Source organism: Metopolophium dirhodum, chromosome 3, assembly GCF_019925205.1.
Source record: "Metopolophium dirhodum isolate CAU chromosome 3, ASM1992520v1, whole genome shotgun sequence".
NCBI classification, from domain to species: Eukaryota; Metazoa; Arthropoda; class Insecta; order Hemiptera; family Aphididae; genus Metopolophium; species Metopolophium dirhodum.
In genome coordinates, this window is record NC_083562.1 from 20,138,792 (window position 1) to 20,210,880 (window position 72,089).

General features: G+C 29.4%; 1 protein-coding gene and 1 pseudogene across 1 annotated transcript; both read right to left on the bottom strand.

Moving 5' to 3' along the window:
* Positions 1 to 2,181: 2,181 nt before the first annotated feature.
* On the bottom strand, positions 2,182 to 45,333 carry LOC132940743 (branched-chain-amino-acid aminotransferase, mitochondrial). The gene is made up of 13 exons (XM_061008476.1): positions 45,245 to 45,333; positions 43,616 to 43,789; positions 42,772 to 42,968; positions 42,512 to 42,638; positions 42,180 to 42,316; positions 41,976 to 42,110; positions 14,674 to 14,754; positions 12,319 to 12,549; positions 9,342 to 9,572; positions 8,448 to 8,636; positions 4,533 to 4,647; positions 4,237 to 4,391; positions 2,182 to 3,162 (listed from the first exon to the last, which is right to left on the bottom strand). The coding sequence occupies exons 1-13, from the start codon at positions 45,300 to 45,302 to the stop codon at positions 2,929 to 2,931; spliced, it is 2,064 nt and encodes a 687-aa protein (XP_060864459.1). The 5' UTR covers positions 45,303 to 45,333; the 3' UTR covers positions 2,182 to 2,928.
* A 26,095-nt stretch (positions 45,334 to 71,428) lies between these two features.
* Positions 71,429 to 72,089, bottom strand: part of LOC132940582 (uncharacterized) — a 2,384-nt pseudogene continuing 1,723 nt past the window's right edge.

Sequence of the window (72,089 nt, forward strand, 5' to 3'; positions counted from 1 at the left end):
AGTGTTTGACTGACTTATTGTATTTATATTTGATTATTATTTTACTTTATATTCGGCTTTAAAAACAAAATAAAAATATGAAACTTCAAATGGTTATAACTTATTGGTAGGTACCTACTTATTAAATTATTTTCAGACAATATTTAGATAAATCCGATATGTCATATCCTCAAAACTAATAATTGCTATTATTATTGTGATGGGAGATTCAATTCTATGATTAGGTATAGGTACTCAAAAACATAAAATATTATTTAGCGTGAATACCTACGCTTTTCCATGTTTTGTGCGGGCCAGAGAGATGGACAACAAACAGTGCTCTTATACCCTCTTAAAGCAAAAATGAACTTTTTTTTGTTTTCATTTTTGATAGGTGGTATAAATTGTCAACTGTCTTGGTCACACCTGCAGATGAGCAGAAATAGTGCTTTAACCTTCAAAGTTGCATAAATACCTAAACGGAGAATGGTGTAATATATCTTACAATGTTACATAAATATTTTAATGCATTTAGTAACCTAACAACGTTTACCATGCATTATGTTACTTACACGTCATCTATCTTTGAAAATTATAACTCTTACCTAACAATTTGTCGGTCAGCTGTCTTATTATTATAGTCTACATTCATAGATCAGTACATACATTCAGTAGATACGAATGAAATTTATTTGTCTTTTAAAGTGTTATTAATAAATTCAAAAGAGGCAGTCCACACAAAAAAAAAACTAGGCCTTTCAAATATTACCTATATTAAAAGAAAATAGGTACGAATATTAGAGCTGGGCCAACATCTAACAATAATTCTATGTCTACCAATGTTTTATTCGTCAAATTATATGTTAGTAATTTAAACTATATAACAACATAACATTTTATATTCTAATTTTTAGTGACATTTTTAATTAGTATAATATTATGCTGTAATCAAGATGACAATTATACACTTAAACAGAATAACTATATATGATAAAATATTTATCTTAGATGTTTATAATTACTTAGATAGTTAGATAAACTAATTATATAAAAAATGTTCGAGTGCAGAAAATTTAGAATTGGTACGTAGAAAACATATAGGTAGGTTATTACTTATATCACGTGACTAAACACGTTAAATTTGATCATTGATGTAGTATTGTGGCAATGGTAATACTTTAGATTGGATCCTTTATAATAAATTATCCTGTTTGTCAGTGGTTGTAATAATATGAAATTTAATTACAGTACCAGGTATATACTCATAGGTATACCTATACCTATTGGCTATTGGCATTATTAGGTAGGTACCTACTAGATTAAACATTACCATCCTTATTCCTTACATTTTCTTGGAGCATAGGTAAGAATACATCTATAAATATGATGTTTTTTATCGATTAAGTTTGTAGTTTTAACATAATATCTACAATTTAGGTTCCTATATTTATATTTCACTCATTCATTTTTTTTATGAGAAATTTAACATTTTAAAACATCTTTTGAGGTCATATAATATACCCACACAGCTACACATTACAATTTATAATAAACTAAAATGTTGCGGATGTTTTTTTTTCAAATACGATGATTAATTATTGCGTTTAGTTTTATGATGGAATAACAGCATATCTTGAAATCTCGAATTATCCCGGAAAAAATAGCATAAATAAGTAATAACAATGTAAATATAATATAAAATATCCTAGACTGCGCTCAGAATTATATTATATTATTGAATTCAAATTTAATACCATCCATTGCAGTGAACCACTTGTAACCTATACTGTACAGCATAGCGACATCCACTTACCCACTTTTTTTGAAAATTTTAATTCTAACCAGTGGCGTAGATACGGTTTGTCCTTTGGGGGGTTATTAAATTCACAATTAATTTGTAACTCATAAATATTTGAAAATGTATACTTACCAATCTATATTTTAAATATTAGATAATATCTGGATTTTCAATAATTTGATATTTCTATGATTGGTATAACTTATACTGAGTACTATCATACCATTATTTATATTTTTAATCGTGATTTTTTTTTGGTTCTTGGTGGGTAGGTTGAACCGACCAACCACAACGTAGCTATGAAACACTGCAGCTTGTAGACATTTGATCAATTAATTTGAACTAAGTGCCTTCATAAAATAGCTTTGTTCGTTAGTTTACCAATGTTAATAAATCAAAACATATGTATTTATGTGTATGATAATTATCATTTTTATTGAGATAAAAAATTTTTATAAAGTGGTGACTTAGAAAAAATAGTTGATTGTTGCAGGTACCTAATGGTTTAATAGTTAGTTATTCTTGATGAATAACTTAAATTAAAAATATAAAAATATAATTTTTCAAGAACAAAATCAATGAACTTCACATTAGTTAACAGTTATACCGTCAATAGAATATAGATAGCGGTCAATATATTATTTAGTACCTATGATAATTTGTATAATGTGGAATAATTTTTTTCGAATGGTTTTTTATTTTCTAAACCATTTCCATTTCCTCCAATTAATAGTTTTAATTATTTGTAACCAAATTCAACATTTTACTATCAGGAATATTTTGAAACTGTAATAGAAATAATTGTTTGTCATAAAAAACAAACTATTATTTACTATTAATTTTAAGTGTGGATTATGTAGACTGGCTGACAACATATGTTCATCAAGAACGAAATGACTTTACATTCTATAATAGAATGAATACAATTTTGGAGCTCTGCTAATTTTTACTCTGCAGACCTCGAGTATTAAAGTAAATTCATGTATCTCATTATTAATATTATTTTTTGTCTTTAAACGTTCGGAATATTGTTGGTAGTTAGTTGTAGCCATTCATCATAAAAATAAACATTTTATGAATTATTGTCGTTTGTTGTACTGTTTATTGACCGCTATCAAGACGTGTTGTGCGATCTATTGGTATTATTGATCCTAGTTGGCATATTTATAGTTCTGAGATTCGTACAAATGTGGTCTTTCGTCCACTACTCTGGTCCAAGGATGCGGTACCCGGCCGTAATGTATGTCAGTAATAGTTTTAAAGAGCCTTGCGTACAACGGATTTGGTTGTTCCATGGTTGGTAACTCTATGTTTCCGTCTTCGTATAATATGGAAGATACCGGGCTGATGACTGCTGCTGTACCGGTTCCAAAAAACTCAAGTATCTGAAATATTCGAAAAAGTAATACTTAATAATAATACTAAATAATAATATTTTTATACTTTCGTTTACATTTATAGTGGGTGGAGAATACCTCTACTCGATTAAATAAATACTCAGTTGGTAATATTACTACGTTATAATAAAAATTATGTTAAAAGTTAAGTACCTACGTGGCTCGAATTTTCTAACACCATGAATTAATGGACAATATGCAGTCAAGTAAGTATTTCAATTTTACAATCGTTATAAGTATGAGGCAAGGAATATAATGCCCTAAAAACCCAAGAAATGCCCTAAATATTCATAATAATTGACTTATATAAAATGCTCTTAATTATTTTATTTTAAACAATAGTTTTTAATCAAAAAATATTGTTTATTAAATTTAAAAAAAAGATTTTAGTAGGATTGTACAATTTTTAGTATTTTATGTGGACTTTTAATCTGAAAAAAAGAATTATTCTCATTTGACTTTCCGTTGACACGGTTATCTAGATTTTCACATCATAAGGAGAATCCATTGGAAAAATTACTTTTAAAAAATAATAGATAATGTTTGATTAGGTAAAAACCTTGTTAGCACGTTAAGAAGTTACTTTTTAGGTTAAAATATTTTTAAAAAAACCGGAAAATGCCCTAAAATGTCAAAATATTTCTAAAAAAATTTTTAAAAAACGGACGTTGACAGAATTGAGTATATTATGTATAGGTACTATTATTACGACACATTTTTTTTTGCATAATATTATGACCGTGGTGGCAATATAGTCAGTAGCCTAGAGCCCCAGTTTAGGGGCTAGAAATTTCGAAGAACCCTCTTCCTTCTCATAAACAAACTTTTGATGGAAAAAAACCTAAACCTGATTTATGAAACATGATCGTATCGTCCAATCGCTTAAAAATCGTTTACAACAAATATTGTGTAACTTAATTTTATCCGTTTTTTAAATACCTACCCACCTAGTTTTATCTAATATAATATGTGAGAACAATTTGGTGACATATAGAAAAGCAGTTATGTGCAAAATAGTATAATTTCAGACATACTAATTTATTAGTTAATTTATGCGTTTACTTGGTTATTCTTATTGAGTTCAATTAATTCATCTATTGTGAAGATTCTCTCTTCAACACGAAATTCGTCCCATTCTCTAGCCAACTCCAATATTGACTGCCTGGTGATGCCTGGTAATATCATACCGTTTAATGCTGGTGTGGCTAATACTTTTTCTGAAAGTTACATATAAAAACATAATATTATATTTTCGTTAATAAATAATACTTTTCATAATATGTCCAAAAAAAGTACACAGTAATTAATATTAAATACGGTTGGATTCATAGTATATAATGTATTTTTGGTTAAATTACCGCCATTTTGATTTTTGTAAAAAATAAACACGTTCATCGCACCAACTTCTGTGATTTGTCGGTCCTCACCAAATAACCACAGCATTTGGTGACAACCTAATTTTGAAGCTATTTCCTGCAATCAAAGATTAGAATATGAAATATGCATACCTATATTGGCTTTTGCTGGACATATAAATAGGCTAAGGCTTAAGTTATTATAAATGCATATTATGCTATATAAATAATCGATAATTTATGAGCGAGAAAACGGATATCCTTACTTTAGATCAGCAGTTCTCAACCTTTTTATGTCCGCGTACCACCTACACGGTTTGAAAATTGTTATGTACTACTTGACCAAATAAGGTTTTTTTCGCTTATCAAAAATGTATACGTTATTTTACATCTATGAAATTTAATTTTATTAGGAACTACAAAATCTTAATAATATAAGCTTTTAATGCATAAAAATAAAATGAAATGTGTACAATTATTATTTTATCCCATGGAGAAGTTAACAATTATTACTATTAATATCGAATAAACCAAATAATATTTAATATGAATAATGATCCGTGCCATTTTTTTTTATAAAGGGAGATTTTTTTAGCGTAAGGGAACCCTGGGTAAGACGAGGACTCAAAGATAATAAAGAAATTGATAGGTCACGGCTATGCTTATCTCAAGTGAGTTCGTGTTCATGGAGGGGCGTGAAAGGGAAGGAAAACTGAGGTGAATTATCACTTATTCGTTATACCTATAGTTATACTATTTATACTGATTTCCGAATATATATATATATAATAAAAATCGCCTCACTTTTTTATCGGTCTTGAAACATCGATAAGAGTCTGATGGCCTATCCATTACTTGGTTATCTATGCGAGAGCTAGAGGTAAGATTTTAAGCTTGAATAACATTGAAACACCTATATGAAATATTAAATTAATTGTATTTGTTATGAATAAGGACCTATGTCCCATCTTACCTTAGCCATTTTCCATGATGGGACAAAAATCAATTTGTATCTCGATTTGTATGTAATAATATAACAAAACTGATTATAAATTTAGTAACTTCATATCATTTTACATAATAAAGGATCTTTGTTTTTTCAATAAAATAAAATATTAACCCATTTAAATACAATTAAAGTTAGGTGTCCCATCTCACCCAGGTTTTTCCTACCCCCTATGAGCTTTCTGCGTATCACTACTCACTATAATGGTACGCGTACCATAGGTTGAGAAACGCTGCTTTAGATCATAACATATATAATTATCTAAGATCCATACTTATAGTATGATAAGCTAATTAGCCACAGCCCACAGACCATGTGTATCACCATGTAAATTTGAAAGTGACCGTAATTAATATTTTAAACCATAATTGTAACCGTAAATCATAGCTTGCTTTTGGGGCTGCATCATTCTGTTTTGTTGTACCTAAATTGAACATTTATTTTCAATTTATCATGTATCATGTATTTATTGGTGTAATGTGGACGATGATTTAATAAATAATAATAATAATTATTATTGTATATAGCTGGTATAGGTACTGAAAATACTATTCTGTCTAATTATTTCAATTTAATTCACCGTAATGTTTATCTTTCCAAACCGAATGTAGGCAGGTACTTATGAAATAAAACAGAGTGTATAATATCATAGGTTTCTGAAATAGTTACGTATGTACATTATATAATATAGTTTTCCATTTTTTTTACAACATGTGGTGTTTAGTTACTTTTGATAGGTTTTTAAATAATTTATGTTTATTTTAACATTATAAAAATTAGAAACGTGCGTTATGTTTATGAGATTAAAATTGTTTGATGTTTGGTAACGTTTCAAACATGATTATTTAGCATACCTATGTTAAAGTTATTGACTTTCAATAAAAAAAAACATTAGAACAGTAACAGATTTTAAACGATACATTTTTTAGTACAGTTTTTTATGAAATAGATATACCTACTCGTTAGTTTGGTATTACCTACTAAAACTGATGAAAATATGATAATAGTTGTATAAATATTATTTCATCATTAATAAATTAATTTTTAAATGATAGTCTGGTGATGCGTCAATATAAAATAATTGTTATCTTCTATCAACTATATTCTACATCCAAGATAATATAGTGTTTATTATTTTTATTTATCAGTATCATGTGAGCTAATTAAAATATATTTAATGTTTTAATCGTAGGTATTCAAATAAGTATGTAGTAGGTATAAGTGATAAGTTCTAAAACGTTCAATCATCATTCATTATTATATCCAAAATGATTAAATTTTATTGTAATAGTTAAATAGTGTATAGTTTATCGTTGTATATTTATATTAATTATGAAATACAATACAATTATTAGTTTATATACCTATCTACCTACTTAATTTAAAATAATAATTTTGAATACCAATAAATTCGTGAGTATTTAAGACGTAGTATACATGGCTACATCGTACTTCATAAAATATAATACTTAACCTTCAGAGGCGTTTGAATAGGTGGGAGGGGGGAGGTTGGTTTGATTTTTTTTTTAAAACAATATATTTGTTAAATTTAGCGTCATAAATCTAGTTTAGCGCCCACGCGAATTTTTCAATTTTTTTTCTGACTCTTATGTATTACAATCAATTAAGCCTTAAAAACGATGGTGCAAAATTAATCATTAATTTTTATGGCATAGCCTTACGAAGTTCACGATTTTCGGTGTATTATGCACACGTACAACGCTTATAGTTTACCACGGTTATAACAAATTTTCAATTTTTTTTTTTGAAACCTAGGTAAATCAATTTTTTAAAATGTATGGTGCAAAAATAATTCTGACACCCACCCACGGTGGTTTTACTTAATAAATCGAGGAATGAAAATATCAAACATTTCAATTAGCTATAACATTAAAATAAGTCTGACCACCAAATTCAGACTTCCCCATCGTTTTTAGCATGTTCAACTACATAGATACGTTAAGATAAAAACAATTGAAAAAAAGGTTGTTCAGTAACAGAGAAGTTCCAAATGCGTGGTAAAATATTGCGTTGTACGAATGCGTAAAATGAAATGCATAACCGAAAATCGTGAACTTTGTAAAGGCTATAACTTAAAAAATAATTATTTCCGATAGTTAATAATTATAGCAACATCATTCTTAACTCATTGTAATACATAGGTTTCCGGAAACAAAAATTGAAAAATTCGCGTGGTCACTAAACTAGATTTGTTCCCAATAAATTATTATAATTAAATGTAAGTACATATATTATATTTGTAAAGTGTCCATGGGAGGGTTTGAACCCCTACCCCTTCTCTTAAGCACGCTAATGCTAACCTTTTCAAATGTAAAAAGTCACATTTTATAAGGAAAAATAAATTGTCAGAATAAATATAATAACACGGGTTTAAAACGAATTTCAAAATTTAAAACGAAAACCGAAAACTTAAATTTTTATTCTAACATTTTAATTTATTCAAATTATTTTAAGCTACTGTAAGTATGTTATTGAACTTTGACATTTTCATTGGTATTTGTTACCAATTATCATTGTTAGGCCATCCCCCGAAAAGTTATGATTTAATATTTAGTTAAAAAAAATATTTTTATTAAAGTCATATTAATTAGTGAGTTTAAACACAAAATATTTATTTTTAGAAAAGCTATTCAGACTAGATTATAAGTAAATTGATTGCACTCGTATAATAACATATACAAATAGCATTGAATAATTGAAAAATTAAATTATACATTTAATACGAATATAAACATAAATATTCATAAATTATTTTCAGTTTATTTTTTAGTGTAAGAATCAATAACATTTTTTTGTAAATGTATGTACTAGTTACAATTGTCTTATGATAAATGTATTACTTTGCACTGTGCTTTATTAAGAAATTAAAGCGTATGTCAGCATGCACTTACCTGAGGGTATAATGTGGTGGCGTAGTTTGCACCTATTTTAAAGTCACCACAGCCACCTGGCCAAGCTCTGGCGAATTTGGGGTTGGCCATCAGTCGGACAGACTTGAATTTTTCAGAGAAATATGATCCCACTGGGCTCATTATTACGTAGAGTAGGGCTGTATTTGTTGGTGCTACGCCAAGTGTGCCCTAAAAATGCATTATATTAGATGTATAAAATACGTCTTATAGGTATTGAATACTTTGGATGGATAATTCATTGGCATTTGACATTGTCGTAATTTTAAAATGTACTTCGCCAACTAATTCTAATGAGTTAATCAAACCATCATTATAGATGTAAAAATAATCAATTATTCGCGTATGGTTTAAAAATGCAACTAAAATAATATTTTTCTATAATAATTACAATTTATAGAACAAAACAAGTTTTTTATCATATTTTTGCAGACTTTTTGTCAGTGTTTTAAGTTTTTTTGAAGAGCCTTGTTGCGAATAGTGGCAACTGATAACACTCCGTTCAATGATTCAGAAGAAATAATTCATTTGTTTCCGATATTTTATAAGAAACTATAATAAATTACCTATAAAAACTATTTTAAGTACCTATAATTTTTATTTTTATTAAGAAATAAGACTGTTCTATATAAATTAACATATTGAAAATAGCCACATAGAATGTTCGTATCAGGAACACCCGAACACCGATTTCTAAAAATCAACAGGAAGGAGTAGGTACAAACTACGAATTAATAACGCCATTCAAGTACAACGTGAAGAGCAATAAATAATTGCCAATTAGGTCTGTTTGTGAAATTATATAGATACAAATACACTTGATTGGCTTTTGCCACGAAAGATTTAATTTTCCTAATAATTTAACAAGGTACTTACTTCTGTGCCTATGAGGTTAGGTCTAATGTATAAACTGAGAGGCGCAGACGTAGGTAACCACTCGTTGTCTATAGACACCAAGCGTTCAATACCTCTGAGTAATATACCAGAGTCTATTGCTGGTAGGCCTACTCGTTCAGCCGATGAGTTTAACCTTTGTAAGTTTAGTTCCGGTCTGAATAGATTCATGTGACCATGTTCTGATTTATATGCCTTCATTCCTTCAAATACCTAAGCAACAAAGCAAAACATATGATTTTATTATTAAAATAGACGTACGCTTTTTTGTCGGGCATCAATATTATTCATCGAGATATTTTAATTTTAAATGTTTTAAGGGTGTTAAGGTGACGTGATACCTAATTGATAATTTTATTTAATAATATAATTTGTAGACTAAAAGTGTACGGATTTATTTCAACGTGATTACTCATCATGTCTCATAGAACCTATATTTAATTTGAAAGTTCGATTTCATAGTTTGATATAATATAGTTTATGCAATTTGCATACACGTTAATAAGATATCTTAATAAGTTAAAACGTTGCTTATAGATAACGTTGGTTATCGTCTATTTAATATTTGCATAATGCAGTGACCACTGACCGTGGACATACAATGTTGTATTATTAATAGGGTTTACATGCGGTGCAATTGGACACTTGCACTGAACTCAGTGGTAGGTATTGAACTAATTATTATGCCTTCGGTATTGTATAGAAATAATCATGTAGGTAACCAAAAAAAGCTTAACCAAAGGGATTCAAAATTTTTTCTCAAAATTTTAGAACTTTCTCCAAATACTTAATAAATAGATAAGTAAATAACCAATAAAAATGTATTAGTAAATATATCGCTATTTCCGGATCTACTGACATTGAAATAATTAAATATACTTGTACGAGGGGAAAAATAATTCAACTTTTTTTTTAAAATTAAATTTCTTTTGAAACCATTAGTTTGAAAAAGTATTTTATACATTAACGTCATGCGGGTTACGCAGAAAATGCATATGATTCAATTTTTATCTGGATTCTACTCATAATTATTTTTGGTTTTTAGTAAATAAAATGTGTCTAGTTTCTATTTTTTCGTATTCATACTATGCTTGCACCTATATGTTTAGTATACGGTATTAGACATTTTAGAATATTTGAATTTGAAAGCCGAATACACAATTGTGAATACATTTTGCACAGATATCTCGCTATTAGGTACACCGTTTGTGTCTGTTCATCCTTTATCATTATCGTCTGATTGTGTAAAACCATATGACGTAGTTACCTATACAATGCGAGCAGCGAGCACGCATGATCATCGTGTGTTCTATATTTTTAGCGTTCAATTCTAATGATTGTTATCTAATGATATATTTTTATACTACCTAAACAATTGTATAAATGTATTCAATTACCTATCATTAAAGTTATTCATGGTAGGTATATATTATGTTATCGTTAAGTTTTAAAATAATTTCCTACATGGCGTGTAACACCAGGATGTATTAAATAATATTACTGTATTATTAGGTATATGTACTACAACTAATTTAAAATACAAATATTATATTAATTTGTTAGTTAATATAAAATGAATTCTAAGAATTACTTTTGTAGCTAATAGTTCGTGTGTTTTCAGTCATGTAATATAAATATTATCAATATTAGGATAATGTAGATTTCACCGTTGTATTTAGTATTTAGCATTAAAATAATATTTACAGAAAAAGAAAATACATAATAATAAAACAATCCAAGTGGATTAAAAACATAAACATTATTTAGACATTTATCATAGGTATATGCGCATAATGTTTGTAAATTAGTTTAAATTAATTTTACAAGCAGAAGAAAGAAAAATCTTGTGCTGTTATTATTTAAAAAATATGAAAATTCTTTGAAGTTCGATTTAATTGATACGTTATCACTTATCAGTATTTATAATACACATTATTATTTATTATATAGGTTGGTACCTAGATAATTATATTTTATTTACTAAATGTAGCCCCGTAGCCCGTGTTGGTACCTATTAATGTGTTTGCTTTTATTTAACATTTTTACTCCCAAGAAAAATATCTGTTAAGGTATGACATCTTATTTATTCTTTTCGTAGCTATGTATAATTTAGGGACCAGCTCATAAACTTCCAGAGCTAAGTGTTAGGTACTGTATCTATTGTACGGCCGTTTTTGTAATAATTTTGTAAGTACATGTAATATTCTAATATGTATAATTGTACAGTAAGTTTTTACATCATAACTCAGTCAATTTTTTATGCATTTCAAATTTGAATATTATAGTAAATATTAAATAGTACCTAATATAATTCTATATAGGTACACATAATATTATTATTTATTATGCTTTAATATGACGTCATGCCGGTATCCTCTTTGCCTTTTGGGGATATATCTCGTTATAAATCACAACTGAAAATAGAAATTGCTTAAACTATACGCTTGGTAAGATAATTAAAATCTATTTGTCGAAAAAAAATTTTTATGATTTCCAAAAATATCCATTGCTGAAATATGATCATAATAATAATTAAAATGGTGAAAGACAATGATCAATCACCAGTGAGGGTGTCTGCGAGACCGCACTCTTTGATCCCTGCATACCCCAAATAACCATAATATTATGCTATGACAGGTAGATACGCAACTACTGAGTATGATGAAAGTTATTAGGTAGGTAATTTAATTTACACAATACCCTTTATTTCAATTTTAGTGATTAAAAATTAAAATAATACCTAATATAAAACAAATATAACACTATTCCACCATTATGTTACTGGTAGTCGGTAGATGGTGAGTACTAATTATAGCAAATAGATTAGCATGCAGATTACTTTTTTGACCTTTAATATAATAGATTTCTATAAACCTTATTAAACAAGTAATGTGTTTGTTTGAATGATCATCAATATAGTAGTTTAGATTAAATATTTACATTTAAATATATATTTTACCTCAGTGGCGTAATGAAGAACTTTGGCTGCAGGATGTAAGCTGAGATGTTCCATGGGTGTGATGTATGGTTTTTGCCAGCCTCCTGCATGCTTGTCATAGTGTATTTTGAGCATGTGGTCAGTGAAAATAGTACCAAACTTAATTTGGGTGCAACTTTTTAAAATATTGGTGACATTATCGTTAAGTTTTGTGGATTTGCATAGTGTGATATCAATATCTGGTTTCACGTACTATAAATAAAATTAAAATACACTCGTGTATAAAAAAAAAATATTTGTAATAAAAGAACAATATTTTGTATAGCAGACAATTTAAAAGATGATTCAATAAAATATAATTTAGTTGTGGAATTTAGATTTGTACATTTAATTTAGTAATCAATTGCATATTGTTTTAGTACTATTATTATAATATAATTTAATATTTGTATACATGTATAGACGTATAGTGTGACGTATACAAAATAATTAATTCAATTATTGATAGTAGAGTTCATTGAAATATAAATTATGTAGTTATCGATGTAATAAAAATACTTTTAATATTATATATCTGTTGAAATAAGCATGCACAATGATCATTGAGTTATTTACTGAAAATCATTGCAAATTATTTCCGATCTTGCCACAATATTGTTTTAAAACACGTTAAATATTTTATTCCAAAAAATGGGACATCGAATTTTTTTTATACACCACTTATAACAGCTGATAATAATATTTGAATTAACATATTACTATAAAAATAATATTTAATTTAACTGAAGTCTAAAATATATAATAATCTAGTACCTAGGCATATTATTCATTTGTCACGGACACTCGTTAACGGAGATTTTTTATTAATTTTTTAATGAATGATACATGTTAATTTTTAGTTTAAATACAGAGTTTTTTTAATTTTATATCTCAAGTTCTTAAGAAATTATTATTGATTAGGTACATATTTTTTTTTATAATATAATTATTGATACAATTAGGTATACTAGTTTTTAAATTGTGAACTCTAAATAGTGAATGTACCTAACTCACATAACTCACATAACTCACATAACTTCGAAACCTTAAAGTGAAAGAGTACTCTAGTATTATTTTGTATGTATGTACTCTGTATGTTAAATTTTGTTTCAAATGTCTAAAATATCAAATATTCATTAAAAATTGTAAAAGTAAAAATTTAATTAGTTATATCAAATATTAATATTGGCTTTTTACAAAAAAAGTATAATCCTTGACTTCGGATTATGATGTTATAATTTTCATTTAATATTAAATTATTGTTTTTAGAGTAGCTATTTATAGAAAAATAGTAACTCCATAACATTGAAATTTTAGTTTAAGCAGCGTATATAATATATAACCTATACTCTATAGTTATGACTATATTTATATTAGCTTAATATTGAAATATGTGAATGCCGAAGGGTCAAGTAAGAAATTGGTCAAGGTGACTAGTACCGTCTATACCATATACCTTCGACCTACCCTATAAGGTTTAACGAATTGAATATGGTTAATAGTTGAAGTCTAAATAGTCCTGAGAATTGTATGTAGTACCTACATACAGAATTCAATAAAAAATAATGGGGAAATTATTAATGTATTATACGAGTAGGTACAACTATTTTCACTATGATAATCATAACAACAAAAATTAACAAAAATTTGAGCATTTTTTATTTAGTTTATAATTAGTAAATCGACCATTAACTATAAGAAATTAAAAATATATTTTCTTCCTCAGAATATGTTTATTGGGCACCGTTTTTTTTACTGATATGAGCTGGTTTTTTTATTATTATTATATTTTATTTATAAGTCCGATGTTGGATGTAAATACAATAAATTAATGTGTATCCAAAAAAATGTTGTCTAAGCAGACATTTTTTTCATAGTATCGAAAACAATAAAAAATTTTTTTTTAAATTTTAAATAATAGATTATTATTAGAAAATAAATTGTTTTTAAAAAAAGAGGAATATAAATATAGTAATAAATATTAAAAAAATATAAAATCAGAATATATCTTATGTTATTTAATGTAGGTATCTTCAAATATTGACTTCGATTTTGATTTATTATAAAATATTTTATTCCACGTAAGGAAATGTAATATCTAGAATTTCATCCAAAGATTAATTATTATTAATTTTGTTTTATGATTACATTACAGAGAGACTATCTCTGCATCCCGCGTGTGAAAAAAATAAATTATTATTTTTATTGTTTTCATCCAAATTTTTTCTGCTTCATGCTAGTTAAGCTCGTTAATTATTTATGTTACCGGTTATAAGATGGTATTATGGTTACTTATCCGAAGATATTGTGTTTGGTGATATAAATTTAAATATTTACCTTTTCGGGGTCATTTTGTGATAACGATGACTGGTTTCTTTTAGACAATAGATGTTGAATGCTATACAATTTTCTGCAAGTCTGTAAAAAATTGTTGATACATTTAAAAATCTATATGAAATATCTACTGAGATTAATTCTAATAATGATTTAGGGATATGGGAAGTATGAACTCACTATTGAACGTTATTTTAATGTTGGTACTTTAAAAGTTGAGACCACATAAATGAGTGGAGGGTTATTTCGTTTAAAATGTGGAAAATAATAATGATAAATCATTGCAATCAAAACTCGACAACGAGAATTTATTTATTTATTTTTTACTGGTAAACGTCCGTCAAACGTTTTAAAAAGCACATCCATGGAAAAAAACAATTAAAGTTTTTCTTATTACGTATATTAATATTAACTGATTGCTATCTTATGTTTAAATATCAAAATGTATAAGTTATCGAGTAAAACGCATACATTTAAGTAGGTAGGTACTTGAATTGCCATCATATTTGGACTATATAGGTAGTCTGTTAAAAATTAGGTAACTATTAAAGTAAAATACATAAATATAAAACAAATAATTTCTTTTGTTTCTGACATTACATCCCTAAAAATATAAAATACTGTATGTTGAACAATTCTAAATGTATTAAAACAGCTTAGGTATATTATATAAAACAAGTTCTTACCAATGAAATACTTAATAAAAATTATTTATAAAAATTAATATTATTGATTAATGTATTAAAAATAAAAATATATTTGCTTACCTTTTTTTGTTTGAGTATTTTTTGTGTAACTGATAAACAAGCATCAATACTCGCCATATTCGAAATAAGATAATCTCAATTAGTAAGCCTTTCTATTTGATACAATACAATTACTTATGACTGTCAGAGACGCACTTTTCAGTATTTATGTAAATATTAAATAGTAATGTGAATGCTGGAGCAACAGTCGGGAACTGAAAACAAATTCTTATAGCAATCGAAATACATAGACTGTTATCAGTTTAACATTATCAGTTATTTTAATTGTCTATTATTGAATATGCGTATAAATTGTTAATATTCTTTATAGGGCAACGATAGAGATTACAATATTTATGTCTAATAACTTGTATATCAAGCGTTCGCTTCAACAAAGGTCAAAAAGGTTCAATAATATGTAGAACTAATGACAATATGTTAAAAATTAGTCACTTAAGCTATATTTTTAAAGTTAACAATTAAGTTTTGAAATATCATTCTGATGAATAACAATTGCCAATTGGATTCAAATTAATTTTAATAATTTAGAGCAGATAATAATACGTGTTAGAAATAATTCATATAATGTACACACGTCGAAGTTTTCTTGTTTGATAATCTGGAATTAATAGTTTGCTTTATAAATTTCATTGGATATGTTTTAATTTTACATAGGTACAGGGTAATATTGTTTGTACTTTTTTGAAAAAAGTACTACTGAGTTTACTGAAAACTTTTTTAAGGTGTATTACGATTCGTGGGATAAATTTTGACAGTTTTCTGAAGCATTTTAAATTAAACTATATCTGTAATGCCTTTTACTTTATTCTAGGTTTGACAACGAAATCTAGTTTTTAGATAAAATAAATGGTAAATTAATTTTAAAATATATTTTATACAAAATTATACGATATTTTATTAAAAAAGCAATACAATGTAGTGGCATGCTATATCGATTGGATTTTTCAATCAGCAATGACTTATTATGATAATGACAGGATTTGAACAAAAAAAGTTATAGCACATAGTTATAGTTTATAGTTGTAAATTAACTGTAGACAAATAAACGATTAATTAAAATAGTTATATTATATTAATAAAAACAAAAAAACACAAGTTCAAAGATAATGCCAAAAGTTTAAGTACTTACAATCAGGGCTTGAAACCGATATTAGATACTAATTTTGAATACCGGTTATAACCGTTATAAGCCGAAATCGATATCGAAACTGAAAACAAAATCGAAAAAATAAATCAAAACCAAAATTGAAATTGGAAAGATTAAAAACTAATATTCAAAACCAAAAACGAAGTCAGGAAAAAATATTTTTGGTTTCAAACCTTGCTATCAATAAGCTTGAAGGTGCTTGAGACTCAATGGCTATGATAAACTAAATAATATGTTGTATTTCAGACTACCTACCTACCTTATATAATATGGCGAACCAAACACCCCTTGTTTTAGACCGGTTTGCAGTTGTTTTCGACTTTTTGGGTTTCTGAACTGGAGACGTTACAATAGTTGTTTTTTCATTCGCGTATTGCTAAAACCATTTGAACATGGTGTAAGATTTATAATTTGGATAAGTTCCAAATCCGCAAAAGTATAATATTATAACTTGTAAGAATTAGGTTTTATTGAGTTTTTAAGTACTCAGATCTAAATGGATTATAAATGGTAAAATTATCGTGTTACAATAACTTGTAAGTATACGTTTTTAGCGATTTAGCTAATTTTGGCATGATCTGGGTTAATGATTTTGTAGGCTGCATCTGAATTGGTTCCTATGTCTGAAAATTGACATCCGAATTAGTTCCCAAAATTCCAAGCAGCACACATACAAATTGGTTCCCAATTAAAACTTTCAAATTGAAACATATATTAAACTACGAAATACTGACAAACAGATCCTTATGACTAAAAGTATAGAAATATACATAAAAACAGGAATGGACAAATTAAAAAAAATAATTGGAATTAATGTTATTTTATATATTTTTACCTATATTTTTGGAAAATTAACACATATATAATAAAAAAAATTATATAAAAATATTTCATGATAAGTTAATATAATAATAAGTCAATATTTATATTAAAAAAATGTTGAAAAAATTTAAATAAAAATTAATAATGTTGATTTTTTTCACACACATATAATAAAATAAAAGTATATAAAAAATATTTTTATGATAAGTCAATCCCTCTAAATTTATAAGCAATTTTTTTAAAATATTGTACTCTGGTTATATTTTTTATTTCATATTTGGTCCAAGTTGTACATGCAAATTCTATACGTTCCTTTTCCTCATTTCGTTTAGGTTTCACTGTGCCTTTATTAACTTCCTTTATTTTCAAATAAGTTTCCACTTGAATTAGTTTTAAATTTTCGATAACATTAGTAATTAGAGGTGAATAAAATTGTGCATTAAAATGTTTGTGGAAAGACTCGGCACAATTTGTTGTTCGTGGTGCTTCAGAAGGAGGTTCAGCCCAAATAGATGGTGGAAATGTACACCCAATAATAATATAATTATACAATATATAGTCCGAAAACTCTGATAAGCATGATAAATTAAAATCGGGCGTTACATTTTGAATATCGAAAAAAGCATCTTCGACTTCATTCGACGGTAAAAATGGTAATCCGAAGAACATGGTTAACCATTTGGCTATATCGGAAGACTGATCATTATAAAACTTTTTCAGATCTGTAATAGAATTTATCTCCCGATGCAAAGACTGACCCAGGTGAAATCTACATGCCTTTATGGTACTATTGTTTACGTTTCTGAAAGCTTGGTGAGCAGCAATTTCAAAATCTCGATGCATTGATATTGGATTAAACGGTTGTTGAATTTCCTTCATACATAATTCACATATAAAATTCCACATTTCTAGGTAGCAATCAAATGATTCTGAGGGCAAAAATGCAATAATTAAAGGTATATAAAATCCATTTTTGTAACCATGTATACCATACATTTGATAAAAATAAGAAGGTCTATAGTTAAATGTACCATCACCAAATATGTGTGTATTATAATTGCATAAAAAGTTTAAATTCGAATTGCTCGTTTTTATACGTCAAAACTTGTAAATCGGAAATTTGTGCGATAGCCTCATCAAGTGATTTAGGCATAGCAAGGGGCAGCACTTTTCGTCGTTCACGGTATATAGATTTTCTAATACTATTTATATCAGAAAATTTGGATGTACTACATGAAGATAGATCCGTGCGTATTATTTTATTTGGCCGTAAATTTAAATCCTCGCATGCTTTTCTTTTGCACTTACCTCCAGCAAGTTTAAATCTTCAATAGTACTCGGTTCATGGTTATGGATGTCTTTAATCTCGATTAGTGTTGATTTTGAACCGTTTTTACATACGCAGTACAATCTTTTTTAACGCAACGCCAACTTATACTTCCCGAAACCAAATTTCTACTAAAGTGGAATTTAAAGTTACGAAAAATTAAACACTCACGATTTTTAGTAGTAATTATTATTTTAATTTCCATTTTTAAACACTCGAAACTCACGTATAATACTCTAGTAAAATATTTGTAGTTTGTGTAAGATTGCACAACGCATACACAGAGAGAAGTGAGAGTCGTCATGAAGTCCAATTAAGATAAAATGGACCGATATTCGATAATATCGATAAGAGTGTAAAGTAAAAATTAAAAATAGTTAAAACGGGAAAAATAATATGTACAATAGTTTTAACTTTATAAGGTAATAAGTAGTATTTCTTGTATTTCAGAATACAGTTTGGCAACATCGCACGGGTTTAACACATTTTCATTAAAAATATTTCGGGCGCAAATGGGCTATGATTTCGGGCGCAAGTTATAAAAAAGGTGTGATGGGCGCAAATGGTTTGCAACGAGATATAGGTACCCTTCGTAACAAATTGGGAACCAATTCGGATACACCGCTAGTATACTAGATCGCCAACATTTTTGGGAGTACCAAATTAAAAATGTATATTTTTTTGTTATTATTCGTTGAAAGATTTATTTTATGATCATCTTGAATATTTCAGAACAAAAGAGTCGGATAAAATATTAAAAAAATATTGTTTTTTGATGAATAATTTAGTGGTGAAATTATATATTTAATGAGGCAAAAATTAAGAACGAAACAAACGCATTTATTCTTATCATGGGCTCGTTTATAGCTCAACTTAATAAAACAAAAGTTGCAACATAATATACAGATTTATGTTACCTATATTTAAATTTATTTCTTACACATAAATTTGAAAATCATTATAAACCCGCATAAAAAGTATTGAAGCTGAAGCTTGACGGTGAATATATTTTATACCTACCGAGGATTTTAAAGTAGAATTTGGTGTGGAAATTATTCAATTAAAAAATTATTTTTCCAACGAAACAAATAAAATAAGTACGAATGCTGTACGATAATATTTCAATAAGTGGCATCCTCAACCCTTCTCTAATATTGTAATTACCTTAAATTATTTATTTGTATTTCATATTCTGATACCAGCAGGAAAATAATATTCTGTATTAAAAAGAGTGTATGTGACCAATGTTATATTATATTGTTATTTGTTATGTATTGAATATGAAAATACCAGGAACATAAATTGGACAAGTTTAGTTAGGAAAATTTTTATAACTCGTACCTAGCGGCTAGCTTGAAAAGAAGCGTGTGCGATTGTGTAAGCTATAAATTAATAAATATTAATAAATATTTTTATACCCAAAACGAGTATAAAATGTTTCGTTGACTTCAATTATTTTTAGTAATTTTTTACATCATAAATTGTTTATTCATCTATTTTTGTCTATACTTAATAATTATTAGTGTGTTTTATTTAGAAATATTATTATATTTAAAATAATATGAAGGTGATTGAGAAATCATAAAATTATCCGTACAGTTAAATATAAAATTATGGATCTATTATCTGATATTCTGATTAATTTTGAAAAATATTCATTGTACTTTATGATTGATAGTATAAACTAATTAGGTATATAAATAGGGGTTAGTGTTGTCGTGATGAAGTTATTCAAGAGCATAGCTGGTAGCTTTGTTCGACGTTTAAATGTATTTAAAGAAATGTTAACAAACTTAATATTATTGATTAGGTGAGCAGAGGCACGAAATATGATTGCCTCAGTCGCTAGTAATAGTTCGCACGGCATAACGATTATCGTAATCGTCTACGGCCTACAAGGGGCCTATAATACATTATATTCATGGTTGAAATATACAGGTTATTCACTGGTTAATGGTTATTCCATATATTCTCGGATTGTTATCATCAGATACAAAATGGCTGCGTTACGGGATATCACAGATATCAATTTTACGTACCATATAATAATTTATAATATTATATAGGTACTTATTGATTATTATTGTCTCGATTTACGCTGACATTTTTGTTTATATCATAAAACATTTGATGGAGAAGGTCAGAAGGGGTACATATGGCTATATAATATATGCTACAACAGTATAACCTCTCATAATTCAATAACCATGATTCTATTCGCGAATATTTGTAAGTATTTAATATTTAAATAAGTTTGGTGAAATCAGTGAATCCGTTACAACAATTAAATAAATTATTATAAACACCAATAATTAATAAATAATACTTCATTCTAAACATAATACAACAGTGTTAGATTTTCTTTAAACGAGATTTATGTGGGTTTTTTCAAGTGTCATCAGTGGGTGGCTTCTTTCCCCAAATTATGTAAATCACGTTTTATTTGGTTCACTCTTATCGCACATATACTCAGTATGTCTTAGATATAGATTGTATATTTTCTTCCAAAAATTAAAATATTTTAGTCTATTAGACTTAAATGCGGTGTCTTACAATATTTTTTTACGCATAATTTTTTTTTATTTTATCAATAGATATCGATATTTTTAACTCCCACATTGATCTATGTTCAGCACTTTGGTATATTCTGTCTGAAGCCTGACTTTAAGTTAACAGCCAGTCATCAACTGATGATTTTGTGTGCATATTTATCATTTTTATTCCATATTTTTACAAATATTATTATGCAGTGAAATCATTGTTTATACTATACTATACCTAATAACTGTACATAACAGATTTTTCATTTTGATTATCCTAGTGTGCCCGTAATAATGAAGTTTCATTGCTTAAGTATTTTCAAATACTATAATATACATAAAAATATACAATAAAATATTAAAATAATGTTAATTATGTTTATTTAATAGGTATGGTAAAAATTATTAAACAATTTAGAAGATGATATCCGATGAAAATAAATATTATTCAATTAGCCGTGAATGAGGTGCCTATGCGAAATATTATTTTGACGTCATATTGTTCTAGTTCACCACGCGGTGGTCTATTTTGTGTACGTCATCTGGCATATTTACAACAATAAGTCTAACAGAAATGCACGCATGTTAAATTAAAGAAAATATTTTTAAATTGATTATGTTATCTTTGAAATGAAAAAATTCGTCATCTACTTTAAGGGAACAATAAAATAGTAAAACAATAAAATGGCATTTTTTTCTGAGTGCAGTTAACGATTAAATATAATGAAAGATTTTAAATCCCAATAGGTAATCATCTTGAATATATTTTACCAGACATTTTTTATACGGCATAATAAATATATTTTCTGATTAGGTACTTAATTACTGTCAGTTATATGTTCCTAATAGATTTTTGTTCTAAGTTAGTGTTCTAAATTGTCCCACGTCTCTTGTAGCACATGCTTAGAATAGCAATAGGCAATAGGAGACATCATTTTTGTATATAGGTATAAGTACATAAATAGTATATAAATAAAAATATAAACTAATAAATTAGAATTGATTTGAATGAAAAAAATAATTATTTAATTTAATTATATTTATGCATTTGAATTTAAATCACGTTAAAATTATACGATATTGCAAGTTATTTTGTCGTTGACAATTTCAAAAAATTACAAGTAGCAAAGGGAAATTCAATACAAGTTTTATAATAATTTGTTCTTACAGAAACTAAAAAATATCAAAAATGAATACTAGTGAGCAAATGAACATTGTCTTCGACAAAATTTAATATTTAAATGAAAATTAATAATTGTAGTTATTTTATTGGGACTTGGTACTTATTTTTACTACAATGCCACTATGTTTATTATTACTAAATGTATACAATGAAATTATCAAAATATTTAGATTAATTTTAAGCTATTTATACCATAAACCTAATTATACCATTCTACCTATTAATATTATAATAATATTGGCTTTTGGTAAAAATTAGTTTAACCTATTGTATTACTAATAGAAAATCAATTTACTAATAGGCATTATAGTACTATAAATATATAATAAAACATTATTGGAAATATAAGTCGAAAGACAGTCTCCGTTCAAAAATATTTTTTCGTAGGTACCTATGCAATAATTTATCGTTGTAAATTTGTAACACATGAAACACATCCTTTACAGTGACATATTTAATGACGAGTTACACTTATCACCTACTATGCAGTAGAGCAAGTTCTCCGATTTTTTGATTTAAGTTGATAAAAATTGTTTTCTGAGTCAAGAAACTTGACAATTTAACGCAAGGTTTCCCAAAAAATTTACTTACAGTAATTAAAAAATATCAAAAATATGTTGGAACAATTTTTTTTTTTTGGGTATATTTGAAGTCAAAGGCTAAGGCATATGAATATTATACATAGGCATATTTAAATAAATAAAACAGTCATGACAACGCAAAAGCTCTTTTGGTCATAATATATATTATTATTTTTTAATATTTTATTCTATAATGTTATTTATTCTGTTAAAATTATTCCTTTTTGTTGAATATATGCAAATGTTAAATATGTATACAAACATTAAGTATTAAACTATAAATTATAAAATAAATCTTTGTTTTTTAAAAAGTACATTCATTAAGTACTTGTGTAAATTGGTGTAAATTATCCACATTAAAAGTATTTTGGGTTATTTCTTAGTTAGGTAAATATAAAAATATAAAAATTCGGTTTTACATTTTCTTAAATAAATATTGCAGAGAGATTGCAAGTATGATCTATTTTATATTTTTATGTACGAATTAAGATTTCTTATCGATAACGGTATGATAAAATTAAGACGTAAATGGTAAGCCTTTCTAAAAATGAGTTCATGGACATTTTGGTTTTTTAATATATTTTATAAGAGTAAATATACAATATTTAAAATAATTAAAACATATAAGTATTTCCATCACACGCATTACAGTAAAAAAAGCATTAAAGTTCATGGACATATACAAATAAAATAAATGCGCATTATTCAATTATTAAGTACCTACCTACCTATAGAAAAAATAATTTAATAGTTTCAAATTATGAGCGGAGCGATGAATGTATTGGTTTAACACAATTGTTATATTTTTCAGTCTGTCATCATCTTTTGGATCAGTAGTAAAAATGCTTCAATCTTTATACTTGAAAGTGGCTTCTGATAGGAAATTGGACAAATTTTTTGTGGTGTTAAAAAAGTTAGGAAATTTGCAGTATCAACAGTATTTCTCTTTACAATAAATTGTACAAACTAATAAAAATCGGTGGAAAAAATAGGGAATATTTCTAGACATGGAAAAATTAAAATATTTTGTTATTTATAGACTTTTTTTAAAGTTATTTTTTGATTCATGTATAATACAAGTTGTATTGTAGTTAAAGAAATTTATAACATTTTTAGTTTTAATATGTAAAGCTTGAATTATATATTTAGAAATTCCTCAAGAGTTTTTTTATTTGAATTAAAGGAAACTTTTAACGTAGAGTCATATACTTTTCATATGTGCGTTTGGAATACACATTTTGACGACATTAGATATTCAAACATAATAAATATCGAACTATTTTTGTTATTATTTAAAAAATATTAATCATAGAAACTTGATACATTCCATTATTACTATTATCATATTTCATACACAATGCAATTTTCAAAATATTTAGACTAATAGCTATTTCTATACCATGAAACTATTCACACCGCGGTTCTTCGGTAAGTCAGTATTGATTTATAAGTTAATAACAATGATATTTATTATTTATAGTAATATTATATGTGCGTCTGTGCGAGACATAGGCATGCGTGGGTTTATGTAGCAGACGTGGCTACATTTTTTTTAACCATTCACCCATTCAAACTGCTTAAATTTAAAAATAAAAAATGACAAAAAAAACCCGACGTCCTCGAAAATATATATTTTAATATTCACTGTGCATCAACTGCTCAAGCCTAAATGTAAACAATTATAATGCAGTTATGACATAAATAAAATATACCTGTTTGTATAGACGTATAAACGTATAGTGAACGTGTTGTGTTTACGTAGGGGAGTTCAAATATACAGACTACAGAGATTATATTATAATACGATCGTATATTATATAAACGTGTGCTTAACAAAATTTTTTGAAATTTGAAAAATTATAAAGGTAATACACATTGATACAGATTAATAATATTCACTAATATTAATACATACCTAAACAGTTCACCATTTATTTTCAAACTGAAAAAGGTGGGTAAGTGGATGTCGATCTGCTGTACAGTAGGTTACTAGTGGGTCACTGTAATGGATGGTATTAAATTTGAATTCAATGATATAATATCATTGTATAAGAAAAATGATTCTGAGCGAAAACGGTCAGTCAGCCTATGATATTACCAAGTATATTTGATGATATTATTGTGAATAAAAAAATTTATATATAACCTATTAACGTGGAGCCTTGTTTTAAATTTTCAATCCTTAGCCATAAAAGTTAAACATTTTATAAATTTTTAACCACAAAATAATTAATAAATTATAAATTTGATAAATGTTGTCAAAATTTGAACTTTAAATGCTTATAAAAAAAAATTGTGCTTCTGTATTTTTAATATTTTTCAACTGCTATTAAAACGATATATCAGGAGTCTAATATTAAATTTTCACGCTTTTTTACCCAACAAATAAAAATTTATTGATATTTATAGAAAAAAAAACTAAAAAAATTGAAAAATGACAATGTCCGTAAACAGCTCAAAAAGAGTCAAAATATTTTCAACATTTTATGGTGTATAGAAAATGCTAATATAAACATTCAGTGAAATTTTAAAGTATCTACAGTCATTCGTTTTTTAATTAAAATAAAATAAGAAAATTGTTACATGAGAAATCGAGTAAATATCAAATGTTGTAAAAATATAAATTTCAGACGCTCATAAAAATTTAATTTAAGTTTCTTCTAGACATTTTTTTTTTGATAAAGGTAGACAAACTTATGAGTAATCTTATATCACATTTTCAAATCTTAGATTTAAAAAGAAAAATTTTTATGAATTCTCATCAAAATAATTTGCTATTTTTCGTGATTTTTCCGTATTTTGTCAAAATTTGAACTTTAAATGCTTATTTTTACTTTTGACCCCCCAAAGTACCAACTAGATTCACTTTCCTATCAGAAAAGTTACTATTGAAGAAAATCCAAGCACTTTTACTGTCCTAAAAGGTGATGACAGACACAAAAATAAAAAAAAAAATAAAAAAAAATAAAAAAAAAATAAAAAAAAAAACACACATCATTGTAGAATCAATACATTCATCGCTTCGCTCAGAATCTAAAATTTTATGAATTCTTAACTCAAAATAATTTGGTAATTTTCGTGATTTTTCCATATTATGTCAATTTTTGAACTTTAAACGCTTATAAAAAAAAAACTATGACTAAAGATTTTTAATATTTTTCAAATATCATTGTAACACTATAGTAGGAGCCTTGTATTAAATTTTCAAACTTTTTTACCAAACAAATATAGTATTATTGACATCCATAGAAAAAAAGACTAATTAAATTGGAAACTGAAAATGTTCCTAATTAGATCAAAACAAATCAAAATATTTTGAAAATTTTATCGTGTATAGAAAATGCTAATATTAATAACCAGTGAAAATTTCATGTATATACGTTCATTTGTTTTAGAATAACACCAAAAACCAAAATCGATTTTGTGGAAAACTGATTTCGCTTAAAAATTCCCGTTTTTCCTTAATTTTTATGTTGTTTTCCCAGGCGCTTTTGAAAACTATTGGAAATTTTAAATTTTTACCTTCCCAATGCACCAACGATATTCACTTTCCCATCGAACAAGCTACTGAAGTTGGAAATTTAATCATTATTTCGACTACTTATAGTGTACACAGACACAAAAAAAAATAGTAAAAAAAACACACATCATTGTAAAATCAATACATTCATCGTTTCACTCAGAATCTAAAATACTCAAATAGAAAATTTAAATGTATTTTAATGTGATAATACTTCCAAATTCTAGCATTAAAAAACTGAAAAAAACTTAAGAGATTAGTCTTTTTTGGCACCTAAAAAAACTTCAGGTGTGGCTTTAGCCCTGTACAAGCCACACACAATGTGCTCGTCTAACGGAGCGAGGTTTTAGAAAAAAATTTTTAAACATTTCATACGGCTAATATAATTACAGAAAAATAAATTATCAATATAACTATAAATAAAATATATTTTATAAATTATTCTTAGAAATAGAGACCAACTTATTCTCTTCTTCGAAAAGTTTTTTGTTTGCAATTATTTATCATTGCATTACAATTTAACACATCTATCATATTATGTGACCTATTGAATGCCCAGGTACACACAACAATTTTGAGAAAATATTTAAATTGAATATGCATATTACGTGATTTACAACAATATCTACCTAAATGTTAAACTAAAAAAATCGTATTCCTAATTGGTCATCCAAATTATTTCTAATAAGTTGTTTTCACTGCATTCCAATATAGAAATAATAATGTCGTTGTATTTAAAAATAAATTACATTTTCGTTACTAATAATTTTCGTGTAGATACAACCAATCTATTTTTCGTAAGATTAACATAAAATACTAGATAGTAAAGACTACTATTATACTAGATTATGACGAGTTGTTTAGTTTAGTTGTATTTTAATTTATTTGATAAGATAATTTTTCGCTCCAACAATTTGGCATTTAAATTAATAGGTTTGTGAAGAAAATAAATGTATTTATTGAACTAGTAAACAGTAATAGTTTCGTTTTTTAGTAATTAGAAACGAACGTCATCATTGTTACCTACTTACGCATTGAAATTTTATTAATCATAAATGTTTTTACAATTAAATATATTAAAAATTACAAACAATATAGTTCATTGACGAGCATATAGAAACACAATATGTATCCATTAACGTCATAGTTTTTTTTCAAGTTCATATAACACGAAAAATATGTTTATGACAATTAGATTAAATAAAACTAGGTATATTATAATAGTTAAATATACCCAATGGACTAAGTTGCCGCGGGTTAATAAATAAATAAAAAATAAAAAATAGTAAATAGTTTAATAAATTAAAACAGTTCAAATTAAATTAGAAAACTATTTATCGGATATCGACATGAAACGATAAAATTCTTTTTGTGACCATTTATACACTATTATGTATTATTACTTTTTACTTAGCATGACTACATTTTCTAATTGTTTAGACGTATTCATAACTCAATGATACAGTGAACACGGGCATTATGATAATATAACGGGTACCACCTATAATATAATAATTGTATTCATATATTAATACGCAAGTACTTTTTTGTCATTAACTCTACCTGTATACATTAGTAGGAGAAAAATAGATATATCATTGAAAAAAGATTGTTAAGTAGATTTTCACAAAATAATTTGTATACCCATATGTTACAGTTACGGCAGGTAAAAAACGAAAATAGGAATACAGGGCACAGGCATACAGCATTAAAAGAAATTTTCCCGGGTGAACTTGGGTAAGACGAATTATAAAAAGCAGTAACCTATCCAATTCATATAATAAAGAAAATAATTGTTTTACCCGTGAATGAAACGTTCATACGAATAAAATGAGAAAAAGCACGAACGCCAGCCGATACCGAGTTAATAATATGTGCTAAGCAAGGCTGGGCAAGTTAACGATTTTTTTTAACTCGGTAAGTTAAGTTATTTTAAAATAATAAAGTTAAGTAAGTTAAAAGTTACTCGTATTTTTTTCGTTAACTCGTTAAGTTAAAAGTCAATTTTGAAAAAAAAGTAACTTAACTCAGTAAAGTTAAAATTTGTTAATTTGTAAAAATAAAAAATTCCAGAAACATAATATGGTTTATTAGATAGTTTTTCTTTACGCTCGAAAAAATTACTGGGGAAATTTAAAATGATATATCAAAGTAAAAAGTAAAAACCCATTAAAACATTTGCATTATTCTTCGAATGCAAATTAACTTAATTTAGATACTTTTGAAATAAAATTAACCTGAAGTTAACACGTTAATCTTGAAAAAAAGTAACTTATTAAGTTAAAAGTTAATTTGAAAAAAAAGTAACGAGTTAATTAACTTAAACGTTTTAACTTAATTTTAACTTTTAACTCGTTAATCCTCAGCCTTGGTGCTAAGGAATGCAAGATACCGATTTTAGAGCCTGTTGATTTTACAATTAAAATAGTTTTTCTGGTCAAATATCGACCAATGGGCGATACTAGTTATCACTTATCGGTGTCGTGTCATGCATAGCGGCTGGGCCGCGAAAGCAGCCGGGGGTTACCCATTTTTTTTCTAGGGTCTCTTAAATTTTTATTTGCTTCACGTGTTGCTGGTCTAGGTATTTAGATTATAGGGGCTAGGGACTCTGCAAAATATTTATTGAAATATTTAACAGTATGTAATTTTCAGGCGCAATTTTTCTTTACTGGGCCCAAGGCCGTTCATTATGTGGCCCCAAAAAACTGATTCATGGGCCTTTGGTTGTGCCAGGCCGACACTGCTAGTTATAATATATCTAATAGGTATGTGATATTTTTAGCAAAGATTTGTTCCAAGTGCAATTCAACTAATAGAAAAATTAATTACTGTAATAAGCTAATATAAAAAAATGTATAAGGTATTTTTAGAAGTAGTGGTTGACACATTGTTTAAATGACAAATATTTAATTCGATGCGACATTAAATAAATACTTTCTATATTATTATATTGTCATATTAAATTAAATTATTTATTAAATAAGATTTTATAAAAAAATGTATCAATTAGGATAGTTAGGTCACACCTTCAATTTACACACCTTCAATATTATTATCGATGGGTTTTTTAAAAATTGTTTTAATATATTCTTATGAATGACGTGGATAGATACTAGTAAATACCAAGGAGATGTTACACCACTGTTATCTCATTTCAGACATTTAACTATTATACATTTATAATTATAGCGTATATGCAACACAAGTTATGGTTAATAAAATATAAACGAATAGTTTACGCTTAATGAAATAAATATTCAACACTGATTCTGCGCACAAAAAACTACTCGTCCGAATCCGAAAGGTTAATTATGAATGTATTCATTGCTCAATTTTATATTAATAAATAATATAATTGTTTTACAACATAATAATAGTTTATATTTGTTTTGTGTAACAATATTTCATGCTTGCGAAAAAATTTATGGCTATATTAAATTATATAGTTCATATAAATACCTAGATAGGTACCTGGTATATAATTATATCTGATAATATTTTTAATGTATTATGACATTAGGGTCGTTAATATTTCAAAATATATCATTTTACAATGATAAGATCATTGACTGCATTATGCATTTATTACAGATACCATGTCATATGGTGCATTTTGCAGTTGGTTGATGACCATTTTAGTGTAGAATTATATTTACTTGAAATATTACATTTAAAACGTATATTAACTATTAAGACATAACTTGCTTGGTTAGTTAATTATTTATTTATATCCTACTTGCTTATTACAGGGTGGATAAAATATGATCTATACCTACCTACATTTTTATAGAAAAGGCGAATAATCACGTTAGGTGGTGAAATATAATAAGTAAAATAGCACACCAGGATAATTTCTGTTGATCCCTATGGACTTATGTCCTATACTCCTATATAATCAACCCCGGTTGAATACATGTTGTTTCATTGTTACTTCCTAAATTAGCCACACTGGAAATCAGTGTTGTGACTTCACTTTTATAAAGTCATGGAAGTTAAGATAAAGCTTATTTTTTAAACTATCATGGTATTATAGGTACCTATTCAATTTTTTTTTTGCAGTATTAAATAGTATGCAAGCATTAATGAATATTCCTTCTCATTTGTTTAATATAATTAAAAATATAAATTTTCCTGGTTTGTTGTCATTGACCTAAATAAAAATATGAATACGTAATATTTAAAATCATAAACTAGATTATACAACCAAAATCAGAAGTAATTTACTATAAGTTTTTAGCAATCAAGGAAAACGTAGGTTTTTATTGTTCTGGTTTTCTTGTATTATAACATCTTAGAGTCTTAAACATTTTTAATAAACTCCACCCAACTGACTATTTAAACGAATTATTATTAATAAGGGTTTATCAATAGCCAATATATTTATATTTATATTTACAATATTTACATTTCATCATCGAAAGAGCAATATTAATGTTTCTTCAATAACTGAGCTACTGAAAATAGGCATATTATAGTCAATAGTCATATACAGTAGGTATTACCGAATAATAAAATTGAATGATGAAATATAATCATCATTAGCGTTTTATGATCAAAGTTCAAATGTTATCTAAACAATCATATACTGTAGTAGGTTAGCGATATAAGATTGAAGTAATTAGATAAATGTCAACATTTAATTAATGTGGTATTATGTTTAGTAAAGTCAATAAGTAATTATTTAGTACCAAAGTGGATTTATCGTTACCCTTTAAAAATGGGATACCATGGTCTTAGAAAAGCTGCGAATGCTGTGGGTAAAATTAATATATTATAAAATGAGAATATTATGTTATTTCACACTAATGTATTCAAGCAAATTCGTAAATATTTAATATATTGAAAAATAATAATATTTAAGTAAGTATTTTATGTACCTAATAAGTAATAACAAGAAAACAGATTTGCATGGACTAAAGATCATTCAAATATGTAATAAAAAACATTAAGATTCAAAAATTAAAAAGGTGGATAAGTGGATGTCGCTATGCTGTACAGTAGGTTACAAGTGGGTCACTGTAATGGATCGTTTTAAATTTGAATTCAATGATATAATATCATTGTATAAGAAAAACGATTCTGAGCGAAAATGGTCAGTCAGCCTATGATAGGAGCCTATGAAATAAGTATATTTGATGATATTATTGTGAATAAAGTAATTTATATATAACCTATTTACGCGGAGCCTTGTTTTAAATTTTCAATCCTTAGTCATAAAAGTTAAACATTTTATACATTTTTAAATACAAAATAATTAATAAATTATAAATTTGATAAATGTTGTCAAAATTAGAACTTTAAATGCTTATAAAAAAAAAATGTGCCTATGTATTTTTAATATTTTTCAACTGTAATTGTAACATTATATCAGGAGCCTTGCATTAAATTTTCACGCTTTTTTACTCAACAAATAAAATTTTATTGATATTTATAGAAAAAAAAACTAAAAAAATTGAAAACTGACTATGTCCGTAAACAGTTCAAAAAGAGTCAAATTATTTTCAAAATTTCATCGTGTATAGAAAAGGCTACAGTCATACGTTTTTTAATTACAACAAAATAAGAAAATCGTTACATGAGATATCGAGTGAATATCAAATGTTGTAAAAATATAAATTTTAGACGCTCATAAAAATTTAATTTAAGTTTCTTGTAGACATTTTTTTTTTTGATAAAGGTAGAACAACTTATGAGTAATCTTATATTACATTTTCAAATCTTAGATTTAAAAAAAAATTTTTATGAATTCTCAACTCAAAATAATTTGCTAATTTTCGTGATTTTTAAGTATTTTGTAAAAATTTGAACTTTAAATGCTTATAAACAAAAACTGTGACTAAGGATTTTTGAAGAAAATCCAAGCACTTTTACTGTCCTAAAAGGTGACATAAGAGACACAAAAATAAAAAAAAAAGTAAAAAAACAAAAAAAAAAACACACATCATTGTAAAATCAATACGTTCATCGCTTCGCTCAGAATCTAAAATTGTATTTGGTATAAATAAAATATAAATGTTTAAAGAACACATACCTACGGTAAATAAGTACATAAATATTTTTGTTTAAAAATAAAATATTATCCAAAATATACAAATCCTGAAATTCGTGCTCTAGTAATAAATAATAAGTAATAAGTAATAACTAATAACTTATGCAATAGTTGTAATAATTACAACATTAGAACGGTGATCAGTAAACGCATATTATTACGAATATTATTATATTTTATTTTATAAAAATTTAAGTTAAATACCAATAATTATTTTAATATTTTATTTATTCTTATGTTAGCGGGGAAACTTTTAACTTTTAAATTCAATCTACATTTTTAATTTTACAATCTTAAATACACTTATAAAAAACTTTAGTTACCTATCCAATATAGTGGTTTAATAATAAACTTAAAGGTGAAAAAATAATTAAGACAGTATAAAATGATAAAATTGCGTGTAATCTTAAATTTTTTTCCAAAAAGATAATTTTGGAGAAAAGTAATACTTTTTATACTTATGCTGTAATATGTATCAATTAATAAAACAATCACTCTGTATTATATGTACTAAATGTAATATCTAATCCTGAAAATAGATTGTCTATATTAGGTATACTAAATACGAATACATAGATATAAAGTAGTTTTAGAAATTATGTTGTACTAACATATTATTATAGATACGTAATTTTGTATGTGAAATATATAATATTTGTAGTAATTTCCTATGAAATCAGTTACTGATATACCGTGACTTTACTGACTAATGATGTTACTTTTTTTATAAATTAATATAAATGTTCCCGTCTTACAATATTTCAATACCTATTTTGAAAGTTGAAAGGCTAACAAGTATAGTAAACGTTATCCTTTGTACGTACTACGTCACACATAAAATATTACCTATAATTACCTTTACAACGATAAATTATGTTTATATTATCAGTGTTTTATTTACTAAAAATATACTACAACCTTACTAATCATCACGTGGATCATTAGTGAACTGTATCCATACGGGAAATGTCGGAACTTTTAAGAATTTAATAATTACATTCAAATTGTATTATAATATTTTAGCTTAAGTTTATTATAATTTATTCATTTTTTGTTAAATTAGCTATTCAATTTTACCTAGCTTACAAATTACAATACATCATTATTATCTACCAATACTTTTCAGATTATGAGTGAAGTGAGAAAGATGTATTATGATATTATTTTATTGGTCATACAAGTTGGTCAATAATATGGGTATATTATTTATTTAACACTTTTTGGACTTGTAAAAAGATTAAAGTTATGAACTACTCAGAAATTAAATATATATTGTACCTTAAAAATGTTAAAAACGAAATACTGTGTAGTTTTGAAAAAACCTTAGAAATCGGTAAAATTGAATTAATTGTCTATGTATAAAAACATATAAAAAATGACTAGTTTTTACTTTTTAGACAAACGTTGACCTCTTTTTGTTGGATCAACTAAATTCTATCTTTTTTTACGATTATTGTTTATTAAATTTTTTTTGAAAACCCCTCTACTCTTGTCTATTTTCTATCAAGTTTTCGTTATTATATATTTTTACTGGAAATCTATTTAATGAGGCTATAGTCCATAACACTACTTTAATGTCTGCATCCATGAATGGATCCTTTTCAATATAAAATGTTGTATAAATGGTAACTACTAAACTACTTACAAATTGTAATAGCTGAGCTGTAGTATTTTAAAATAAATTACTAAACAAATTAAATGTAAAAATGTACGGCATATTGATTGAGTATAAAGTAATACTAATAGTTTTTTCGATAAACTTATAAAATTTTGAGTATAAAATATGTGGTTACAAATTGGTTTTATTCAGAACCGTTTTATGAATGAACTTTTGTATACCTATATTTTATCTAATTATACTCTATCTCTATCTAGTTATTGTTTTATTAGAGTCATTCTCCGCACCTACACTCTTTATGTTTGTTATATAATATATTATAGTAGCTATATTAGGTATACTAATTTTACTAGTAGTATCGATTGTACTTTAACTCTACATAATTTATATTTTGTGATAGGTTTAGTCGTATTCCTTTAGTTTTGAATATAATTTTTATAATACTATGCATAACTGCTGTCTAAGTTTTTTTTATTACCTATTATACAATCCAATACCTTTAATTGCAATTTCCTAATTACTATTGAAATTAAAATGTACCGACTAGTTTTTTAATAATAGACACTAATTACCACTAAAAGTATTAATATTTTTTTTATATTATTCAGAGTGAAAACAACAAAACAATAATTTTTTTTTCTTAGCACACATATTACTTCAGTTTTCGATGTATAAAAATCAAATTTTACTACTATTTTGCTACTATAGTAATTAGTAAGTAATAATAATTTAAAATTATGATGACCCGAGTAATAAATTATAATCGTTTTTAGGAAAATAAAATAAAATAATTAATATGAATGTCTTGTTTTGTATAGGTACAAACTAAATATGACGACCTATGTTACTCAGACATCTATGTACTATCAATAACCAATAATATCAGTGTACATATTAGGTAAGTATATTTTTAAATATCACATGGCTGGGATCAAGTTCTACCCATTTTAAGTTTTACAATGTTTATTTTAAACGTGCATAGAAAATAATTTGAAATAATTACAGTCCAATACCTATTTAAAATCCTCTATAATATATTTGTCAATTAAATTGAAACTGTTAAATAGATTTTCCTCTATGAATTTAATTTGAATATAATATATGATATTGGGGAATCGAAAAAAAATATGTCACTGTTTTTTATGTATACTCATAGTTTCTTACCCAATGTTTCATTATTATAATTATGTGTTCACCGCGGATGTGTATAAGGCATCAAAAAACTATACATGTATATAGGGTAGGTGACGTCTGGCAACGCAATCAGCGGAATTCAAGTAGCCTCTTCTTTAATAAAACACGTCGATTCAGCATATTAACTCGGCGCGATCGTCCCCTTAGCTAACCGTAAGCTCTTAGAACCTTTGAGTAGACTCTATTATGTTTCACCCCTAAGTTCCAAGTAATAATCAATGAAACATTATAAGTTTTTTTTTTAAATTAGATTAGAACGTGTTTTTTTTTAAATTTTTTTTACAATACATATATTGATTTTCATGAGAATTTCACTTATTTCTATTATTTTATTTTATTATCCTACTATATTATATCAAGAAAAAATTATTGTGTTGGAAGCAAGTTAGATAAATGTAATGTTTATATAAAAAATGCATTGATAGTTTCAGTAGACGTAGAAAGGTAATTTTCAATGAACAATAATATATTAGCTAAATTAGCAGCCAATGGGCTAAGTTCAAGTAAAAATAACGTGACTAAATTTATGGTTGTAAATTCTTTAATCTTAATATTATAATAAAAATTTTATTTTTTCATAATATTATGTTGACAATTATTACACTATGTTTGTTTACAACAGTATCCGTGACCATAAATCTAAATACTAAATACACAAAATGTTCTTTCGAATATTTCTATTATAGTCCATTGACACCCCCCCACAAAAAAAAAACAAAACTACAAGCCATACATATATTATAAATTTAATATTAGATTCTGAGTGGAGTAATGAATGGTTGATTTTACAATGATCTACGTTTCTTTTTATTTTTAAATTCTGAGTGGAACGATGAATGTATTGATTTTACAACGTGTGTTTTTTATTTTTGTGTCTGTCATCAACTTTTAGAACAGTAAAAATGCTTATATTTCTTTAAGCAGTATCTTTTCTGATAGGAAAATGAATCTAGTTGGTACTTTGGTGGGTCAAAAGTAAAAATTTCTTAGTACTTTTCAAAAGCGCCATGAAAAACAAAAGAAAAATTAAAGCAAAACAGTAATTTTTACGTAATATCGGTTTTTGACAGAATCGTTTTTGGTGTACCTCTATAACAAATTATCGTAGTTTCATGACATATTCACTGAATATTTATATTAGCATTTTCTTTACATAACCTTAAATTAATAATCGGTGACATAAAAAACGTATACCGAGATAAGTTCTAGTTATTACTATATAGAGTAATATAATATATTTTTTTTTATATAATATTTCCATTTAAATCGGTTAATTTTGATCTAGTTTAGGACAAGCTTTAAAAGGACATCCTGTCCACCCATCAAGAACTATGTTTATTACTGGAAATGGGCCACAATCACATTTGCTCTCGTAATCATCTGTATCAAGCTGATCTAGGACAATTCCAGCGTAGAATTTTTTTGCGTGTACTCCCTAAAAAGAAACAACAAAAAAATAATACAATTAAATGTAAAACAATTGCCAATCCCACTATCCTTTACTATGCAAAGAGGTAGATAAACGCTGAAACAAATTTAGAAATTAATGCGTATTCTAGAAAAACGGTATTTCATTATTAAAATGTTTGAAAATATTATACGAAAATTGGAAATGTTATCACGGGTACGTCTCTTATCAAGCTAGGTAATATTTAATATTTATTTGTTTTTTAAATTATTCTGCAAGACTATTTAGTGTTCGGTATTGATCTGAACTAGTATATAATTATTGGTAGCTCCCGACTCAACACCGTCTAGTGCAATGATTTTCCCGGTTCGTATTTTATTGGAAAAAAAAATCTATTTTTAATGTATTGTTTAAACCGTATACGGACATAAATAAAATATATTTATGGGTACCTAACATTAATCTTACAATCGAAAAATTTGTTCCAGACATCATGACTATAGTATTTCATCGTTTTTCGATTGCAACGTTGCCTGCGTTTTTGTTGTTAGTTAAATAATTTCGTTGATCAATTCTAATACAAAACAAATACATTTATTTAATTTTTACAAACTGAAAATAATGAAGTTTTCGTAGATATACTAATCATCAAAATAAATAGAAACAAGCTTTAATTCAGTATCGGATGATAACATAGCGTTACCACCTAAAAATGGTACATTTATTCGTAATTATAATAATATTACATTAAGTATGGATTTATATGTTGTAGTTCATCTGGCTCTAACGACATTCAGAAGTCGGCCCAGTAGAACTTCAGACATAGCTGTCCAAAGAAATCGCCTCACGTTTCAATAATATATAAAGATAAAGATAGTCAGCTATGATAAGATAGCATATAGGGTTTCAATCCACAGTACTTTCGTTTCTGGTAGACTATTCTTTTTACGTGTTAATTACTCGTCTTATTAATGTCTGTACACTAATTATCTAATAGCATATTTAAATAATAAAATAAACAATAAATGTTAATGAATAATTAATTAACTAACATTTTAACATATTTTACTTTACCAATGGTAACGCTGTAAGTAAAAAAAGTCAACAGATCACGCGACTATTTGATTCAAATCGTATGCCGTGCGATAACAATTTATAATGGGTAGTTGGGCAATGGAATAAAATACTATCTTAAATCGTGGTACATATTAAACATTATACGCTGCCACATTTTATACAGGTTCCACCATTACATTAAATTGTACAAAATAGGTACTGCAACAACGATGCCATCTTACGCATTCTCGTCGCCGCTGGCATAATATAACAACCAGACCCATAAATTTCACGTGGGCATTGGATACATCAACGCTATATTATAGCATTTTGCGCATGTTACCAACCGGAACTCATCTTTCAATGGGTTTCAGCTTCTCCACCACATTTTTTACTATATTATGTTAATGTAGCCTTATAGTGAACCTAAACGTTTTACCCCAACCTGAATTTATATCTTATTTTTATAAGGGTTTATTTTCTTCAAAACTTTCATTTTATCCTTGTTTTTCACTATACTTTTCAAATTTTTATTCTCCTATAATTTGTCCTTCATCCGTGTGTATGACCGTCTTTCTTTAAACTACGATAAGATTCTGTCAAATTACCAAACAACGGCAACTTCGTGTGCACAATAAGAAGATTTGAATATACTTACTTGATCATATGAAAGTTGCGAAGGGTTAGTACACCATTGAGATGAATTAGCTTTATCGGTACTGCTACAATACTGTAATTAACAAGATAATGATTTTAATGTAAAACCACAAAAATCTAAAATCTAAAACCAAGGAGGACATAATATTTACCCAGCAAAAACAGTTTCACATAAAATAAGGTGGATAAGTGGATGTCGCTCTGCTGTACAGTAGGTTACAAGTGGGTCACTGTAATGGATGGTGTTAAATTTGAATTCAATGATATAATATCATTGTATAAGAAAAACGATTCTGAGCGAAAACGGTCAGTCAGCCTATGATTTTACCAAGTATATTTGATGATATTATTGTGAATAAAGTAATTTATATATAACCTATTTACTCGAAGTATGGTTTTAAATTTTCAATCTTTAGCCATAAAAGTTAAACATTTTATACATTTTTAACCACAAAATAATTAATAAATTATAAATTTGATAAATGTTGTCAAAATTTGAACTTTAAATGCTTATAAAAAAAAATTGTGCCTATGTATTTTTAATATTTTTCAACTGCTATTAGAACGATATATCAGGAGCCTTATACTAAATTTTCACGCTTTTTTACCCAACAAATAAAAATTTATTGATATTTATAGAAAAAAAAACTAAAAAAATTGAAAACTGACAATGTCCGTAAACAGCTCAAAAATAGTCAAAATATTTTCAAAATGTTATGGTGTATAGAAAATGCTAATATAAACATTCAGTGAAATTTTCAAGTATCTACAGTCATTCGTTTTTTAATTACAATAAAATAAGAAAATTGTTACATGAGAAATCGAGTAAATATCAAATGTTGTAAAAATATAAATTTCAGACGCTCATAAAAATTTAATTTAAGTTTCTTCTAGACATTTTTTTTTGATAAAGGTAGACAAACTTATAAGTAATCTTATATTACATTTTCAAATCTTAGATTTAAAAAGAAAAATTTTTATGAATTCTCATCAAAATAATTTGCTATTTTTCGTGATTTTTCCGTATTTTGTCAAAATTTGAACTTTAAATGCTTATAATTAAAAACTGTGACTAAGGATTTTTAATTTTTTTCATCTGCCTTTGAAACAATAACCTAGGAGCCTTCTATTAAATTTTCAAGCTTTTTTACTCAACAGATAAAATTTTATTGATATTTATAGAAAAAAAAACTAAAAAAATTGAAAACTGACAATGACCGTAAACAGCTCAAAAAGAGTCAAAATATTTTGTAAATTTTATGGTGTATAGAAAATGCTAATATAAACATTCAGTCAAATTTTCATGTCCCTATGGTCATTTGTTTTAGAGTTACACCAAAAACCAAAATCGATTTTCTCGAAAACAGATTTTGCGTAAAAATTCCCGTTTTTCCTTAATTTTTCTTTTGTTTTTCACGTCGCTTGTGAAAACTACTGGGAAATTTTAAATTTTGACCCCCCAAAGTACCAACTAGATTCACTTTCCTATCAGAAAAGTTACTATTAAAGAAAATCCAAGCACTTTTACTGTCCTAAAAGGTGATGACAGACACAAAAATAAAAAAATAAAAAAAAATTAAAAAATTAAAAAAATTAAAAAAAAAATAAAAAAAAAAAACACACATCATTGTAGAATCAATACATTCATCGCTTCGCTCAGAATCTAAAATGTCATCTGTGGCGTTAAAATTACCTAACATATTAACTGTTTTCACGTTTTATAGCCATTTAGAAAATAAAATAAATCGCACAAAGTTTAGGTTATCGAATTGACAATATTTTCAATTTTGACGTATATCTATTATTATAACTTGTTTATAAATTGTATAAATTATGTTTCTTGGTAAATTGGATTAGATATCAAAGCATTGCTTATTGAATTACTTTAATACAAATTGTATATTTCCCTGAATTGACTATGATGGATTATTACAAATAGACATTACTAACCACTGTGTGACGGGGAGTATAAGACCATTCCCTCGGGGGTTTTTACACCTTTAGCCATATGACGCGAGGGCGGCTCCTTCACGCCTTTTTACGACGCGGTCACATCCCTCCGACGGGTTTCGTTAAATAAATAAACAAATATTTTACAAATAGACAGTTAAAATGGATAGTGCCTACCTATAAACCAGTGGCGGCTCGTGGGTAAATTATTTGGTGGTGCACACAGTGGTAACTCGTAATGTTTTTAATTTAGACATCTTACAAAATAATATAAGCTGTACAATAACACACCAATATAGGTATAAATAATTGTGTATACTAGTGGCGACTGGCGGCTCGTGCCTTGGTGTGTAGGTGTGCGCATTAATATTATAGATAAAATACTAAAAATGTATTTTAACATTAACTCAATTTTATAAACATTGATATTCACTTAAACATGACAATTATTATACTCCTAAAATGTAATCGAGATATGCAATAATTACACATCATCTAGTGTGCAGGACAGGTCAGTCAGAACACCGTCGGTCCGTGTGGCCGTTGAGTGGTGGGGGTATTCGCGACATCGCTGCATATAAGCAACTAGGTTTGCACACAGAGTTCCGTTTTATTTGTTAATACCCCCACCACTAAACGGCTCGAACGTATTTTACACGGACCAACGGTGTTCTGACTGACCTGTCCTGCACACTAGTTGATGTGTAGTTATTGCATATCTCGACTACATTTTAGGAGTATAATAATTATCATGTTTACATTTTTAGTATTATATCTATAATATTAATCTATGTGCAGTTGTGCGCACACCTACACACCAAGGCACGAGCTGCCAGTCACCACTAGTATAAAAAATTATTTATACCTATATAGGTGCGTTATTGTACAGCTTACATAATTTTGTAATATGTCAAAATTAAAAACATTACATACCAAGTGATTATTTTAGTATATAATTCTCTTGAAGGGTATCAACTTTTTCAAAATACATAAGATAAAATTGTGAACGAGAAATGAATTAATTATTATACTACATTGTCTGTTATATTTTTAAAGTATTTAGGTAGGTTTAGAATACTGTAAATAAGCGGACTGGAGTGGCACTAAACTCCAAAATATATTGATCCTTTTATCCACTCATCTAAAATTTAAATGCCATTTTTATTTATAACAAATTATCTGATCTTCATTCAAAAAGTAAAAATATAATTTTTATCAAAAATGTAAAAAACTATTAAAAAGTGAATGTGGAATTGACATTTTTGAATGTGTAACATTTAAATACATTTCTGCATATCATCATATCATTATTCCTAATGGTGGCAGAATAAGTGGTTTTATTATGTGCTCTAATTGGAAAAACTTGGCACAGTTTCTTCGCATAATAGAAACAAGATTATCATGTAGGTAAACACTTCGACGATTCTATGTTAAATTGGTTTTAAAACATATATTTACTATATTAAAATAATATTAATCATACTATAGAATACGTTGTGATAGAATACGTTGCGTCTTTTGAAAGAAGATTTATCGGAATGTTTGGAACTATTTGTACCATACCATATATTTTTGATTTTTCGATTTTTGAATTAGTTACACTACAAGTAACTTTTTCCTGGAAAACAAAATGCTTTAATAGTATTTTCTTTTTAAACTGTCACTGTTTTGAGGAATAGGTACGTACAATAGTTATAACATTTGGATTAGTTGATGTAACTGGACTGATACCAGTTTTCACTGTATCTTTATCACAACTGTTTAATATTGCCCAATCAATGATATAAAGATCCAACACTTTATTTGTTATTGTAAAATCAAATACTTGAAGAACATAATATTAGAATATAAAGAAATAATTTACAAATCGTATAAAATTACAATAAAAATATATTATATTTACACTTATTAATTGGAAATATGAAGGGTTAATTGAAATAAATAGAAATCAATTGCCTAAACATTAGGAACAACAATAACTTATTGTCCTTGTAGGTATATAAAATATATTTTACTTACACGTATTATCTTCAAACTTTTCATAGTACCACCCAGAAATTATTATACCAACTATTAATTTATCAACTTTTTTTTTAATCGCAGTCACAAAGTCACTTATTTTTTGTTCAACATCAACTGCGGCAATCTAAAATAAACATATTAAAATAATGCAAAATAAATACCAGTATTATGTTATAGATTGATTTTTAAAATAATAATTTTTTTTATATATATATATAATATAAATTAACAAATTATAGATGTTATATTTTACTCACACTATATACGTCTGCACAATTAATAAGAATACCGTTAATTTTAAATTTATTTAAAAAATTGACTAATGGATCAAATTTTTCCGCCTGAAATACTTTTGCTTCCGTGGGATTAAATATTGAGCCCCAATCATCCTGACGATCGAAACCAATGCGTGTGTAAACAGGCTTGTTAGCTTCTACTAAGCTTCTTATTATATCTTAATCATTAAAATTTTAATATAATAACATATAGTATTTAACATATTTAACATATTAGTATTTTATTTTTAGTCAGGTAACGTACGAGTTACAGATAAGAAATCTGTGTGATCTACTCTACACGTTTGGGTATTTAACAGTCTTGTAAATGATACTTTTAAAATTGTATTTAAATACATAGGAATTAAACATTTTTAATAAAATCAGAAATTAATTTAATTATTATACTAGGAAAGAAATAAAATAATTAATTAAAGATATATTTATTAAATTTTCAAAACTGATTTTAATTGATTAACAAGTGTACTGGGTTCCTATAGAGGTCTTAAAAGTCGGTATAATATTTTTAATAATAATAAACGAGACAACGCCAATTATAGGGGATCTCAACATTTATGAATGAGCAAATATTATAAATAAAATAATATGATTATTATAAAAAAAAAAATGACACGTGACGACTGACGAATAATTGTTTTGAATTTGTAAAGTATTTACATAAAAATATTTAAATTTCAAATACAAATACGTCTTGTACAGTATTTAAAATACTTTATTCAAAGAGTATTTAAAAAGTATTCCAAATACTATAAAAGTATAAATTTTCTCAAATACTCTACTTCAGTCATAAGTTGTTTATAATTACCTTTATCTGATTCCATTACATGGGTATTAACACTATTATCACGGTCAAAAGCATATTGACCTACATCAATAATATCACAACGTTCTGGCAGCATGCATATATCGAATACATAAGTACTTCTCCACACTCTTCCAGCTATATTGCAAATTACCTGATTTTTGATGGCCGCATCACCTTAGAAACATTATATATACATATTTAGTGAACACAAAATACAATAAAGTGAAAATAATATTATTTTTAAATTTTCAAAATGTGAGTAAGTTGGTAACAACTCTACTGTACAGTAGGCGTCAAGTGTACCTACTTCATAATTGAGTAGGACACTGTACTTTATGTGTTAAATCTGAATTCGATGATAAATACCTACGAAAAACGATTTTGATCGGAGACGTTGTGACAGCCCAGCATACTTGTATACAAAATAGTTAATTTTATTAGTTTTAACATTCTTAAAATAATTTTTCAGTTAGTCATTCATAAAATATTTTATTTTCATAGCTTAGGCCTAAGATTAAACATTTTAATAGAAGAAATCACATAAGTTTACCTATAAAAAAAAAGTATACTTAAACAGACTATTAATTATTTATGAGTATTTGTATAACTTATCATTTTTACGATATTTTATATTCAGTGGTAAACTAAAATTATTAATCGATTTCTGATATTTTGTTGTATTTCCAAAACGAATAACCGTGGACTCTTGAAATTTTCACCAAATATTTTTCATACATTGTAAAATTTTCAAAGTATTTTTACTCTTTTTTATAGCCATGATAATTTTTTCAAATGTTGTAATTTATTTTTTAGTTAGAAATTCATAAAAGTTTTTTTTTCATAGTTTCCATAGAAATTTTAATAGAAGGTTCCTAACAAGTTTTTCTACCTTTAACAAAAAGAAATAAGAGTTCACCTGAAAGTCACGCTTTTATAACTATTGAATATTTTAGATTTTTATAAAATTTTTTTTTTACTATTAAATTTGAATATTTATACAAGTATGCTAGGCTGATATTACTTCTCTGCTCGGAATTGTTTTTTGTATCAATGATTTATCATTGAATTCAAATATGATTTCATTACAATGACATGCTCGACAACCGCTGTACAATAGAGCGGTACCCACTTGTCCAACTTTTTTTTGTATTCTTGACGTTTTCTAAAACTTTTTGGAATTTTGACCTCTTAAAATTACCAACTACATTCACTTTTCTATAAGAAAAGATGCTGATCTCGAAAAAAACATACATCATTGTAAATACAATACATTCTTTCGCTCCGCTCAGAATCTAATTTCATCCAATTTAAACTTCATAATATGTCAATAGACAATAAAAAAAACATTGCCTATTTTAGTTGAGTACTGTGATTTTTAGTTTTGACCCCCCCCCTCACCTTTCAAAATTTCAATTAGATTCAATTTCTTATCAGAAAATATATTGAAGATGTAGATCGAAGCATTTTTACTGTTTTAAAACGCAAAAGAGGTATGTCAGACACAAAAAAATACACATAACTGTAAAATCAATACATGTATTGCTTTGCTCAACATATTTTATGTTTTAAATAATATTATAATGTAGTAATCTCGTAAACAATAATATAATTAAAAATAATCATTAATACCTTGTGTTGTCAATGGAGGACAAAAAATACAAAAAATAAGCACTATTGTAATTTTCATTTTAATTATTATATTATATCTCGGATATTGTTTCTACTTAATATGATAGCAACTAATTACTAATAATGTTTTGGAGTATTTATAAGATAATAATAAACGTAGTATTTACTTTTATTTATTATTTGTTATGTAATAATAAATTACTCAATAATGTTCTAAATTAAAACTAAAAAATAGAACATCTGTGATGTACATTTATCAAAAAAAAAAAATTGTACATCATAGCATACAATAATTGCACGTGAGTAAATAATATATGAATCATAATAAGAATATAATAGTATGTAGGTAATATAATCATGAACATTTTAGATTTTAAAGTTTATTTTAATTTCATTGCTTTTGTGGATATAAATTATATATTTATATTATATATATATATGTCCTGTATGTGGTAGGAAATAGTTTAAAATCAATCGAAATATTTTGAAAATGCCATTGCGTATACCTACATATTATAAAAAAGGGTAAGTGGATGTCGCTCTGCTGTTTAGTAAGTTACAAGTGGGTCATTGTATAATGGATTGTATTAAACTTGAATTCAAGGATATAATATCATTGTATATGTAAAACGATTCTGAGCGGAGACGGTTTGTCAGTCTGGATATTTTATACTGTTATTATTTATTATATCATGTAAGTTGAATTAATATTATAATATTACTAACTGATCCCGTGTACTTCGTTTCCCGTTAAATGTACCAACTTTATATGACTCAAACTTTATTCAATTCGTTATTTAATATTCGGTGTATGGTGTACAAAACTTATCTTAACTTTTCTGTTGTCTGGAATAAAAATTCTGATTTGCAGCAGTATATTATCAGGTAGGCAAACTACCTGTGGTAGATCGCGGACTCCGTGCTATTTGTACGTAACTTTATAATTTAACTCTAAAGTATCAAAGTTATACCAAGTATGTCACTGAACTCCTCCTAAACGGCTGGACTAATTGTGAATGCCGAGTCTGTCGACCAATATTTCCTCCTCATCCACGAAGACGTGGCATTGTTTTATGTATGTAACTTATATGTGAGTATGATACGCTCAATATTTAGCTTTAAAAACCATGGCAACCATTTATAAACAAAAATGTCCACCGTAAATTTCTAAATCTCCGTTTGAGCACATCCCCTGGTTGTACCTAGGGGGATGATTTGTGAATCTGGAGCGTCACCCAAACGCATATAAAATTCATTCAAATCGGTCCAACCGTTTAGGAGGAGTGCAATCACAACACACGTACAGTAGAATTATATATCTATAATATAAAAATGAATCGCTGAATGTGTTGCAAGGCGCAAATCTTGAGAGCAGCTGAACTTATAGTTTGTCCGCCGCCTTATAGGAGGCATATTTAGTAAGTCACAAACACACAACACTTTTTTAATTTTATAGACATTTGTGGCTTTTAGATTTAGTAATATTATAGATGCACAGCAAAGAGACGTTTACATTTTACCATAGACCATAGACCATATTATACAATCATATACAACATACCATTGTTTTTGAGCACGGACTAAGATATAATGGAATAAAAACGACAGGGTCGGCGGGGATCGGGTGATGGCCACGAAAAGGTGTCACTTGGTTGATAAGAACACTGTTCTTGAAGTTTTCAGCGATGCCGGTGGTTTTATTTGGCTACACGATTTGTATCTAAGTCCGTGATTTAAACAGAGGGCGCTGTGAATTCCAGGAACACATAGCGACCCCCCGCACTTTGCCACTCGTACATATATTCGTGGCCATGATAAGCTGCTCGTTTCCAGTCTATTATATCTTAGTCCGTGTTTTTGAGTAATGTTAAATATGTGATTATTATTATTATTGCTATAGTTATTTGTTATGACATGGATATTTTTTTTTCCATGATAATATGGTTATTGGTTAATTACTTATTTATTATTGTTCAGCTGCTATCGAGATTTGCGCTTAGCAACACATTTAGCAATTCATATATATAATATAGATTATTTTATATTCGTTTCTATGGTGATAACAAAGCGTTAGAAATTAAAATCTCATTTTTAGAGGTTTTTCGTAATTTTTCGGTGGCTTTTCACGTGACATTAAATAACTATTGATAAAAGTGACTGAGCGATGAAGCTTGTGGTTTTACAATGGTGTTTATTTTTTTTTTTTATCCTAAATACAAAATTTAAACCAGAAGGAGTGCTTCGATTTCAACACATAGTACCTTTTCTTTTAGCAAATTGGATCAAGATGGTACTTTGGGGAAGTCATTTTTTGATTTTCTCAATAGTTATTTAACGCCACGGAAAAACCACGGAAAAACCACGGAAAAATACGAAAAACCACCTAAAAATAGGATTTTAATTTATAACGCTTTGTTTATCACCATAGAAACAAATAATTAAAAAAAAAATTTCAATATTAATTCAACTTACAGGCTATAATAAATAATAACAATATAAAATATCCAAACTGACAAACCATCTCCTCTCAGAATCGTTTTTCTTATACAATGGTATTATATTTCATTGAATTCAAGTTTAATATAATCCATTATACATTGACCCACTTGTAACGTACTGTACAGCAGAGCGACATCCACTTATCCGTTTTTTTAAATTTGTTTTGTACATATTATTCTTTAATAATTAAAAACTCAAAAATTTTATATCGTCTTAATTAATATGGTATATAAAAATAGATCCCTGTTTCCCTTAGTCATCGCATCACGCGTGAACAGCTGGACCGATTTTGATAATTCTTTTTTTGTTGTGTTCGTAATTGTCAGGAGAAGGTTCTCATGTAACACAATTTTAGGAAAATCCACCGGAAAAGTAGAAAATTTGTATGTCAAAAAATATAACAGTGGCGCCATCTGTCCAGAAAAAAATAAACTAAATAATACAAAATTTAGTTGCAGATTAAAATAATAATAGCGTATTGTACTCGTATATTGCTTGCTATTGGTTACGGGGATGTTTGTTGATTTGTATTATTATTTTTTGTCAATATGTATACATCTTCTAACTACATAAATGTGAAATGAAAATCTTTGTACAGGGTAAACTCTGTCATTACTTATCAGATCTTCTACATTTTTTTTCGGACGAAAGAGTATATTACGGAGAAGGGTTCTATCAAAGAAAAGCTATTACTAGCTGATAAATGTACCAACTCTATATGACTCAAACTTTTTTTCAATTCGTTATCTAATATTCGGTGTATGGTGTTCAAAATGTATATTAACTGTTCCTTTGCCAGGGAAAAAAATTCTTATTGTTCAACTCTTTTTGGATGTAGCACACTGTGGAAGCAATGTATTTTTAAGTGTAAATGAAATTATATTTTAATGTATAGCCATCTCGACCGGCGTTATCCGTGAGATTTGCAGCAGTATATTATCAGGTAGGCAATCTAAGTCAGTGGAAATTGATTTTCAATATGAGATGGAAGTTATGTTAAAAAAAGACCATATTCCTTTTTATTTTAGGCCAAGATGTATGTCTTATATGGAAAAAGAAAAACTAAAACCTATAATTAATGAGATGCCTATTAATAAAATTATAAGACTAAGTAGTTCACCATATTGTTCACCCATTATGTTGGTTGAATAAAAAACAGGTGATTATAGACTTTGCATTGATTTTAGGGAACTCAATAAAATTACAATTAAGGACCGTTTTCCATTACCTTTAATTGATGACTACTTAGATATGTTAAAAGAAAAAAAGTTTTTTACACGGTCAGATCTTAAAATGCCTTTTATCATGTCAAAGTTAAAGAGGATTCAATTAAGTATCTCTCATTTGTAACCAACATGGGTCAATTTGAGTTTATGCGAATGCCTTTTGGATTTTTGTAATAGCCCAGCTATTTTCATGCGTTATATCAATAACATATTTCACTCATTAATTGATCAAAATAAAATATTAATTTATTTGGATGATATTTTAATTAGTACAGATACTGTTGATAAAAATTTGGAAATATTAACTGAAGTTTTTTCTATTATGTCACAGAATCATCTTGAACTCCGACTAGATAAATTTTCATTTTTACAAGAAAATATTCAGTATTTAGGCTATGAAGTCAGTTTTAACGGTATACAACCCAATCCAGATAATATTGATGCGATAAATAACTAAAGATGAAGAAGAGGCTAAAAATGCCAAAGAGGTTCATAGTTTCCTTGGTTTGGCTAGTGATTTAAGAAGATTTGTAAAAGATCTTTCAATTATTAATAAACCTTTATACAATTTAATTAGAGAAGAAATCGAATTTAGTTTCGGTAAGGAACAATTGTTGGCATTCGGAAAACTAAAAACATCCTTAGTCTGTCCCCCGGTGTTATGTTTATATTCTCCATCATTAGAGACCGAATTACATTGTGACGCAAGTCAACTAGGTTTTGGTTCTGTGTTAGTCCAAAAACAAAATTATGATAATAAGTTTCACCCTATATTCTACTTCAGCAAACGTACCACCGACTACGAGACTAGATATCATAGTTATGAACTTGAGTGTTTAGCCATAATTTATGAATTAAAAAGATTTCATATTTACATAGAAGGTATCCCATTTACCATTGTTGCAGATTGTGATGGTTTAAGAATAACGTTAAACAAAAAAGATATTTGTCCTAGAATTATGCGTTGGGAATTATACTTACAAGATTATAATTATACAATAGTTCATCGCTCTAATAAGCAAATGTTTCATGTTGATTCCCTTAGTAGAGTTCAAAATATACTTGTATTAGAGGCGAACACCTTTGAGCAAACACTATCAATCAAGCAATCTACTGATTCAGAGATTGTGAGCATTCGTAAAAAGTTAGAGAATTCAGACATATGTACCGTTTTATGAATTACGTAACGGCTTAGTATACCGTACAGTGGGCCAAAAATTACTTTTTTATGTACCAAATGAATTAATTGATCATGTTGTAATATATAAATAATATACTCTTATACATATACTTAAATAAACTTATAGAATGAATATACCAAAACGAACATACTTGGGTGTTAAAACTCAAACGCAATTAAAACATATTACAAATTATAAAATAATATGAGGTAACCATACTGTTGCAATCGTCAAGGTTTAGGACCACACAAGAATGCAACAGTATTACGCATGGTGTACGTGGCACGATATATTAATTTCTATTAATAAGTGCCACAAGGAAAAGTTAGTTTCTAAAATACTAAAAGAGCCATAGCGAATACTTAAGTGGGACCTTGTAAAAGACCATGTAATCTGACTGTTGTCTAGTATATAAAGGCGCTCCAGAAGGGAGACGGGACACACTATTTCTGCGTGACGACTAGTTGACAGTATTCATGCTAGAGATATTTGTCTTAAATTGTAACGTTACTCTGAGTGATTTAAAAAGTGTTAAATACTAACCTAAAGTTAATAAATTCATAATAATAGTTAATTTGACTTCGTGTTCATTCATTTTGATTCGACCTTTGTCAACCGTGCTCCACAACTGGACCACAACAATACATTCCTTAACGATCACATCATCATTTAAAAATAACAACACATCTTCACAATAGGCGATTAACATTACGAGACGGACACACACTAAAACATGCCCATATTTGGGCATAAAGAAATAATAAAGATAAAAGAACGTTACGTAACACCAATACATCATTACGCCACCGGCCTTCTATCACATTAAAAAACAGCATATAATATTTATACCTACTCATGCGCACTGTACGACATTCGGTCCAACAACCAAATATAAGTGCCAAAACTATGCGCAAGAAAAATAAGATAGCGCCTAACATGCAAAACACCATTATCGTACCAATATTGCCAAAAAACCATCGACAATGTGCAAAAACACAACATTAATGCACGCGCATGCGCAGTTCACACAACACATTTTTAGCTTCCTTATATAAACGCAACGCACAGTGCTCACAAACTCACAAGTACCGCAGAAGTTACACAGACGTCAATCAATCATCATCCCAAGACGGTGCTACTCACGACGATTATACGATGTGCCACGTCGGCACAGTACACTGCTATAATCAACATACATGACGTCGTCAACGCCACCCATAGCGAAAATACGTGCTACCGTACAGTTGTTCTTAATCTGAAATTAATCTTTTTCAACGAAATTAACTTAACTATTGCGTTTGTTCTAACACCAGGTTTGAGCTCATTTTTAATATATTCACTTTACTATCCTACCATGAAAATACTATTGTTTCAATTCTTTATAAACACAATGATCCTTCAATAATATTAAGCTATGTAGAAAAAAAACATCCATACATCAGTATCCAAGCACCACGTTCCCAAAGATTTATATATAAATACACTTATAATGCACGTCAACCTATAAAAATTTACACAAAACTCCATTTTAAGTACTGCTTGTCAATTCATTGCCTCTTCTAGACGTTGGGCTGCCAAAATATATCTGCAGTTTAGATCCCGAGCAAAGAACTGGGCAGACTTATGCGATGCACCGAAAGTCCTTTCCTCTTAAGCAACTAGAACTCAAATATATAAGTAATTGAAGTGTATGTTGTATAAATATTAAATAAAAAAACAAGTAAAGAATCCATTCCAAGTGCTGCTTGAATAGTTGGATAAACACCATAATAAATTATTATAATATATAAATCCATGATATTAGCAAACAAATAATTATAAAATTATAAAGACACATATGTGTCAGGAAAATACAGTTTCCAAATAACACATATTATATAAAAATACTAATCAATATTGTAATTGAGAGCACTCTAAATCTTTACATGCTATCAAATCCTTTCTGTCTTTATAATATATCGCAAATACAAAGAGTCGACAGTGCATTAGCAAAATATGAACTTATAACTGGTATAAGATATTGTAATATGAGTCGTAAAATAATAGTAACGTGCATTGATCCACACCAATCAGAGATATATCCATTCTAACAAAAATAAACGAGTACCTTTCACAGCTATACGAGGTAAGTGAACACACATACATTTTACACTCTATGATAAATTATCAATTCCGTACTCAACTAATAATATTCTGTAGTAGAAATAAAAATAATGTAATACTAGTGCCAATATGTGACCATCTTAATTTTCCATACCCTTTGTAATTTGCCGCCTTACTCCGCACTTTCCCGAATACCCATTACTATATTATTTTTATCTCATTAGAATGTTATTAGAACTTGTCATGACAACATGTCGGTGCTGATAAAGTAGTTGAGCTTATTTAAAATTCATATTGGTTTCCCAATATGAAAGAAAAAGTTAAGTTATATATATTATATAAGTGTTTAAAATGTTTATCTTTTTCACCAAATAGTGGTAAAACTGAAGGGTTTCTACACTATATTCCTAAAGGGAACCTTCCCTTTAACACTATTCACATAGATTACTTAAGTCCATTTGAAAAGGCACCTCGTGGGTATAAATACATATTTTTAGTCACTGATGCGTTTATTAAATTTGTGAAATTATTTCCTACTAAAACAACCAACAGTAATTAAGTAATTAAGCATCTTAAGAATTATTTTAACAGTTACAGTCGACCTATTAGGATTATATCAGATAGGGGTTGTTCTTTTACTTCGGTTTTATTTAAAGATTTTATGAATGAAAATAACATTCAATTTATTCACATTGCAACGGGCACTCCTAGAGCCAATTGGCAAGCCGAGAGGGTGAACCGTACAATTATCCCAATGATAGCCAAGCTAGCACCAGCCATGTCACAATGGGATACAACTTTAGTCGATGTTGAATATGTAGTGAACAATACTATTAACCGTTCCACCGATCAAGTACCTACAATGTTATTATACGGTGTTAAACAATTAGATACACCTAATGATGAAATTAAAATGTACTTAGATTCTTATATACAAAGTAATGAGAAGGATTAGTTGAACTAAGACAAGAAGCTGCTAATCAGATAAAAAAGTTCAATTACAGAACAAAACTAACGAATCCGGACCTTTCGGCGTGGTCATCTCGGCGTGGCCATTTCGGCATGGGTCTATTTCGGCATGGTCATTTTTTCATAAAATGATTTTAATCGCGTTTAGATAATATAATGTTAGCATTGATTATATTGTATCGATATAATTTATCATTTTTTATCTCACTTTCGTCGGTTGGATGGAGGTATGCCGTATGAACTGTATATAATAATAATTATATATATATATATATATATACTATAGGATTATACTGTCATACAACATAATCTATATTACGGTCTAAGTTAATAAAGATATAGGTTTAGGTATAGTTAACCTATACGCTGTATCGATAGACGATCATTGAGTAGATCATCAAGTAGTCCGTAGTTAGTAGTCACCATGGCACAAGCAATTGAAACTTTTCGTGGACGTGAAATATTTGTACATGATGGGTACATGTATATTTTTGATGCATTTAGTGCAAATAAATTAAAAAAGTTTTGGAGATGTCGTTACAAAGGTTCGTGTAAGACGAGAATTGATACAACAGTTAAAACTTCGGAGGTAATTTATTTCATTAGTTTAACTATCAGTAGGTATTAAATACATGTATTATGGTTTTATTTATTAGGTCTTAAAACAAATAAATGAACATTCGACCCATGACTCGGAAGCGGCTAAGATTGAAGCTAATTCTGCTAAGATGAAAAAACGAGCACGTGAGACAATGGAGCCTACATCAAATATCATCAATGAATGTACGAGTGGATTATCACAAGCAGGAAAGGTAAATATCAAAATCTTAATAACTTTAATTGAGAATTAATTTTAAATTAATTAAGGAGCGTTGACGGCCGATGGAGCTTTAAAAAAAACAGATAATCGTCGTCGAATCCCATTTCCCCCCCCCCCTATAATCTGGAACGTTCATGATAGAGTACTTAATAAAGAAGATCGAACAAATAATCATGCAGAAACGGCAAATCGTCGGCTTAATCTACAAATGGCAGTTGACCACCCGACACTATGGGCATTTATATCATGTTTAAGGAGAATACAAAGTGGCCGAGACACCTTCTTTTGCCAATTAGAAACAGGCAAAAGTCCACCAAAAAAGAAAAAAAAATACATCGACGTCGATAAACGTATTTTAAAATTAGTCAGTGATTATGATAATCGTAATATTATGAGTTTTTTAAGAGGAATAGCACATAATTTAAGTATGATGACCTGAATATTTTTATTCATAATTTTAATAGCAATTTTAATTTTAATACTAATTTTTGTATACAGTTTTTTATACAAAAATTATTTATTTATTTATATTTGATACCTAATTTCTGAGTGACCTGAATATTTTTATTCATAATTTTAATAGCAATTCTAATTTTTATACACAGTTTTTTATACAAAAATTATTTATTTATTTATATTTTATACCTAATTCTGTAATGGCCTTACGCCGAAACAGCCCTACACCGAAACAGCCACGTCGAAATGGCCACGCCGAGATGGCTACGCCGAAATGTCCTAGACCGCAAAACTAATTATGATAAAAAAACATAAACAACCAACACATTACATTGAAAGGAACTTAATATTAATAAAAAAACTATGATGTAACTATTGGGACTAATAAAAAACTAGTACCAAAATTTAAAGGTCCTTATTTAGTCAAAAACATTTTACCCAACGATAGATTTGTAATTACTGACACACCAGGTTTTCAGCAAACACAAAGACCTTATGAAGGAATTATTTCTATAGGAAACATAAGAATGTGGCAATCTGGTCTTGATTGTTAAAATAGCTATTTACTGTTTATTGTAATATTGTAAAATATATTATGTACCTACTTCCATAGTTATTCAGCTATGATTTATAAAATATTTTATTTATTTTAATTTTTAATTTTTTCATTATGTTATGCAATTACGAATTTATTATGTTATTATTTATGATCATTATATGTTATGATGTATAATATTATGTACTTGTTCGGTGCCGACTCCGGCGGCGACAATATTTATTTATGTTGTGTGGTGTGTATCATTTTAATATAGTCCACTTTTTAAGATTGAAAACTCGCCGAAGTTGTTAATTATTTATTATTATTAATAACCTATATCTCTAGGCGAGTAATTATTACAATACACGACACATCATTTGGTCATTCGAACCGGATAGAATTAGTAAATCTTATATATCTAAATAATTATATTTGATATTATTACATACTTATTGTAATTAGATAACACGTAGGCAGGTTTTGTTGTTGGATTATTATTATTATTTAGATTATTCCCGACATCCTCCTAATAGGTACCTTTATTATGGGTCGTCCAAAACGCAAATCAGTTTCGGTGGGCATACGTAAACTGCGCCCAAATGATATTTTTTTTTGTAAACTGCGCCCGAATTTTTATCTATGTTAAAAAGGTATAGTGTAAACTGCGCCCAAATTTTTTTCCATATTAAAAAGCTATAATGTAAACTGCGCCCAAATTTTATCCATGTTCAAAGGTACTTACAACTTAAGCCGTGCGCCGTTTGTAAAATATATAGAACTTTTGAATTATTAAAGTCACTATGATTGTGTACTTTTGCAATTATATCACAGAAATTATATTGTTGTCTAAAAATACCAACACGTTATCGAATAGTTATTGCAGTAATACGACATCTACTGATGGCTTATCAATCACTACATCCGGCATGGGGCTATTTAGTACATGTCATATTCAGTTTAATCAGTGAAGTCACGATGGCTGAACAATTCGTTTCGCAGCGCGAAAAAAGCTTGAAAATAATTGAAAAATTTAAATTTCGGAAAACTTATCGGCCTCTGAGTTCGGGTGAGGATAAGTGGCGATGTACAGTTAAAACTTGCACAGCATTTTTAAAAACGGTAGGTGATGACGAAATAATCACTGAACAAAATTTAAACCATAGCCATAAATCTTTAAGTGATCAAAACCTCCAAAAACAATTCGTGACTGGTATTGTGAAACGCAAGGAAACTGAAGATATATGTACCAAACCTAGTAAAATATTTTGTAACGCTATTAAAAATTTGCCACTAACGGAACATTTGCAAGTAAGTGATGTACGTAATATTAAAAGAAATATAATGCTAGAAGAAAGACATTGCCTCCATTCCCTAAATCAATCGAAGAAGTTCAATTAATTCTTGACGAACGCGGTGTTCAAACAAATAGAGATGAGTTATTTTTATTAATAAACAACAAGGAGTTGAAATATGTTGTTTTCAGTTGCATTTCTAATTTAAAAGCATTTAACGGCTACCAATTACAACATCGTGTGGAATGCTCTTCATAAATCGTTTGAAAATAATCCATTATTAGCGGAGGCGCATATTGATCGATTATTCACGTTCTCCCCTCTCAAAAAGGAGTCTACGGCACGTCCGTGAAGTTGGCCCTTACACTTTTTCAAAAAAAGTTTTGCACAGTGCCAATATTTTGCAAGTAATTAGCAAGAATTTGCAAGTCCACTCCCGAAATTTGCAAGTCAAAAATAAAGGAGTTATAAGGGGTGGCACCGAGGAAGGGCTAACTTCACGTAGCCCTTACTTTTTCTCCAAAACTTATGAAACTAGTGTCAAAACACTCGTTATAATTAGCAAGAATTTGCAAGTCCACTCCCGAAATTTGCAAGTCAAAAATCTCACCCCTACGATTTTTCAAAGTTTTCCACCCCAGCCCTGACTTGTTGTCAGAAACTTTCAAAACTGGTGTCAAAACACTCGTTATAATTAGCAAGAATTTGCAAGTCCACTCCCGAAATTTGCAAGTCAAAAATCTCACCCCTAAGATTTTTCAAAGTTTTCCACCCCAGCCCTGACTTGTTGTCAGAAACTTTCAAAACTGGTGTCAAAACACTCGTTATAATTAGCAAGAATTTGCAAGTCCACTCCCGAAATTAGCAAGTCAAAAATCTCACCCCTACGATTTTTCAAAGTTTTCCACCCCAGCCCTGACTTGTTGTCAGAAACTTTCAAAACTGGTGTCAAAACACTCGTTATAATTAGCAAGAATTTGCAAGTCCACTCCCGAAATTTGCAACTCAAAATTATACTTTAACATATTATATTACATAATTATGGCATTTAGTAAGCTATAGTACTTATGCTAAAATAATTAAATGTAAAAAATAATTTAAAATGAAATAATTTAAATTACAATGTAAATCATTTAAGAATTTATTATAGGTTGTTTAAGATAAATATTATTAGATATAATTAGCAAGAATTTGCAAGTCCACTCCCGAAATTCAGTCAAAAATCTCACCCCTACGATTTTTCAAAGTTTTCCACCCCAGCCCTGACTTGTTGTCAGAAACTTTCAAAACTGGTGTCAAAACACTCATTATAATTAGCAAGAATTTGCAAGTCCACTCCCGAAATTCGCAACTCAAAATTATACTTTAACATATTATATTACATAATTATGGCATTTAGTAAGCTATAGTACTTATGCTAAAATAATTAAATGTAAAAAATAATTTAAAATGAAATAATTTAAATTACAATGTAAATCATTTAAGAATTTATTATAGGTTGCTTAAGATAAATATTATTAGATATAATTAGCAAGAATTTGCAAGTCCACTCCCGAAATTCAGTCAAAAATCACACCCCTATGATTTTTCAAAGTTTTCCACCCCAGCCCTGACTTGTTGTCAGACACTTTCAAAACTAGCCCACCACAAATAATTACTTAGAATCATTAGGTTTGTAAAAAATTAACATTGGTATTAACATAGTTATGAGTTTCAGTTTGATAGCTATTTAAATAATATGTACAGTAATTTATTTTGATAATAAGAAAAAAAAATTAAATGCTTATAAAGATATCAATGTATTCATTTTTAATATGTCAAATGTAATATTATAAATTATAATGTTTATTTAACACTTGTTTTTCTAGAGATTTAAGAGAAAAGTAATACATGAAAATATGAATTATTGAAACCATACCAGTTTATTTAGCTCTAAAGCGATTTTTATGAATTTTGTTTTTTAAAATGTTTGTTTTTATAAGCATAATAATGGCACTTTTAAAAAAAGTCGGTTAAATTTTCTTTGGAAGTTATGGTTAAAAAAATCTTCAAAATCTTGTTATTAAGTTTGAAATTCTGTTTTTTTAGGGTTCCGTAGCAAAAATCGGAACCCTTATAGATTCGTCATGTCTGTCTGTCTCTCCGTCATGGTGTCACTGCCACTTTTCTTCGAAACTATGAGAGCTATACTGTTAAAAGTTAAAACTTGGTAAGTAGATGTATTCTATGAACCGCATTAAGATTTTCACACAATAATAGAAAAAAAAATACATTTTAGAGGTTGCCCATACTGAAACTCAATAATTTGTTTTCATCCAACCCATACGTGGGGGGTATCTATGGATAGGTCTTCAAAAATGATATTGAGGTTTTTAATATCTTTTTTTTTTAACTGAATAGTTTGCGTGATAGTCACTTCCAAAGTGGTAAAATTTGTGTCTTCCCCCCCTCCCCCTACAACTTCTAAAATAAGAGAATGATAATACTAAGAAAAATATATGATGTACAAATTTCGGAAGTGGACTTGCAAATTCTTGCTAATTATAACGAGTGTTTTGACACCAGTTTTGAAAGTTTCTGACAACAAGTCAGGGCTGGGGTGGAAAACTTTGAAAAATCGTAGGGGTGAGATTTTCGACTTGCAAATTTCGGGAGTGGACTTGCAAATTCTTGCTAATTATAACGAGTGTTTTGACACCAGTTTTGAAAGTTTCTGACAACAAGTCAGGGCTGGGGTGGAAAACTTTGAAAAATCGTAGGGGTGAGATTTTTGACTTGCAAATTTCGGGAGTGGACTTGCAAATTCTTGCTAATTATAACGAGTGTTTTGACACCAGTTTTGAAAGTTTCTGACAACAAGTCAGGGCTGGGGTGGAAAACTTTGAAAAATCGTAGGGGTGAGATTTTTGACTTGCAAATTTCGGGAGTGGACTTGCAAATTCTTGCTAATTATAACGAGTGTTTTGACACCAGTTTTGAAAGTTTTTGACAACATGTCAGGGCTGGGAAAAATACTTTGAAAAATCGTAGGGGTAGGAATTTTGACTTGCAAATTTCTGGAGTGGACTTGCAAATTCTTGCTAATTATAACGAGTGTTTTGACACCAGTTTTGAAAGTTTCTGACAACAAGTCAGGGCTGCGTGAAGTTAGCCCTTCCTCGGTTCCACCCCTTATAACTCCTTTATTTTTGACTTGCAAATTCTGGGATTGGACTTGCAAATTCTTGCTAATTACTTGCAAAATATTGGTACTGTGCAAAACTTTTTTTGAAAAAGTGTAAGGGCCAACTTCACGGCGGTGTCTACGGCGGCGCTCGCTACTTTTGTTCCGCGAGAACGTCGCCGCTATCAAGGCGTTAGGCATAGACGATATTTCTGGATTTCTACTATTTTATATCGGTGCGCGGGTGCTCGATGTCGAAACCAGAAGACTATACGAAGCCAGTATACCGCAGTTAGAAATACCATCATTGGACAACCTGTTGGATTTTGTTTCACAACGATGTAAGATATTGGAAAACATCGGGACTATTGCGGAAAGGGTAGAGCAAAATGTCAAGAGTGCGGCTAAGAAGGGCAAGGGTGGTGCACCGGTGAAGCATTCATTAGCCGCGTCTTCGAATGGCATAAAGTGTATTTTTTGTGAACAAGATCACCCACTATATCGTTGTTTTGCATTTAAATAAAAATCAGTTGCGGCAAGAAGAAAGTTTGTAAGCAACAACAGTGTGTGTTTTATTTGTTTGAAGTCAGGACACCCAGCTAAGTCGTGCACATCTATGTTCAAATGTCGAAGCTGTAGCGGCAAGCATAGTACGCTATTACATCTGGACATGGTGAAGCCAGCAGCGTCCGGTGACGCTGAAGGCTTGACGGAGAGTACGGAGTGAGGAGAAACCAAGACGAATGCTACCGACAGTACAGCTAAGTTCTCGGGTACTGCGCGTGCAGAAACCACGGTGATTTTAGGCACAGCTATTGTGCGCGTTCGAGATAGCTTGGGAAAATTACAGACTGCACGAGTTCTGTTAGACAGTGGTTCTCAAGTTTCTGCGATCACGTCAGAATGTGCCACTCGACTAGGATTAAAGCGTATAAAAAGCAGAATAGAAGTGTCAGGACTGTTGCAACAACCAGTGACTAAAGTCAAAGGGGTCACTCAATGTCAGTTCATTCCACTTCATGCAGAAGGTCCGCAATTCTGTGCTTCGAGCGTCATTATTCTTACGCATATAACAATGCAACTACCTAGTGATAGACTACCTGCTGCGGTACGTGAGCGATATCACCACTTGGTGTTAGTGGATCCGGAATTTGACATACCTGGGCCGATCGACATGTTGATAGGAAGTGACTTTTTTTTTTTTATTTTTTTTTTATTAGCTATTAGTAGAAACTATGATAGCTTGACAATTACAGTTGAACAGGTACAAAATTAAACATTACAATTATTATAGACTAAAATGTAAAATTTACATAACTGGCAATTAAAAATATTTTAATTCAATTTAATTATGTGATAAGAAAGGTAATCAGAGTATCGGACTATGGAACAAGCTGTTTATTTAGAACAGCTGAAAGGAGCGTAATGAGGGGAGTAATTAAAGAGGAAAGTTCTGATATAAATGTAGTTAGTGGCTTATCAATTGCGTGGAAATTGGGTAGAGGTATATTTTTGGGATTAGTAACGGAGGCGTAAGAAGTTTTGGGAGGGAGGGGAGGAGTTTGGAGATGAAGAGAAGTGGGTACCGGAATCGGATTCTGTGGTTTTGATTGAGTGGTTTTGCGTCGTTTGAGAAGACCTTTGAAAATTTGACATCCTTTGTAATTAGAAGTGTGATTACCCATGCATAGGGCGCACTTGGCTGGACTGGTATTGGATTTGGTGCAGACTTCGGTGTGGTGGTCACTCCCACATTTGACACATCGTGAAGGATGGTGGCAATAATTTGCGGTGTGACCGTAGTTCTGGCAGTTACGGCACTGAGGTGGACCAATCTTTGTCCTATATGGTAGTTCGACTTTTATATATGTGTGCAAAATTGAAGACAAGTTTAGAATATCTTTATTGTTGGTGTTGGGATTTAATTCCACAAGAAACAGTGGGTATGGGTGCCTGCATTTGTGACTCGTCTGGTGGAGTGACCTAACTCCGAGAGTGCGTCAGATATATCGGAGATGAGTGTTGCGTGGTGCAAGTTTCTGATGATGACCTTCTAGGGTCGATGTGGTGGAGGCATGAAGGTGTGAAAAGAGGCACTGGTGCCCATTAGATGATTAACGATTAGGTTAAACATATTACGTCCATGCGGTCGAATAATCAGAGAGGAAGAAGTAGACTTACAAGAAAAACCGTTTAGGCCGGAGATTTGTATTAATGAATTTTTGAATGCGGAGTAGTTGGTGATATTTTGAACGTATATTGGCGGAGCCCTGATATTGTCCTGTTGATGATGAAGATTAGACTCGTTGGTAATATTGGTAATATCGCTAGAAGTATCGAGTTGTACTTCGTGGTCCTCATCGTTAGCTAGGACAGCGAATTTAATGGCGAAACAAATGACTTGGTTTTTTTGGTTTCCGTTTGAATAGGTAAATTTGGAGAAGACGGCAGCGACCGTTTGGATTTGGAGGTTATGGAAAGGAATTCATATTAGAATGAAAACGTGTTCAACGGAGTGAAAATCTTGAGCTGATTAACTGTTTACATAATAAAATGCGATAACAAAGCGAACAACTGTACATACGTGCGGCCACGCTGCAGGTCAACAACGAACTAAGGAAGTGACTTATACACACACATGTTACTGTTGGAATTATAAACAAAACACCCTATATAATGTAGTGTATAAGTAATATATTCACACTGTAGTTCATCAGACGCTGACTATACATTTTTATATACTACAGCATATTATATGTCCTGCGTAGTGTAGCCGGGTATACATAGTTAGTCGTTGATTTATATTACGCCTCGTAACACTATTGTACATCGTATCATTATACTTATTATTATATTATATATATCCGATTATATTATTATTTACCTTTTAACTTCTGTATATCTGTGTACTTCAACAGGTTATGGGCCCAGAGTAAGGTCTTTATAATAAAGTCGTGAATAATTAGTAAAATAATAATTGATTAACGAATTGCGTGTTTTTTGTGTACAGACAGTGTACAGCAATAATAATTCGCGAAGTAAGTGCAGTGTAGTGTGCGTGCGTTTCTTAGTGTGCAGATAGTGTACATCTACGTTTTGTTTAAATATGGAAAACGAACAATATAAAATCAACAAACTCAAAGATGCATCAAATTGGGACATGTGGAAATTTCAAATTAAGGTTATCATGAATGCAGCTGAAATATTTGATGTAGTAACAGGAAAATCAAAGAAACCAATTTTAGCAAAAATCGGTAATGAAACTGAAGATGAAGCGAGAAAAAGGCATAGTGTTGATTTTTCAATATGGAAAAGGGCAGATAATAAGGCTCAAAAATGTATCGTCACTTCGCTAGATGAACAACCTCTACAATACATTATGAACTGTGACACAGCAAATGGTATGTGGAACAAATTACTTAGTGTGTACGAACAAATGTCGGACACAAGCATAACAATAGTACAACAAAAATTCTATCGTTATACAATGGATCCTAAGGACAATATAGCCGGTCATATTTCGAAACTAGAAAATCTAAGTAGACAACTAAAACAATTGGGAGAACCTATCTCAGAATCAATGTTGATTACAAAAATTTTGATGACATTACCTGATAGCTATAGGCACTTCTACAGTGCATGGGACTCAATGAATAGTACAAATAGAACGCTAGAACAGTTAACCACTCGATTGATGGTGGAAGAAACACGACAAGTGCAAGGACAGGAGGTCCGTAATGATGGTGCTGAAAGTATTGCTTTGACTGCAAACAAAGGCAAGTATATTAAAAGTCAAAAATACGGGAACAAAAATGATAATACAAAACCAGGAAAATGCAACCACTGTAAAAAACCAGGACACTGGAAAAGGGACTGCAGGATATTCAAAAGGGAACAAGAAGAAAAGAAATCAACTTCCGGTTTGGCGCTTATTGGTGTACAAAGAAAAATTGAAGAAATCGACGACTCAGACAAATGGTATGTGGACTCAGGTGCGAGCGACCACATGACAAATCGGAAAGAGTGGTTCGTCGATTATAAAAATTTTGATGTGCATTCGCCTGTACGTATTGGAGATGGTAAGCACATTATGGCAGTCGGAAAAGGTAACATAAATATTCATACTTATGTTAACAATAAGTGGATAAAAGGCTACTTAAAAAATGTTTTATATGTACCTGATATAAAAGTAAATTTATTTTCTTGTGGGGCATGCCTTGATAAAGGAATTACAATGGTGACAGACAGTAAAGGTTGTACATTTAAAATGGATAATCGTGTAATTGCAGTCGGTGTTCGTGAGAATAAATTGTTTTCAATGCTAATCAAAACAGATATTTCACAGGAAATTGGACACTGTGCTAACGTTGCAGTTAAGAAATTAACATTAGAACACTGGCACAAAATACTATGTCATCAGAATGTCAAACATGTTCGTGAGTATTTAAAACACAATCAAATACAATTTACAGATATACAAGGACAGTTATTCTGTGAACCATGCATCTATGGCAAACAGCATAAGGAGACGTTCACTCAGAGCGAAACAATAACTATTGAACCAGGGCAAATAATACACAGCGACGTATGTGGACCCATGGAAGAGAATTCATTAGGAGGTAAAAGATATTTCATTATTTTTAAAGATGATTATTCTAAATATACTTATGTTTATTTTATGAAACATAAATCTGAGGTTAAAGAAAAACTTAATTGTTTTCTGAGTATGGTTAAAACTCAAACTAAAAATGTTATTAAAACTATTAGAAGTGACTGTGGATTAGAATATAAGAATTCTGAAGTTCAATCAATTCTAAATATTTTTGGAATAAAGCATGAAACAAGTGTACCTTATACTCCTGAACAAAATGGAAGAGCTGAACGTTCAATGAGGACTATTTGTGAGGCAGCCAGAACAATGATATATGCCAAGAATTTTCCAAAATCACTGTGGGCAGAAGCAGTCAATACAGTAGTGTTCTCATTCAATTATACTGGTAATTCAGGGAAAGTATGTAAAACTCCATATGAGTTATGGTTTGATAAACTTCCTAAAATAGAAAAGTTTGTAGAATTTGGAATAAATGCATATAGTTTAGTTCCAAAACAACGACGAAAGAAGTGGGATGCAAAAAGTCGAAAAGGATACTTTGTTGGATATTCAGAAACTTCAAAAGGGTATCGTATTTGGTATAAAGAAAATAACGAGGTGTCACTTAGTAGAGACGTTATTTTCAAGGATGAAAGTGTTGTAAATGACCAACGTGTAGAATGTTCTAATAATTTAAATGATAGTAATAACATTGATGTTCTTAGCTTACACAAAGACGGCTCTTTAGAACACAGCAATACATCAGAAGGAGATGAAGTCATGGAAAATAAATTTGGGTCAATAAGTGTAGATGACAATGAAAAACAAGAACATGAACAAGAAAATGGATCAAATGTCAACGTGTACAACTTGCGAGACAGAAGTAATATTAAGAAACCATTACGTTATGATAATTCAGCCTTTTTCGTAGTCGAATCCGATCCAGTGAATTTCAAGGAAGCTGTGGAGTCACAAAATTCAGAAAAATGGATAGAAGCCATGAACAATGAAATGGAATCTCTTGAACAAAACGGAACATGGTCGCTCGTAAGTTTACCTAAGGACAGAACTATTGTAAATTGTGGTTGGGTGTATAAAACAAAGTATAATGTTCATGGACATGTTGATCGATACAAGGCTAGGCTAGTAGCAAAAGGGTATAGTCAAATGTTCGGTATTGATTTTAATGAAACCTTTAGTCCTGTAGTAAAGTTCGATTCAATTCGGTCTATATTAGCTATATCAGCAGCAGAACAATTACAACTTCGACAATTTGACGTTCAAACAGCCTTTCTATATGGAGATTTGGACGAAGAAATTTACATGAGACAACCAGAAGGGTTCAACGATGGTACCAAAATGGTGTGCAGACTTCAACGCAGTTTATATGGCCTAAAGCAGTCACCACGATGTTGGAACATAAAGTTCAAAACATTTCTTCTTAACTTTAATCTATTAGAAACAAAAGCAGATCCCTGTGTTTTTGTTAATAGAGAAAATAACAAAGTATTAATCGTCGCTATATTTGTTGATGATGGTCTAGTTGCAGCTACATCGAGTCAAGATGTACATGCATTAATTGAATATTTGAGACAACATTTCAATATTACCGAAGGAGAATTGAATCAATTTTTAGGTACAGAAATTGAGCGAAAATCTGATGGATCAATTGTAATGCACCAAGGGTTGTATTGTAAAAGAGTATTGGAGAAGTTCAATATGACTGAAGCAAAATCAGTTCAAATACCAGCAGACCCTCAACATTCATTAGATGACAAGCAACAAAATACTAATTTAACTAGTAAAGTCCCATATCGTGAAGCAGTCGGAAGCTTATTATATCTCAGTCAGATTACAAGACCGGACATAACTTTTTCAGTAAATCTAGTTAGTAGATACATCGAGGATCCAAAGGAACAACACTGGACAGCAGTGAAACGAATTTTAAAATATTTAAAGGGAACTATTAATTTTGGATTGGTATTTAGTTCTAGACAAAAACTCATGTTAAAAGGATACAGTGATGCTGACTATGCAGGTGACTTGGATACAAGAAGATCAACATCAGGGTCAGTATTTACATTAGGATCTGGAAGTATAGCATGGAGTTCACGTCGTCAACAGTGTGTTAGCCTTAGCACAACTGAATCAGAGTACATAGCTTTAAGTCAAGCAGTACAAGAATTAACTTGGTTAAAATTGTTTTTAGGTGAATTGCTGGACCAGCCAAAAACGGTGCCAACAATGTATGGAGACAATCAAAGTGCGATTAAACTCGTAAAAAATCCAGAGTTTCATAGAAGAACGAAGCACATAGATGTTCGCTACCACTATATAAGAGAAAAGTTCAATGAGGGATTGTTTTCATTGGAGTACATATCCAGCAAGGAGCAGATTGCGGACATTATGACAAAACCAACTCCACGAACGCGGTTCAATGAGCTAAGGGAGATGTTAGGAGTTATAAATATTGATGTATATGGGTATATTGTTTAAGGGAAAGTGTTGGAATTATAAACAAAACACCCTATATAATGTAGTGTATAAGTAATATATTCACACTGTAGTTCATCAGACGCTGACTATACATTTTTATATACTACAGCATATTATATGTCCTGCGTAGTGTAGCCGGGTATACATAGTTAGTCGTTGATTTATATTACGCCTCGTAACACTATTGTACATCGTATCATTATACTTATTATTATATTATATATATCCGATTATATTATTATTTACCTTTTAACTTCTGTATATCTGTGTACTTCAACAGTTACAATCCAGGGCAGATATTATTCACAGTACGGGTTTGCCGTCCGCTATGAACACTCAGCTCGGATGGATTGTGGTGGGAGCATTGGATGAATCACCAACACCACCTATGGTCGCACAATCGGCTACATTGACTCCAGAAATCGAGCGTTTAATACAGAAATTTTGGACTGTGGAAGAACCAAATATGCCAGATATCCTGACAACAGAGGATGAACAATGTGAGGTATGGTTCCAGAAGTCAACAACCAGAGACGCGTCTGGACGGTTTGTGGTGTCACTACCGTTCCGATCGATTGTGCGTGCTCTAGCGGAACCATTGACTATTCCAACGGCGGGAGCTTTGCGATGCTGTGCTGAGGTGCGTACCGGCCGAGGATCATGCAATAGAACCGACTTTCACACCAACCGAAGACATGGCGTTGAAAGTGTTAGGAGTGCATTGGGATCCCACAACCAATGCCTTCGGATATCACGGAAACATTGACGAAGGGTCAATAACCAAAAGAACTGTGTTATCTACCATTGCACTGCTGTACGACCTAATTAGCGCTCTAGGTCCGGTCTTGCTGTGGGCCAAAGGTTTAATGCAAGAGCTATGGCTCGAGAAAATCGGATGGGACTCTCCGTTACCTACATCGTTAATGGTGAAGTGGCGTCAGTTCCTAGACGAGCTACCGTTGCTGTCACACGTATCTTTACCTCGTCACATTGATATCCGCCAAGTCAAGGAAGTTCAGATGGTAGGGTTTGCCGATGCATCACAACGCGGCTACGCAGCAATAGTTTTTTTGCGAATAACTGACAACTTGGGTCACTCCCATGTTTATTTTATTACTTGCAAAACCAAGATAGCGCCATTGAAGACATCACAAACGGATACCACTCTGACAATTCCAAGGCTCGAGCTGTGTGCGGCTCTACTTTTGGCCAAACTTTTGTCTCACCATTATGGATCATTAAAAAACATAATTCCCATTGACAAAATTAGAGCGTGGATAGACTCCACAGTTGTTTTAGCATGGCTTACGCGAGAGCAGAAGCAATTCAAAATCTTCGTGACCAACCGCGTGGCCAATATACGCGCGCTGGTGCCCAATTATGAGTGGGCTCACGTGAGCACGGTTGAAAATTCGGCCGACCCGGCCTCCAGAGGTATGCTTCCTAGGGAATTGTTGTCGTGTTTCAAACACCTATCAGGACCGGACTTTCTGCGTCAGGATGCCGCCCGATGGCCAGTGGTATCAGCTACAGAGGTCACGGCTTCATTGGAAAACTTACCGGAACTCAACAATTTGGAAAAATGTATAATGCACATTCACCAAGAAGAGGGCCATTGGATGGAGCGCTTTTCTTCCTTATCGCCGATGCAACGTGTGGTAGGATATTGCCTTCGATTCGCCAATCGGACTCGAAGGCGCCCTGCGTTGACGGGACCTATATCACTTGCAGAACAATACCAGGCTCTATATAGAGTCATAAAATACACTCAACAAACCTATTACTTCGATTTATACAAGCAAATCGCCGCCCATAGAAACATTGCAAATCGGACATTTTATAACGTGGGTATGGACTATGGAGGTCCATTCATCGTGAAGGTGAGCCGCCGGCGTGGAGCGCGGACTCAAAAGGCGTACTTGGCATTGTTCATAAGCATAGCAGTGAAGGCGGTACACTTAGAGATCGTAACTGACCTATTAACGGAATCATTCCTCGCGGCTTTGGACCGATTTACCTCGCGTCGTGGAATTCCAGCTAATATTTACTCGGATTGTGGCACAAATTATGTAGGTGCCGCAAAGCAGATTAAGACCTTGCTTGAAACGAACAACGCTTGACAAGCCATCTCTTCTCGGATTCAGTGCGAATGGCACTTTAACCCACCGGCCGCGCCCCACTTTGTTGGCTTATGGGAGGCCGCAATCAAGAGCACTAAGATCCACTTGAAGATGGTCGTTGGAGCACAAGTATACACATTGGAAGAATTGACAACACTAGTGGTAAGAATTGAGGGTGTTCTAAATTCTCGGCCACTACAACCTCTGTCGAGTAACCCAAATGATTTAGAAGCCCTCACTCCGGGACATTTTCTAATTGGTCAACCACTCTTAGCTACTCCCGAGGAAAATGTCATAGATGTCGCCACCAACCGGCTAAGACGATGGGAACTGATTCGTCAGGCGCTTCAGTCATTTTGGCGTCGTTGGAGCCATGAGTATTTACAAACTCTGCAGGGACGAAAAAAGTGGTTCCAACAAGTGGAGAACCTGGCTGTAGGAGACTTAGTAGCAATTCGTACACCCAATCATCCACCGATGTCGTGGCAATTCGGACGCATCATGGAAGTTCATCCAGGTCCAGACAATGTCATCCGCGTCGTAACCATTCAAACAACTGACGGTATTTTCAAGCGACCGGTTGTCAAGGTTACCAAGCTACCTGTATAATACGATGCTCAATTTGTACTGGTGAGTATGGACGTCCCATATCGTTGTCTATTATCCACCACCATGTATGTTATTTTGTATTCTGATTTATTTGATGTTCGTGTATAAAATGTTATAATTTAAAAATTTACATAATTAGTAATTATCTTAGTATGGTTTATAATTGTAATGTCGTTGACTGCGCCAAATATATGAAAACCAGGAAAAGTAAGTTTGAAAGCCCACTGCTTTCGAAGGCGGGAGGATGTTCGGTGCCGACTCCGGTGGCGACAATTTTTATTTTTGTCACGGGTCTTCGCCGATAAGGCGTAGAATCTTCTAGAAGACCCCACCCCCCCGCCGCCGTATAGTGCAAACCGGCTTCCCGTCCGGCCGCCGCCAACAGAGGCCTACCGCCGCGGTACACGGACTTTGTAGCAATTAAGATAGTCGTCGTTCCGTGCTAAATCGTCTAGAGACAGAAAACGCCGAATGGCTGCAAGATGACGGCCTTATGCTCTTATCAATCGTACCTCTTATCTTCACAAATATTTATCAGTATTATCACAGTATACTTTTATTATGTGATAAATTATATTATTTTATTATTATGAAATATTAAGTAATAAGTATACAATATTGTTATTTGCTAATCCTCATTCCTAATTAGAATATTTCTCTTTTATTAATAAAATATATGATATAAGCTTAAAAGACATGTAGAGTTTTTTGTGATTTTAGAAACTTCTAGAATTTTAGAAACATCTCACACCTACCTAATTTAGAACCCTATTTAATTGCCTGTTTCAAGTTTAGAAGAACTTGATGTGTTGAAGAAATGTTTGTCATCTGCACAATCTACATTATTAGCATTAAGAAATAATATGAATAAAAAGCCTTTTAAAAAAATGTCATTAAATATTTCACCAAAAAATAAAAAAATTATACGTCAGCGTCGATTTTTTTCTACTAAAAAGACAAAAACACACAAAAAAACTTCAACTATTTCAGTACCGAACAAAGTCGAAAAGAATAATATAAGTGCATCCTTATTATTGATGAACATTGAATATTTGAATATTGAATGTTGACATTTTCTTATAACTATTTAGCTGTAACTATACAAGACATTGTTTGTTGTGTATTATGACGTGTATTGTGTATACCTATTATTTTGTAATTATTATTGAAGTAAAACTTCTTTCTTGGGTTTGCTTGGAAAAAAAATTGTAACGAAAAATGAAACGACACGTTTGTTTATTTATTTATTTTGCAAGTCATGCATGGTGGCGGCAGCATGAACGTTTATTTTTATTGTATTGATTTTTCTCACTTTCTTCCTAATTCACTTATAATTTCAAGGGTCCCAATATTTATGAAAGAAGTTTTACTTCCCCAGAGTGTAATGGTGGGCTCACACACTCATATTTTTATTTATTATTATTATGACAGTTAATGTGAACCTAACTATATTATTATACTTAACAATTTGAATATTGACATTTAATTATAATTTATAACTATTTACCTGATTTGATATTGTAATTGAACATTTGAAATATAGTTAGGAATTAATAGATATTATAAATTATAATTATTTTTATGAACTATGAATGTTTGTAATATTTCATAATCTCTTGAGATAATATCACATACTATTCTGTGATAACACTGATCAATATTTGTGAAGATAAGAGGTACAATTGATAAGAGCATAAGGTCGCCATCTTGCAGCCATTCGGCGTTTTCTGTCTCTAGACGCTTGTACGGGCAGCATATAAGCAAACCATACATTGCTAGAGACCCATAGGAAATAGAGAGCTCTCATTGGTCCTATTACATTTGTGATAACATGATAAAATTATCAATATTTTCAAATTTTATGCTTTTTCTAGTTCATACATGAATACATGATTCAAGTTAGGTTAGGTTCAAATTCAAATCACGTGTATAGGTATGTACATCAAGTCAATTTCTACAATTCATAATAATAATAAAATATAAGTTCTCAAGTTAAAATTCAAATTACATGTATAGGTATGTACATCTAATCAATTTCTACAGTTCATAATAATAATAAAGTATAAGTTTTCTAGTTAAAACTAAAAATTAAAAATAAATTTTAAAATTACAAATAGGCATTTAAAGTGAACCGTGACTTTTAGCATTAGGTTAATTACAATTAATATTTTGGTTCAAATTTCTTTTCTTTTTTTTAGCAACATTTTCTCCTAATGGAGGTCTACCAGCTAATAACCGTTTGCTACCTTTTGTTATACCTGCACTTCGTCGAGCTATTGTGGTAGGTTGAACCTTAATAGTTGCACCATCTCTATTTCTCAATGGTACACAATTCCCTGCTGTATGTAAAAAATTTTCCCATTGCCCTTTGCTTTTAAGTTTTATAAGCCTTTGTTCTAATTTTTTTATTCCCGTAGACGATGACCCATATGAAGTATTACACAGGTTTAATAAGTTTAATACATTTTCAAATTTGCTGTTATCATTTGATTCTGAGCTGGAACTTGGTGTGGGTTCTATTAAATTTAATTTTTGTACATTTTTATCGTTATTAATATTAGTATTATTAATTTCTGTCTCATTTCTTTGTTCTATTACAACTTCTACTTTTAAAAATGGATCATAAAATGACTTATCCAAGACTTGTTCTCCAAAGGCAACTTTAGCTATATTAAAACGGTCTGTAGCAGTTATAGAAGGAAAATTATCAGATTTAATATTAAAAAATTGAAAAATAGCATACTGATGTTTACAAAACTTTCCAGCCAAGGCACTAGAACAT

Coding starts and splice junctions, on each gene's coding strand:
- LOC132940743 (XM_061008476.1), bottom strand. CDS start 45,302: ATGAAAATTACAATAGTGCTTATTTTTTGTATTTTTTGTCCTCCATTG. Junction 42,317..42,511: donor AAAGTTTGAAGATAATACGT/GTAAGTAAAATA, acceptor ATGTTCTTCAAG/TATTTGATTTTACAATAACA. Junction 4,392..4,532: donor TTACAAAAATCAAAATGGCG/GTAATTTAACCA, acceptor TGTAACTTTCAG/AAAAAGTATTAGCCACACCA.